Raw genomic sequence first — 71,381 nt, 5'->3', positions numbered from 1 at the left:
CACTATTTCTATTTTACTTCCCTTTAGTCGATACCTCCTGCCAAGACAGCGATCCCTATGTCTGTCCTTGGTGGTCAGTAGCTCATGCCAATTCCAAGAAATGTGGCTTTACATGGCAACAAGGCCTGTTTCAGAGGTATTCTTTGGCAGGTGAGCAATGAAGCTCTGAATGTAATAAAAGCTACATTAAACCTTAAACTTCCGCCAGTGATCAAGACAGAATTTCTCCTTACAATATCAATACAATATCAAGCGGACAAGGATGAGAATAATTGTTTTAGTATAATTTCACAGCTGAACGACAGAGGAAATTTCTAAAATCATAACATTTTAGTAACATTTATTAACATTTTATTTTAACATAATTATTATATAAACTGCCGGGAGCGGTTTATAAAGCGTCATATAAGGAACCGCTCGACCAGTCAGATTGCAGGAAACTCTTTGCTCAGCTCTGAAATTATACTAAAGTAAAGTATAATTTAGGGGATTATCAGTTGATCCAGTATCAAACTCTCCATACTAACATCATAAGAATTGTATGACAGACAATATGGAGAATTTCTAATCAGATCTTAGGAGTGAGAGGGTTAAGACACATACTCAGAAAGCAGAGAAATGTCGCGACTTCTTGTCGCTTATGACGTTGATACCAGTGAAGAAGGAAGCCAAGTAAAACTCAAACAACTGTCCGGAGTTGGGAGTGACATGAAGTGACAGGTTGTAGTTACAGGAGATACTAATTAAACACTTGAATTAGAACTGTTGCTCGTTAGAAAGAACACATAGGGATTCTTCATTCACTCACGACCGTAACTGGCTGTGTTTGCTCATTGGCCGCGTACTTATCAAAGGAGGTTTGACTCAGCTTAACCAGTTGAGGAACTTTTGTAAGTGTGAAGATTGCTAGCATTGTAACCAAAACGATGGCCGAGTATGAAAGTTTTCACTGATGAAATATCTCAAATAATTCATGTCGTCTACTATTTTAAGACACAAGGTCACCAGTCCTCCAGGCTGCTAACGGCACTTGACTGTAAAAAACAATTCTGGATTTACAGCAAAATTACTGCATAGGTTTGAACCAGATTGAAAACAAAGCAACACTTTCAATAAAACAAAAAGAATGGACAAGAGTGTTTATTATTGTTGGTTTTATTTTGTCTAATCATTTTTTCCTGAGGATTTACAGGTGCAGTTGATCGAAACTGTTTTTGTCAGGCTGCGGTTTGGATTTGTTATCGTGTTGAATTGCAAATGCTGAGGGCAAATGAGCTTAATGTTCGTTAGAACTTTTGTTATAGCTATACGTCCGACTAGTCTGACTGGTCTTTCTTCTTCGTCCAGACATGTGCAAGAAAAGCTGTGGCAGATGCAGCGGAGGCGGCGGCGGTGGTGGCGGCGGTGGCGGAGGAGGAGGCGGTAGGAATTTATAACCTTATTTTGTTGGATTTAATCACAAATACATTTGTATTGTTTTAATTGAGAAATGAAATGAACAGATTTGAATAATAAAGTTATACGCATGAAAAAAAAAGATAAGAAAAATCAGATGTTTTCCCATCTCATACCTTTGTCATGTAGAAAAAAATACTAATATAATAAAATTAGTTCATTCTACACTCGAGCCTGACTCCAAGCGGTAGAACACTGAAGCCTTTGCACATAATCTGCATCAAACCTCCCATAGCGGCTTCAGGTTCAATGCACCCTTTCAAGGCTAACGCCACCATTTTGCCGGGGGTGCAAAACTGCTTGGGCGAGCGCAAAATGTACAGTGAACGTATGGAAATAGTCGGGAGATTGATGCTCGATAATTTGAGGAAGGTTGACATTCTGCAATTTCTATAAATTACGTAGTAAAAATACCTAGCAAAAGATGTTGCCGATTAAATGTGAAGGGTTCAGGCTCGCTCAGAAATGAGAAATCTTATTTTTAGTTTTTCATACAAATGCTTTTAAATCTTCCCGCAAACGGCGGCTTGGTTTTAGAGATAATTATATGGAAAATCAAAATCTTAATTTGCGGCTTTTTTCGAGAGACTTCATTTCTCAAATTTGATCGGTAAACTGATAGGTCTGGTATCTTTAGTTTGTAATTCATAAAAATTGCACGATGTCAACCTTCCTCAAATTATCGAGCATCATTCTCTCAACTTTTTCCATACATTCACTGTACATTTTGAGTTCGCCGCAGCATTTTTGCACCCCCCGCAAAATGGCACCGGTAACCTTGAAATGGTCTCTTGATCACAGTAGCTGGAGTGCAATGCCACAGACTGGGTAACAAAGTGGACTAAATGTAACTGCAGTAATAGTAACCTCCCAACACCACGATGATAAAGACGATTTATTGATTGGGTATGTGGGTTGAAACTTAAAACAATGAATGAATATGAAATTACAGCAATTGACTAGTAAAAGTGACAGGAAAGAAATACACTGAGCGAACTGAACAAACTTGAAATGACAATACTTACATTGTTATGATTTCTACGAAGCTGCTGGACGAATACAAACTGCCCAAAGGCGAAAATAAGATAAACTGGAGTAACTGCTCAAAGCGAACTACTGTATGACTAACGGAAGACTAAACTCTGAACTTGAGAAAAACTAATTTATATGAGCGAAAACGACTAGCTAACTTAAAGTGCAATTAGCGCTATACTACGAAAGAAACTAATTAACGAAGATACGTGACATAGAAACAAAAGAAGCTAACTGACCAGCGAAAAAATACTGACGAACGACGAGACACAGCGACAACACAAAAGGACTCCCTAATGATTGATTGAATGAGAAAAACAAAAAAAAAGACATTCCGCACGCTACACTAAAGGCCTTTGTATTTTCAGCGTACATAAACTGTTTGGGTACTAGAAACTACAATTTCCTTTGCCTGTTTACTTGTCTCTTTTTGTCTGTTTGTATTCAAAATCTTATAGCTTGCCAGGATAAACAGGGCTTGGAATGCACACACAAAATCAGATTTCCAGGTTGCGGCAACTCTTTTGTGAAAAGTGAGTAACGATGAGTTCTCAGGGACCGCGCAGCAAGTTTTCGAATAGGGAGGCTAAAGAAGAATGCGTGAGGGAAATTTTTTTCCGATTTACTCCGATTTACTCCGATTTACTCCGATTTACCCCGATTTACTCCGATTTACTCCGATTTGCAAAAAAGTTGGGGAGCTAAAGCTCCCCCAGGCCCTCCCTCTGCGCGGTCCCTGGTTCTCCCTTCAATTGCGTATTGAATGCCCCAATTCTTTTCAGCGTCCTGAACCAAGAGATTCCATGTCAGGGTTAATTATGCCCTTGAATCTGTTTTATTGAGAAAAAAACCTTGTCTTTTACATGTAGTACCAGACCCGTAACATACCATTTACTGATCTCTCTTCTTCCTCTAGAAATATGCCAGAAAAGCTGTGGACTTTGCAACGGAGGTAAATCAGTCGATCTCATACCATTACGATTCCCTAATAAAACATAAATCAAAAAACTGCTTTTTGATTTGTGGCTGTTACAGCAACTAAAACCAAGGAGGCATTTCCAAAAGGAAACACAGTTGTCGAAATTCATTCGAAATCCCTTCGATAAATAAATTTGGTTTATGAAACTGTATAATGTAATCTTCCTGGAGAATTAACATTCTTTCGGCATTTGAGTTTAATCTACTTCTCTTTTATCCTAGGCGGCGGTGGTCATGGTGGTGGCGGCGGCTATGGAGGCGGCGGTCATGGTGGCGGCGGCTATGGAGGCGGCGGTCATGGTGGCGGCGGCTATGGAGGCGGCGGTCATGGTGGCGGCGGCTATGGAGGCGGCGGCCACCGTCCTGGTGGCGGCGGCTATGGAGGCGGTGGCCACCGTCCAGGTGGCGGCGGCCACCGTCCTGGTGGATTCGGTTTCGGCTTCGGACGTTGATGAAAAACTGGCAATGAGCCATGGTAATTACATCGTATTGTATAATCCTTATTACTTCAATGCAATAGTTCAGTATCCACATGACTGGCGCGCACGCGAGCCTAAAAAGCTGTGTCTGACAAACGAGGTGGAGATTAAACTTTTTCTTGGCTTTATTTAAGATTGTCATGAAAGAAAGAGAGACCCCGTCTTTTAAAACTGCGCAACAAGAATTCCTGGTAAAAAAAAACCCTTGCGTATTAGTAATCAATCAGTAATCAAAGTTTAATGTCTTTACGTGGGGCATGGTTACCCATATTGCCCGAGCCAGAGGCTCATGTATGAAACGCAAGACAACAACCCCACCCATCCCACCCCTGGGGAGGACATCCATCACACAGTTATCTCGTGCGTGGGAAATTAACGTCTCCTACCCCTAACCCTACAGGAGACGGGAACTCCATTTATTCGTCCTTCTACGAGAAGACTAGAATATCTAAACCATTTCTAGATGTTATAGAAAGGCAGCATATTCTTCTCAATTATTTTAAGACCTTGAGTGTTTGTTCGACCAGGGCTCGAACCCTTGACCTCCCGCACATCAGTCCAGCGCTCTATCCATTGAGAGGACCCTCAATATCGACACTCTTTTCCGTTTTCTTAACAGCAAGCCTGCACTTCATTCAAATACTTTATTCAGTTTTCTGACACATACACAAATTGTCATCGTGTAATGCATAAACGTTGTTGATGAGGCCCTCTGGTATAGAGGGCCAAGCTGCAAACATCGTCAATTTACGAACGAGGTTTTTAATGCAATGCTGAACACGTTTCCTTTCCTGAAAGCTACCTGGTGTGTCACTTAGCCGAAACAAAAATCCGCATTACACCAGCCGCGAACTATTTCTCATTCACACAAATTTGGTAATTTTTTGTGTATCGTGGGCAAGAAAGTAATCGACGTGGGACCACGTGGTTGTCCAACACCTTTGTTGATATTGGAAGCAACTAATTTGACCTGTACCCCATTTACCCATCAACCTTTTATGTGTGCGTACATCGATTTTTTTTTTTGACTGTTTCCTTCCTGATTACAAAAGGGGCAGCATATGAGCTCTCTTAATTTATTAGATTTTTCAAAGTCACCATACTATGTTTTATAAAGCATTTTCTAGGGCTCTCCGATCATTCATCTTCGTACTCAGTTGACGACTCAGCCTTCTTTTTTTTTGTTATTCATGAATAACTGATTTTTTTCTTTCTCTTTTTTTGAAATTCAGATTTCAGAATGCCAGTCAACAAGAGGAATTCAGTGGAGATGGGAAACATATTGTAGAATCTCTAGTACGTAGTATATATAATAAAGAATAGAGCTACATGATCTGTTAATTGTAAAAAATAAATCATGAAATTGCACGCGAAAATGGCTTTGAAATTCACTTTTTTTGCTGAGGTTTCGACAGCTGATAACCGCGTTCGAAATGCAGAGATGCACTGCCTAGGAAAAGAGGAACTAAAGGTCTCTGCTGAGATCTCTCGTACCCCTGTTGTTCAAAGCTATATAAGTTACAATATTCCAAGATGATTCCAGAACTCAGCATCAAATCCAGCCCTTACCTTCTTTACTAATTCCTTGCCATAAAACTTCCTATTTTGCGTTTCAAGTTCTGAGGCATTTACTAGCAACATACGAAAGGCCTGATCGCCAAATGATCCAGATTGAGAAACAGCTAGCCTCTTTGCATCTCTCGGCTTCAACTTCTTATTTTGAATCCCAGCTTCAGAGACATTTAGAAGCGTTAATAACAGGTTTGAATAGAAGTTTCAGAGAAAAACCCACGTTACTTAATGAAACGATCACAAAGACATTGTCGATCATTTAGAGATCCAACGTTATTAGATTACCCTAGGTAATGTGGACAGACCTCATTTAAGTTCTCGGCTGCGATTGCCTGGAACAAACTGCCAAGAGATATATGTGAGCTCACAACACTTACACATGGACGGCTCCAATCACATTTTTACAAGTTAAACGTAGATTTATTGAATAATTCCTAAACAAATCTTGTTATTCAATTGTAAACTGCATGCTTTTTATTTTTTATCGACTTTTGTGTACCCATGTGTACCCATGTGTACCCTGTGTACACATGGGTACACATGGGTACACATGGGTACACATGGGTACACAGGATACACAGGGTACACATGGTACACATGGGTACACAGGGTACACAGGGTACACAGGGTACACAGGGTACACATGGGTACACAGGGTACAAGGGTACACAGGGTACACATGGGTACACATGGGTACACAGGGTACACAGGGTACACATGGGTACACAGGGTACAGTGTGTACCCTGTGTACACAGGGTACACAGGGTACACAGGGTACACTGCGTACACATGGGTACACAGGGTACACAGGGTACACAGGGCACACAGGGTACACAGGGTACACAGGGTACACATGGTACACATGGGTACACAGGGTACACAGGGTACACATGGGTACACAGGGTACACAGCGTACAAGAATACACAGGGTACACATGGGTACACATGGGTACACAGGGTACACAGGGTACACATGGGTACACAGGGTACACATGGGTACACAGGGTACACATGGGTACACAGGGTACACAGGGTACACATGGGTACACAGGGTACACATGGGTACACATGGGTACACAGGGTACACAGGGTACAAATGGGTACACAGGGTACACAGGGTACACATGGGTACACATGGGTACACAGGGTACACAGGGTACACAGGGTACACATGGTACACATGGGTACACAGGGTACACAGGGTACACAGGGTACACAGGGTACACAGGGTACACATGGGTACACAGGGTACACATGGGTACACAGGGTACACATGGGTACACATGGGTACACAGGGTACACAGGGTACACATGGGTACACAGGGTACACAGGGTACACAGGGTACACAGGGTACACAGGGTACACAGGGTACACATGGGTACACAGGGTACACATGGGTACACAGGGTACAAGAATACACAGGGTACACATGGGTACACATGGGTACACAGGGTACACAGGGTACACATGGGTACACATGGGTACACAGGGTACACATGGGTACACAGGGTACACATGGGTACCCAGGGTACAAGGGTACACAGGGTACACATGGGTACACATGGGTACACAGGGTACACAGGGTACACATGGGGACACAGGGTACACAGGGTACACAGGGTACACAGGGTACACAGGGTACACATGGGTACACAGGGTACACAGGGTACACATGGGTACACATGGGTACACATGGGTACACAGGGTACACAGGGTACACAGGGTACACATGGGTACACAGGGTACACAGTGGTACACAGGGTACACAGGGAACACAGGGTACACATGGGTACACAGGGTACACAGGGTACACAGGGAGAATGGGTAACAGGGAGTCTATACGGAGACTGGGTAACAGGGAGTCTATATGGAGACTGCCATGAATTACTTGCCCTTCCCGTAAAACAACTTGTAAATAGTAATAACACCCAGAAACTTTCAATGACCTAGCTAATTTCCCCTGTGCTGGGTCTCCTTCACTGGTCTACTGCACAGAGGAGCTAGCCTTCCCGTAAAACAACTTGTAATTAGCAATAACACCCAGGAACTGTCAATAACCTAGCTAATTCTCCCTGTGTTGGGTCTCCCTCACTGGTCTACTGCACAGAGGAGCTAGCCTTCCCGTAAAACAACTTGTAAATAGTAATAACACCCAGGAACTGTCAATAACCTAGCTAATTCTCCCTGTGTTGGGTCTCCCTCACTGGTCTACTGCACAGAGGAGCTAACCTTCCCGTAAAACAACTTGTAAATAGTAATAACACGAAGTAACTGTCAATAACCTAGCTAATTTCCCCTGTGTTTGGTCTCCTTCACTGGTGTACTGCACAGAGGAGCTCACCTTCCCGTAAAACAACTTGTAAATAGTAATAACACCCAGAAACTGTCAATGACCTAGCTAATTTCCCCTGTGTTGGGTCTCCTTCACTGGTCTACTGCACAGAGGAGCTAGCCTTCCCGTAAAACAACTTGTAAATAGTAATAACACAAAGTAACTGTCAATAACCTAGCTAATTTCCCCTGTGTTTGGTCTCCTTCACTGGTGTACTGCACAGAGGAGCTCACCTTCCCGTAAAACAACTTGTAAATAGTAATAACACCCAGGAACTGTCAATAATCTAGCTAATTTCCTCTGTGTTGGGTCTCCTTTACTGGTATACTGCACAGCGGGCCCTTTGCCGTTAATTCACTTAATCGAGTTTTAATTGAGTTTTGTTCTGTATATAACACTAAACATTGTATAAATAAAGTTCCTTTTCCGAAAAAAAAAGTACTGTCTGCAGTTAGTTATAAATATATATATTATTGATCTAATTCGTCAAGAAAAGCGGATTAACTTTGATCATAATAAGCTCTGGAACAATAAGCTCTGAAAACGGTGGAAACAGCTACAGAATACATGCGGGATTTTTCTAAAATTTCCTTTTACCGTACAAGGGGCAAATTCAAACAATCGGAAAAAGAGAAGGAAAGACAAATCCTCCCCATGGGGGGGGTGTAGAATTTTTTGGATGCAAGTAGTCACGGTAGGGTGGATGATGGGGCGACTGTTGCTTTCATAACTGAAGTAAAGAGATGCCACTGTTTTTTCCTTTATATCAGACATAACTAATAAGAGGCTCGCTGTGCGATACAATGGTAATTACAGCATGTGTGTTGACCGGTATGAACGTCCGAAGCTTCGCGCGCCGTTCAATCATTTAGAAGCGGTACTGTCATTCGCTTGACAGTCCAATCTTAATGTCTGTTCATAATGCGCAGAAAAAGGCTGAATAATCTCCATCCTCTAATGTATGTTTTAAACCCGATATTAACGTCTGAAGCTTCACACGCCGTTAATTCATGTAGTATCATGGGTATCATTCTCTTTTTTTATTTCAACTCAACGAATGGAATTAACAAACCAAAGGCGAGCGGAAATGGTCGCACACACTCCCACGTCACTTTCTCCCTTTTGACTCGACTTTTCAATCCGAGTGTATCAGTTAATTTTATGAATAAGAGGTGGAGATGTAAACTCTACTAGTAACCATTTTCAATGATTTGCTGGATACTTTAGCCTTCTAAGATCAGGTCAACGATAATTTTTCAGATGTGGGTCATTTTGGCGGGAAAAATTCATCCATCAAGATCGTAGCCAGAATGTGGCCAATGTGGCGTGGTAGCAAAAACAACAAATCATGATGTTCACAATTTGAACTTTTTTTTAAATTAGATGAAGCCACTGATGAACACTGGTGAACACTGGTAAAGCTTCACGGAACAAACATTTTCTTGAATTTTGTCAGGTCATCTTTTCTTTAAGTCTCAATGGACCGCTGCGTTATCCAATCGAGTGCGAATTGTTACCTGAGAGCCAAGGCTAGAGTATTTTCTAATTATATGGGGAGTTTTTCTTCTTACGAGATCAGTTACAACTTGGAAAGATAAATCAATGTAAATTTTAAAGAAATATGCGGAGAAGAAGGAAACAATGTTGGTTGTGTCGTGTGTTTCGTTAACCTTCACTTTCCAAGTTCTCTTCGCTGTTTTGTACGTGAGTTCATTTAAACAGCTCTCAGTTTTAACGTTAAGCGTTAAAAACGATCGACTGAGTTGTTCTAAACATTGCCTTATGATCATAATTTTTCTTCTCAAGGTCCCTGACATTCAGTTTTATTAAATTTTTTTAAATACATGATGATATACGAAACACAATAGATCTCGGATGTTATGGCAAATACTTCACTCGCTTTCCAGACGTTCTTTCTAGTGTACTGTCATCTATTGTTTCTTGGCTCTGTTACTGTCATATTGCCGTGAAAAACATTAACTATTTAAGTCTTAGAGTTGACCAACACTTAAACTCCTCCTTGTGATTCCAAAATATTATCTTGTACAAGGGTTATGAGAAAAGCTTGGCTTATCAGTCGTTGGGTGCTAACATAACACTACATTCCTCCGTGCAATTTAGAAGGAAATGTATGGCAACGCTAATTGGATCCTCTGAGTTCAAAACTAAAATTTTTTTTAACTTAAATTTACGACTGTTTACTCAGTCGTAAATAAAAAACTACTATATTGCAACTCATAGTCCTCGATATCAACCAAATAATTTTAATTTGATAAAATTCAACTTAATTGAACACGATCAATTATTATATTACATATCCCGGCTAGGTAAGGCTACCTATCTTATTGGCCCTCGATTGATATTATGGGCAGACTGTAATCTTTCCATTTTTCATCAGAAATATTTTTTTTGTATCATGTAAATTATTTAAGGGTACAAACAAAGTTTTTGTCGCTGAAATATCTGTTAATTGTGAAGAATGAGATACAGAGAGTGCTATTTCTTGTTCTTTGCTTTCTAGTAGTTGTAGACGAAAGTATGGAATTATTATGAATTCGAGCAATTGCAAATAATCGGCATTTTTACACAATATAGGGGGCCAACTTTTTTAAGCAATATTTGAACAATGTAAAGCTATAGAAATTTAACCAATGAGAAATTGTTTCCCTGTGTTACAAATTAGTTCAAGACATCCATGCGCCGATTAATTGACAAGAAGTTACTGAATATCTTTTTGAGGAATTTTACTTGCCACAAAATCATTGTTAGTTATTACAGAGAGAGAATTATTATTTTGTTAGTCTGTCAACAATGAGGGGTAGAGTTGCCAGGTTTCTGCCCTACGTGGGGTTGCATTGTTTGGGAATTTCGGCCTAATTGTAGTTTTATTTTCAATTAAATGTTGAATACACTCCTAAAACCTGCACTATTCATCTGACATACACTGGAACTGATTGGAAAGGTAAGGTTTTATCGCTTCCAACTAAGTATTTCCTTTGTTCTATGTTGAGTAAATTTTCTGTGTCAAGGTTCTAAGGACTTAATAACTGAAGGTGGCCAAAAGCATGGCAAGTCAAATTAGAATACGGCTGGTATTTTTCCTGACGGAGAAAGAAATAATGGGAATACTCTCGCCGAAGCAAGATATTAAAAGAAAGGCTTTGAAAAAGGCGACACAATTTTAAATGTTTGATCTAAAAATTTCCTAGAAATTCGTCCAAAAATTGAGTTGCAACTTCGTTTGGAGTTCTACCCCTCAGTTTCTAAGAAAGGCACAGATGTGGTCTATTCCGGAGACAAAGGCTCAAAGATAGAAAGTCAATAATTAGCTCCTTGAAATGGAACTTGGTTGTATGGAAAACTTCACGAGTAAAAACATAAAATTTTATATTTTTGAGATTCAAGAAAGGTCAATCGACGGATCACTTTTGTGCGAAATTTCAACCAGCCAGGTGTCACTACTGATGAGTTGGCCCTCGGAGGACTCGTAAGCTTGAGGACGAATAGACTAAAAAGTGCCCCGCATTAGAAGTTTTCAGGACTAAGTGAAATTTAAGAATAATACATAAACACACACGGGCCTTTGTATCTAAGTACAAGGCATATTTACCGTTCACTGCTTTTTCAGGAATAGCAATTTGGTTTCATTCTCTTTCTTTATAACTTTAAATCGATATTTATGTTTTGCTATCCTTTTTGCAGAATCAAGACATGATAATACAAGTAAATTACGTTCAAAATTAATCTCAACAGAAAACGTTTTTGTAGGACAGTAATTTATGACTCTTCATGATACCCTTCTACTTTTCCAACAGATGCCAGTTATAGGCAAGGTCATTCCTGTCCTGTGGCTTATCGTGTTGGCCGCAGCGAATCTTGTATTCACCCAAGGTAAATAAGGTTATAATCCTTGCCACTATGATAATAATTTTTTTTCGTCTCTGCTGATAAAAAAATCGATTTACTTATTCAATTTCCTTCTTTTTTTTTGCCCGGTCCCTTGGGAGGCTTTTTGTAAAAGATTTGTGGTTTGTGCCAGCCTCCAAGCTAAAAATACAATGAAGCACGGACCCACTGTTTATCTTACTTTAAATTTTCCTCTCTTTTTAATTTTAGCTCATCCACCAGCTTCATTCAGTACTTCCAATGTTTTTATTCTCCTCGTTATTGTCTTATCCTGCTGAAATTCTTCCAATTATGGATTCATCATCAGTAGCAATTAGTAAAAATTAATTAACACACGCCTGCGCTCCAATAAGCGCCCTCCCACTATTAAGCGCCTACCGGCGCTAGCTCATAATTAAAAGAAGCGCCCCCTAGCTCGAATAAGCGCTCCCAGTTCTCCCAAAAACATAGCAATTGCCACCTTTTTATGATTTCTTAGGCTACAACTACGGTTGAATCAAAACAAGGGAAAAAGAACGCTCCTGGATTAAGCGCTATCGTTCCCAAAAGCCCAACCACCGCCCCCTCTTTTAGCCGAAAGTTTAGATAAGCGTCCGAGCACTCATTCGAAGAAATACGGAATTAGCAAATGTCAGAAATCTACACGAGGAACGAACAACTCACACAAAATTCGCCTAAATTACCAAAACTGGTTTCTTGGCTAAGTTGTTAGAAGCACTCAACTAACTGGCATATGTAGACATTGGTTCATACTCGCCTTCTTCTGCACTGACGTTTATTGCAAATTATACAAATTTTTGCGTCTCTCTTTTCTATTTGAGAGTTACTAGGCCTTCATCTATTCCCGGTGAATAGTCCTACATTTAACGAAATTTTTGGTAAAGTATGCCTGGCAAAGAGATTGATTGAAAGGCTCACCAAACATAAATTTTTAATGTATTTTGCTCTTTACTTAGCCGCTTCATCCGATTGTGAGAATCCTCCATTAGACATATCTATCGTGATCGATCAAACAAAGAGTGTGGGAGCTCAAAACTATGACGACATGTTGGATTCGGTCATGGCCCTCATTTCGAAGTATGATGTCGGTGAGGAAAAAACACACTTCTCCATCGTAACTTATGCCGGGGAGGCAGAAGTTCGTGTCAGTTTTGACGACCCGAAGTATCATAGTAAAGTGGCTCTTAATCAACTCATAGAAGAGATGAAGGACAAGGACAAGTTGGGGAGCCCAACTAGGACCGACAAAGCACTGAAACTAGTCGGCGAGGAAGTGTTCAACGAAAAGAATGGAGATCGACCAGAATCACCAAACGTCATGATCATCTTTACTGACGGCGGAACCCATAAGACGTCCGAGCCCTACAGCACGGTGCTACCAACTCTTGAGGTGAGATCCTAAAACTGAGAATCTCAATTTCATCAGTTAGGTGAAATAAAAGAAACGCTACATCAACTCACATGCAAATAATGACGAACGGCGATAGAGAGCGGCCAAATGAATTCTTTTTTATACAGTCTACCTTTTCAACTTAAGATTACATTAAAAGGCCCTTGTAGATTCATTTTCTTTTCATCGTGTTACTTTTTGTTAAGTTTAATCATTGCTTGCCTTCGCAATCGCTATAGCAAGTTCAAAGCGTCATGACCTTGCTCCCCGATAGCTCGAAGGTAGTGGTCATACGACTATCGACTGTTTACATCTTTTCCGATAAGGTAATTTGGGATTAATAAAGAAGAGACGAAAAATAGGGCTCATAAGTGTAATCTCCCCAAGTAGAAAGAAAGAGTACAGCGTGTGGCTGTTGGGATTGGTAAGGACATTAAGCAGAAAGAGCTTACAACTATTGCTGGAGACGAGAAACGTGTGGTTAATGCCAAAAATTTCGAAGACTTGAACAACCAGTTGGACAATATTCGCGAAGCTACTTGCAGTAAGTATCATTTTTCTTCAATTAAATGAAGATGAGCTGACGTTGCTGTTTATGTTCTATCTGCTGCTTCTGCTACATCCTATAATAGGGACTTAAAGCAGTCAGGACGGCAACGCCACGGAAGACGTCGATTAAAAAATGAGTTTCTACTTTTAGTTAGAATTTCGAAAATGGCTACATGTGTTTACCATCTCATAGGGCGCCAGACCTCAAACTCAACATAACGCATAAAAGTAACGTTGAGATCCAAATGTAAATTAAAATAATTTGCCGCCGTGGTTTCACTTCGCAGACGACGCAAATTTTGGTGATTTCACGTTTTTGTTTTGCAAAGAACGGCTAAGAAATGTACAAAGTTTGAAAACGCACGTGCTGGGCTATTGTGCTGCCAATTAGATCTATTGTTTTTCCACGTTCTCGTTACCGTCGCCGTCGTGGTTTGCTTAAAGTCCCTAATACTGATAAATAGACGAATTATGAATTAAATACTTTTAGGGGAGACCTCACTGCAGAGATAAAGACACTATTTCGGTTTTATTCACTTTCTTTGGGAAAGTGGCGGCAACTAAATGATATTTACACTGTTTGGCAATGGTGTATCTGTTGTACTTCAATTTTATACTTGGTTCAAATTTTATTTTCCTTTGTTCTCGGTCATGTTAATGTATAATAAAATTTGAACCAAGGATAAAATTGAACTACAACTTATCCCTTGTTTTTTAACTCGTTCTCAGTAAATTTCTTAAAAGGGAAAGCTCTGATAAAAAAAAATAAATAAAATACGCACAATCGGGCCAACAATAAACCATTTGGTAAAAACAGGAGTATGAGGTACGCATGTTCAGGATTTGTGTTCAAACAAATTTGAAAATTTTACATTAACTTCTTTTCCAGAATGACAAAAATCGGAGCAAATCTCCTTAAGCTTAGTAAAGGTTAACTGGTCCAGCCATACAAAACTTATTCCGGTTTCCTATGCATGAAGTGACAAGAAGTCTCTCTACTCATCCCTGGATAGGATGCTAACTCATCTCAAGATCATCTTAATATTTTATTGCTGCTGTATTTTTAGACATTGATGGGGGATACACCGAGTGGTCTGAGTGGAGTGAGTGTACAGCGACTTGTGGTGGGGGAACTCGTTATCATTCAAGAACCTGTACCAACCCTTCTCCAAAAAATAGAGGAAAAACTTGCGAGGAACAAGACTTAGGTCCTGCTAAGGAATCTGAAGAATGTAACACCCAAGAATGTCGTAAGTATGGCGTAATCATTTCTCTACAAATAAACCAGGATTTGTCCTTCTCTTAAGCATCATATCCTTACCACGCGAAGTGAGTACACTATTAATAGTAATATTCAGCACTTTGGTAACGCAAAATTGAATTGTTACGAAGGAAGTTTAAAACTTCAATTTTACCTCCTGCAAAAACAACGGAAAGGATCTTATTTTTACGGTTCACTGTTCAGACTTAAACGTCACAACATAACAAGAAATTTATATTTTCAAAAAAAAAAGGACTATCTGCTGGCAAACAGAACTAAAAGTGGGATCGCATCGCGTTTGAGCTTACGAAGATGCCGAAGTTGCATAGTTTTTCATTGATCTTCGGGGGTAGACAACAGCCGTCTTGGCATATTTTGAACTTTTCAATTTTTCGGACAAGGCAAAACGCGCATAGAACTTTTCGATATATTTTTAAAAAAAAAGTTCATCAAAAGAGCCATTTATATAACTAGGAAAAAATTAAATGAATTACGGAATTTTGCAGCTGTCGGCGAATTCTGGATATTTAATTATGGTCACGATCAGTAGCTCTTGACATCTTTGTAGTTAGCAGAAACAGGTCCGCTTTAAGTTGGAAATCCAATAAAGGAGGACCAACATGCATTTCTTGATGAAATTATTCCACCCACCTTTAAGAGCTGTAGGGGCTGGCCTGATCAACTAATTACTTTCCTCAGCCGTACCTGGTGGTTATACAGATTGGTCTGAATGGGGGGAATGTAGCGTGACATGTGGTGGAGGAGTTCAGACAAGAAAACGGACTTGTACCAATCCCCCGCCGTCGGGTGTTGGGCCAACGTGTGTTGAGCAAAACTTGGGACCAGCAGAGGAACAAAAGAAATGCAACCCACACGATTGCGGTGAGTTAGTGTGAGGCACGGTAGTTTTATGGTTACCGCGCTGAAAATTGGATCTAAGAGTCATAGATCCATCCATGAACAGGTCATTGTATTTTCGGTAAAATATTTGTCATTCGCGGGGCTTTATTTCAAAAGCAATCCTAGAACATAGCATTTTAAAATGATGTAAATCTCTTTGGTACCAAAAATTTTCGACAATCTTTCGAATATCTAGGACGTGTGTTGTGGCAGACTGAGCCTTTGGAGGAGACTTTAAATGAAGTAGAATCATAAGAAGTCTGAGACTTTGAACGTGTTGTAGGTATAATCGAGGATGTATATTCCCTGATCATTTCTTTACCAATTATATTTTCTGCAGATCAAAAAAATTATTAATTTCAATTTGTTAGATGTGCGTTGAACAAAAACCTGGACCAACACCAGAAACAAAGAAATGCGATCCCCAACGTTGTTGGTCAGTTGGGAGCGTGGGTAAAATAGTTGACTATGTGATAGTTTTCACTGATAACTGTGTTTGATTTTTCTGGTATATTGTAAAAGACCCAGGCGAATGTGTTTACCATTGATGGGAGAGGATGGTAACCTCGTTAGCAACAGACGATATGTTACATCATCGTATTTTTTTGTATTTTATCGTGCTCACCTGACCAGTCGATATCTAATTTTATACAGGTGAAGATGGCAACTGGTCCCCCTGGGGTTCCCCAGGTCCTTGTGATAAGACCTGTGGGGGAGGCACTCAAATGAGAAAAAGAACATGCACTAATCCGCCTCCATCCGGGGACGGTGAAGACTGTAAAGGGAGCAGTACTAAAAAGGAGCCGTGCAATACGCAGCCATGTATGTTCTTGTTCAAAAGCATTTGTACTTCTTCATATCGATGCACAGATCAATGTTTATCCCAAGAGGAGCGAAAATTGAGATATAGAGTAGTTCTTAAAGGCAACAAAAATATCTCTGTTAGGACTTTAATGGCGCCACAGCAAGCGGTATTATAACATAACCAAAGTAAAGCGCGTGCTCTGATTGGTCAATTTAGCGTTCCCCTATTTGCCCATGGGTGTACGCTGCTGACGTGAGCAAATGCAAAGACTATTTTTCCGCGCGCGCTTCTTTTTTCTGGTCACGTAAGATTTGTTAAATAAAAGGGAACTCTATAGCTACAATGTATCAATGTTATGTTATAAAACAAATGGTAAACACCACAGTGTACACTATTGAGTCATGGATGCACTTGGAAGGTTTGTTAAGCACTCAAGAAGCTAAAGTCGCTCTCGGCTATCGCCTCGCACGACTCTTACGCTTCTTTCGAGCTTAGCAACCTCCCGCGTACATCCATAACTCAGTAGTGTACGCTGTGGTGTTTACCATTTGTTAAATACGTCACGGGCATGAACACGTGATATGTGGACTATGAAAGTCTTGTTAAAAATATCTAGCCTACAATAACATTCACTCTTAATTTTTCGTTTTTCAATTTCTTCCCTTTCGTCACTTCTTTGCCTTGACTTGAAACTTTCTCAGTCCTCCATAAAAACTCAGGCATTTTTGGATTGAACTATATTCAAGGAACATTAAGAAATTCTGCTTCAACTCTGCTGACGAAGCCAAGCTTGAAATTGGGGGACACCCCACAAGGATAAGCGAGTGGTCCGCATCTTGATATCCTGATCTTCGGTTCGAGCCTTGTCCGAGCAATTCTGCTGTGTTAGAAAAGATTTTTTACCCTCACATTTCCACTCACCAACAAGAAGGGTATAATTAAAACTTTAAGGTAAACGTGAGAAAATTTAAGGTGGGGAGTAGGAGGGAGTAGGGGGGAGTAGGGGGGGAGCGATTCGATGGACTGAGATCCCTTCCGCTTAATACTGACACAGGGATAAGCCATCTTGGGATGGCACTTCCGGTACTAAAGCTGACTTTTTTCGTATCTTTACCATTTTATAACCAAGGCCCAACACCGGAACCGCCTCCACCCAGACCTTGCAAGGAACATCTCGACGTTGGTGTCATTGTCGATTCCTCCAACAGCATCAAGACTGGTGATTACAGTATAGCTCGTGATTACTTAGTTCGACTGGCTCAAAGACTAGAGATTTCCGAAGCTGGAACACATATGGCGATCCTTCTCTACAGTTGGGAAGCACATCTCTGGCACAGGTCTGTACACTCTTGTCACACTCAGAGAACGTCCAAGTTTAGAGATGAGGCTGATCTTTCCAATCTTTTTTTTTGTGAGGGGAGAGAAGAGAGGGTGGGGTGTTAGGTGGAAGGGGGCAGAAGCCAGTAAGATGTTCTTGACGTTTAATTAACAAATAGAGAAGCCCTCACTGTGATTTGTTCTGTTGCAAAGTATACAGGAAGCGGCTAGAGCATGAAAGAATTGTAGGGGGAAACACGAGACGTAATCGAGTTTTTCTCCGCACTTCTTGAGATAATTAATGCAGTTGTAAATATAAAATTATCAATTACATATTCTTTTCTTTCCTGAAGTTTTAGTAATTTCGTTGTTACAGACAACAATTTGGGTTCTTTTTCATTGCATCATGAAGTAAGATTTTATGCTCTTACATTTCCCTCCAAAGACTTGGAAAACTCTCTTCCCTCAATCAATTTTCTCTTCTCAATACTTTTCAGCTTTACAGAACCGCAACATATAGCAGCTCTAACACACAAGGCCAAAACCTTACCGCACATTCGAGGTGGAACAAGAACAGACAGAGCCCTGGAACTAGCAGCAGAAAAATTTTTCGGTTGGGACAACAGTGGAGACAGACCCGATAAACCAAATGTGCTACTTGTGCTAACTGACGGTGACACGAATGAAGGGAGCAAGCCATTCAGTCAAGTTATACCTCCTTTGAATGTGAGTTATCTTTCAAACAAGGGATCGAAACGTTCAGATATATCTGAGAAACCAGTCATACATATATGTTATTAACCAAGCGCGAGGGCCGTACTGGGAGAATATCGGCCCGAGGTCTTGACAGTACGGACCGAGTGCAGCGAGGTCCGTATAAAAAAGACCGAGGGCCGATCTTCTTCCAGTACGGTCCCGAGCAAGCTTGGTTAATAAGAGATTTATTACACGACTGAAGTTCAAAGGGACACAAGTGCGGTATCATTCGGGACCATTCGGGACAGTGCCCGGTCCAATACTGAGAGAATATTGACCGGCAATAGAGCATTTTGATTGGATGATTTTAGTTATTGGCCCTCTGACTGCCCGAGTCGTGTAATAATATATGCTTATTGACTGAGTGGGAGGGCCGGACGGGAAAACGTTTGGCAAGAGCCAAAATTTATTTTGTCTCGAACTCAGTCAAACTCTGCTAGGCGTCAAAATTTTCTAAAATTTTGTTTCAATCTAAATAGGAGGCAACAGACGGACACACGCGGGACAACCCAGAAAAAGATTTTCCGAAGAACTTTCCCTTTTTTTTTTTTGGAGTCAAAACAAGAAATTCACAATTCATTGAAAAATGCCCCTCTTTTACTCTTTTTTTTTTTTTTTTTTCTTTAAGTTTTGGCAACATTTAAGCCGTGTTAGTGCAGGACCGGACAGATTTTTCTGGTCCTACACACGTCAGTTTTCATCATGGTTTTCTATGGTATTAAGGGCTGATAGTTTCTAAAGAAACTGTTTGGGGCTGCGTCGGTGGGAGTAACGAAATAATTTGGATATATCAACAAAGTTGAAATGGTAAATTGGCCACCGTAATGATTACAAAAGCTGACGTTTCGAGCGTTAGCCCTTCGTCGGAGCGAAGGGCTAACGCTCGAAACGTCAGCTTTTGTAATCATTACGGTGGCCAATTTACCATTTCAACTTTGTTGATATATCCAAATTATTTCTATGGGATTGCTGTGGGTGATAAGCTTAGAGACAGCCTACTTCTCAAAATTTGTAGGATGCGGGTGTGAGGAGAATTGCTGTCGGAATCGGAAGTGGAATAGACATCTCGGAGCTCAGGCAAATTGCTAGCTCCCATGATGATGTACTTCAGGTGTATGGCTACCAGCAGTTAATTCCTAAACTAGAGTTCATTATGACTATGGCTTGTGGAGGTCAGCATCCAGGTAGGTTGAAATTAATATACATCGACTCAAAAACCAAAACAGGGATAGAAACTGTAACACTGAATACCAATTTGGCTCTCTGTGATACTTCTGCTACTACTACTACTACTACAACTATGCAGTCTGTCAATTCAACAATGACTGTTTCATGAAGATTTCAGGCTTTAATCAGGTTCCTACACGTTGTTCTGTCCTTTGCTAGCTGCTTCCAGGTACCTTCTGCAATGTTCATCCGAGTCAGGTTTCTTTTCACGATGTCCTTGAATCGTAGCCTAGGCCCTCCTTTTGTGGTAACTACCAAAAAAAACTTTCTGAGCAAAAACTGCAATTTATGTGTGTTCACTTACTTTAAGCACCATCGATAATAATTAATATAAGGCTTTTAGAATGAATAAATAGTATGGATATAATCGTAAATAATTGTTATGTCATAGTTTCATGCATGATGTATATATACTGAATAGGACACACGCGTTGATTTTTTTTCAATACGCATTTCAGTCATTCATTTTATAACCCTTGTTCATTTCACTGTGTCTTAATTGTAATTATAACATAACCAAAGTAAAGCGCGCGCTCTGATTGGTCAATTTACCGTTCCCCATTTGCCCATGGGTGTACGCTGCTGACGTGAGCAAATGCAAAGACTATTTTTCCGCGCGCGCTTGTTTTTTCTGGTCGCGTAAGATTTGTTAAATAAACGGGAACTCTTTAGCTACAATGTATCAATGTTATGTTATAAAACAAATGGTAAACACCACAGCGTACACTATTGAGTTTTGGATGCACTTGGGAGGTTTGCTAAGCACTCAAGAAGCTAGAGTCGCTCTCGGCTATCGCCTCGAGCGACTCTTACGCTTCTTTTGTGCTTAGCAACCTCCAGCGTGCATCCATAACTCAATAGTGTACGCTGTGGTGTTTACCATTTGTTAATTAGGTGATTGTGGTAGCTGGGGATCTTTTGGAAGCTGCAGTAAGACATGTGGTGGCGGAGCGCAGGTTCGCACAAGAAGTTGTCCCCCTAACAGTCTACATTTAAGAAAACAAAGGAAGCATTGCAACACAAACCTTTGCCCAGGAAAAGGTAAATGGTCATAATCAGTTTTATCGATCATTATCGTTTTTGCCTCTGTCTAACGAGGATTGTTTTCTTGCGCGATCATCGGATAGATAACAACTATAGACCGAAGTGGGGGTGGCTATTGCTGTATATTTATCGAGATGCGTAGCGGCGAGATAAATATCTATTGTTAGCTACCAACACTGAGGTGAATAGTTGTTTAGTACATACTAAAACAGTGGGATAACATCACACACGAGAAGATGATTTCAACACATCCACTCTTGTAAGATTACAATATTCATTAAGTTCAGATCTGAAGGCGTTGCTCGGAGGTGAAGAGTACTGAGATATTCGGAGTTTCCATGGCTAATCTTAGCGCGCTTTCGACACTATCCACCGTTTAAGTATACATACTAGTAATAATATGGGATTTTCCTCGCAAGCAACTTTGTAGTTTCGTAAAACTTATGCGTAAAATAGGCGCTATACTCGATAGAACACAGTTCGAAAGTTCTTGCAAAAATTGTTGTAACATTTATTCCTCTGAGGTCTGTAAACTCGGTCAGGGTGTCAACATTTGCCAGCTTCTTTGCAACGACTTGGCTGTAGTGTTGTGATATTAACGGTAATAGTACTAATAGCAGTAGGTATAGTTCTAGTGACGATGCTCTATTGATTCATCACTCTTCAGAGCCCTGTGTAGACAAAGAGGGCGATTGTGCTGTTAGAGCTGCTGCAGGAGGATGCTGGAAGAACAATACTGTACCTTACACACCGTACAAAACGATCTACGTTGGCAGGAAGTTTCATATGTGGGAAACTTGTCCAAAGAGCTGCAGACGATGCAACGGTATGGGTAAAAACGCAGATATGGCCATCTTTAGTCATCAATCATCTTCAATTTTTTTTTTGTAGTCTTCTTCTTCTCACTATTATTACTATTAGGTTCATTCTTCAAATTCGTCCCTTTCTTCGTCTTCTTTTCACCTGCGAAGATCCTTTTTTCCCCTTGACATTTTATATGTGTTTAACTTCCCTTCTTCTCCTTCGTCTTCTTTTTCTTCTTCGCTTTCTCCCTATTTTTCTTATTTTCACTCTTGAAGTTCTTCCTTTCTTCGTCTCGTTTTACGAATTTCCTTCCTTAATACTCCATACGCATTCTACTTCCCTTTAGTCGATACCTCTTGTCAAGATGACGATCCCTATATTTGTCCTTGGTGGTCAGTAGCTGTAAAAAATTGGAAGAAATGCGGCTATTCGTGGAAACAAGGCTTTCCTACGTACACCCTAACAGGTGAGCACGGTGAAGTCGTTAATACAGTAAATGCTCCCGGAAGACGTACATCTTCAGGAGGCTGAGAAATTTCCGACTGCTTGAGGTCAGGACATTTATTTTGATAGAGAAATATAAATATTATAAGGGAGTTCTCTCAAGAAGTTGATTACAATAATGGAGGTAAGTAAAAATCAAACAACTACAGCCCTTTAGAGAGGTTATCTCAGTCTTGCACCCACTGAAGAGAGCTTAGTTGCGTTTTGCTTGTTTAGCTGTCTTTTGAGCCTTGAGCAAAATCTATATCAATAATATGCAGTCTGGAAGGCCAATCAAATAATTTAGTCTAACTGAAAATACTCAATGTCGAAATTCATGACGAGGCAAGTAATCGTCATAGGAGATACAGCACAAGGGCCCTCTTGACCGTATGCATCATATTAGGTAAGCAACTAGGGCTGTTTATGCAGATAAAACTTGGGGACCCGTAAGCCGTAAGCCCAAAGACAAATTCGTTCCTGTTTCCGAATGTGTGGCTTCGGAGTATTTTCGAATGGCTAACGAGTTTCGTCCTTAACCAGGGTTTTCATTTAAATGGTTAACTAACCACCATTACGTACATAATTTTAGAGTAATTTTCAACGTAGTTTTGAAATTAATCCGGCTTTGGTTTGTTTTTGCTTTACTTCGCTTTGTGATTGGTCCACTAAACTCGCCCCGCTTTCTCCATATACAACGATAAAATCAATTGCGACGTTGCCACTCGGGTTTCCCGCACTTGAAGTGGTTGAGTGTTTTTTACGTTTAGTTCTTTTTACTTTTTGGCTGCTCTTGATATTTCCACTTCATCTGGTGGCCGGTTTTTTTTAAATTTTTTTTTTTTTGACGCAGGTTATCGAAAAGCACTTTCTCGCAAATGTAAAAACAATAACATACACATGAATGCGTGCAGTGAAGAAAATATCTGTCCAAATCTTTAACAAGATATTAGGTGCTCACCAGCAGCCTGAACTACCGATATGATAATAATGACTTTTATTAAAAACTGGATCATTGGATAATGCAATTCAAGACTTTTTATTGGCTTAGCCATTATAGTATATGAGCCAATATACTATAATGTAATATCTGTACACTGTAACATCCGGTTTCTTGTTACAAAATAAAGTCAAGAAGATTTATCTAATATCTTGGGGGTGTTTTTTTTAATAAAACAATTATACCACTCGCCCTTGTTGGATATGAGATGGTTATAGCCAAGTCGGCGCTACGCGCGTCGTTGGCTATCTATCATCTCATATCCAACAAGCGCGAGTGGAATAATTGTTTAATAACGAGTTCACAATCTAGCGAACCCAACTTGAAATTTGAGTCATTAATGACACATTATTCTCTTTATCTACGTGAACTCCTTAAAACAGTTCACCAGTAATTTTAACAGACAAATGGCAAGATGCAATCGGGTGCGTTTTCTATCGTTTTTCAAGTGTGATTTCCCACTCGGGATGCAAGGTCTCTAAATCTGAGCCGAAGGCGAGAAGTCGAAGCAGTAAAGTCGAAACGGCAACAAAAGAGACGCGTGCAAATGTTGAAGTCGTATTAGTTTTGTTTCAGCTGCTTTTTTTTCCTTTTCTCAAATTCCTATTACTCGAGGATTGGGAATGAAACTGACTAATACTATCGAGTGTTACTTCACTCCAAGTTACTGTTTGACTAGGCCTCAAGTAAAGATTAAATTCCTAAAGATTAACCTCTTTAATGTTTTTGAAAATTTTTTGAAAGGAAATTTGTCGTGTTAAAGTAAAACAAAAATAAAAAGTAACAACGTCCTGAGAACCCGATGGCGAAAGAATAGTTCCTAATCAGGTGTTTAGGACCATTGCTTCTCTCTGTCTCATATTCTAGAGCAATACCTTTTGAAGTAAAGTGTATGTTATCACTATCATTCCATTTCTCTTCATCCTTTAGACTTGTGCAAGAAAAGTTGTGGCAAATGCACTGGTGGGGGAGGAGGAGGAGAAGAAGGTAATCTTGTCACATCAGTCTATCGTTCAACAGCATACCAGAATCCGCTCCATACTGTTGCTTTAGGAACTCGTAAAACGATTTTTTTTTCTGTTCCTATGTTCGAGTGAAGCTCTAATAGATATGCGTTATTAACGAAGCCTGAGGTCAAGATGGCTTTTTTTGCATAGTTATGAAAGAGACGAAGTCGAGGTTCATGACCGAACAAGCTTGGTTAATAAAGGATCTATTATATTGCAAAGAAATTTCGCTTGAGAATGACTTGTTTCCTTCGAGAGCCGGGAAAGAAAGCCAACTGTGTTTGTAGCACAACAAACTCACGACAGTCGTTTCTGTTTCCTTCACAGGACGAATGTTCTTATTTCAGTGCCTTTAGGCAAAATCTAAAGCAGTCTTAAAGGTTGAGTAAAGCTTTAATCGTCTTTAATTGTCAAATGAAATATCCGAAAGCTAACTCTAACCTTTAATGAATCTTTAATTGAACATAAGTTTAACTTTAGTAGCGCAAATCTTTCAGTATCCTTTAAGTGGTTTCTTTTTTGGCACAAAAGAGGGTGTTTCATTAAAATACATTTAAGTTGACTTTAAGGTGAGATTTAAATGAGTATAGCTGTTCTGACATCTTTAATTCATGCATTAAAGATAGTCTCATTGTAATCTGAACTGTCAACAGAAAATTCATCACAAATCAGCCAACACTTGCACTGATGAGCCAGAAGAGCAAATTTTGTTTTACGTGCAGCAACGTGAGCTCACAATTCTTTCTGGGGTCGAAACATCTTATTGAAAGCGACCGTTTCATTTTTGCATCTCCTTTAAAGAGCGCATGGAGTGCGATGACAAGTCAGGAAATGTTTTCTGCGCGCGCTTTAATGGCTTCGAATCACGTTCAACTTTCGAAAGGCATAAGCGGAAAGGTAACGGAAAGAAATTAACAGATACTTTCGTGGCGACTTCAAATTCCCGTGATTTCACGAAATTTCAAGTTCATCTGACTATGAAGGTTAGTTAATTTGAATATAAAAAAAGTCATGTGTATGTATTGATACATACCTACATATATCTTTACGTCTTTAATTATTACATGAGAACATAACCGCTATTGAACGTTGCTTGAGACGATTAACATTGAAACTTCCTCGCACTCAATCCCTGAAGATTTTTTGAGGTCGGAGTTGTCTACTGGCTGTGGGGGCATGGACGCCTCATTGAGAAAGTACCTTCGTAGACTATTGCGGCAAGTTTGTAATGTTTCTGGTTCATATTATTTGCCTTTGTTTTCTTTTGTCGTGTGGCTTATTTCTTTCTCCGTATTAGTAAGGCTTACAATCTTTCTCCTTTCCAGGAATATTGATTAAAAAGCTTGAGGTTTGAATCCTCACATGCGTCCACCCAGAAGTTTGTCTTTCTGCTCTGCTATAAGAACGTTTGGTAGCGATGTTAAATAAATTGAGGTTTGAATCATCACAAAGGTCCACACAAATTTCTTCCTCTGCCCAGCTGATAGAGCAGATGTTCCTTATGAATATTGACCCAGCTCTTACTTTTTTTTTGTCTTCCAGCTGATAAGGTGATGCGCAATTTTTCTGAGATAATTGATTTTTGACTGATATGATATAAACAATTAGTTCTCGTGGCCCCTCTCAAGTTAAGCTACAGTCACCATTCCGTTCTGCAAATGCCATAATTTTTTAATGTTGTTCAGTTAAAAAGCAGATACTCTCCAACCTGGCTTTATTCTTTTTGTATTCCTTTGACTTTGAATGTCAAGGGTGCCGGAGAAAAGTAAATCCCCGCTTGAACACAGACACAGTCCTCTGGTGGTTACAGCCGAGAACCGACTTGTCTAGCCTCCGGGTTTGAGACCTATTTAACGGCTCAGTGCTCGTATCAATCAATGAAAATAAAAAAATCATAAAACATAAAAATAAAAACGATACGGATACATCATTGCCGAGGTACCAGAGGGTAAGAACAAAGTATGGGCAATCTGCACTGCACCTCTCCTCGAGACGCGAAAATAGACAAGCACTGAGAGGAGCGCACGAAACTCTCCTCACAGCTGGGATCACCTTCTCTAGGCTGACTGCAGGAGGTTCGAATCCTCACAAGGGACACAGATTGCAATGGTTTTTCTTTCACTATCCTATAGATGATACCATTAGCTTTCTGTGATCCATCTTGTCTGCTGGGAATGAAATGTCTTCTTCTGAAACACTATCCTCAAGCTGAAAAAGAAGTGTGCTTGAACTAAATTTGCAATAGCTATAAACTGAAGCTAAACTCAAGTATTTGTTCCTGACAAAATTCCATGCAAGTGTGACGTAAATTTGACATTTGCTTTACATTTACCTTGCTCATTGAGCAAAGCTGTTCATTTGCTATAAATTTGCATTGGGATCTAACAAAAAAAGAAATAAAAACCCTTATTTAGTGGCCATTTGCCAGTTCCCTGAGGGTGGCCCATTTACTGGGTTCAACTGTATTCAGAATAAAATTTAATGTAAATGAAACTGGAATTAAATGTCATTGATCTATTTACCTTTGCTAGAAATCCGAGGGAAATAATAATTCAGGCCACAGGCCTGCCAATCATCCACTTAGAGGCTGATTACATGAGTCAGGCTGGCCTGCCCACATAATGCCATCCTAGCAAAGAGTGAACTCGGCTCATGTAATCCACCCTTACTAAAACAACTAATCGGACAAACAAAAGTGGCAGGCCTCTGCCTACCACAGACATAACATTTTATTTTCATAAACACTGTGAACATATATTGCACAAAACTAACAAATTATTTTGACTTCGGCCGAACAAATTGTCTACAATATAAATAATGTGTTCTATAGCTCATGCCTCCAAAAATCAAGTCACAATAAATCCTAAGAAACTGTCATTTACAATTAAACTGAATAAATAGCTTTATTAATCAAAAGCATTGGTATGCAATTAAAGAATGGGTAAAAGAAAGACTTCTGTCACTTGAAAGCACTGACTTACAAGATGTGCCACTTTTTCACCTGCCAACTTACAAAATGCCATCGAGAAAGCTTTCTACACCCATGTTACTGTCACAATAAATGGGAATTTCAGAGAAATAATTCAAACAATAAAAATGAATACGTAATAGTTTGTGTTTCCAGCACTCTATAAAGGCAACAAAAAATAACTGTCTGTATCAAGCATTACTATAATGAGGTTAGCACTTTTGGTTATTCTCTGTAGTTGGTCTTTTTCTTTCTTTTTTTTTTTTTTGTATATGTATTGTGAAATTTTTATTTTCATGGATCAGTGTAAATTTTGTTTCATATATACAAACAATGTTATTTGTGGAAATCTCCCTATGAAGCTGACAGACAGTATTGATTTTACAGAAATACATATTAATCTGTTGACTTCGTCCAAAGCTTCAATTCATACAGGGTGACAATTTTACATACACATTGGCAGTACAACAAAAGCACTGACTGACAAGATGTGCCATCTCATCATCTGCCAACCTATGATGTGCCATCGAGAAAGCTTTCAGTGCCCTTGTGGGAAAAAGTCTTGGCAGGAAAAGAGCAGATTCCTCACTCCCTGAAAAAAAAAAAAATACAGAACCTAAGAAACAGTGAACAGCTTCAAATATTTAAGCTAATAGCGCTATCTACTGCGAGGATCGTGCATCATACGTATCTAATACCGCAGTTCAAAATATATTAACTTCATATATTTCATTGTATCTGATTTATCACTTTCACGGGTTTATTACGAATCGACTTAACGGCCTGCTCCCAGTTGGCTTGTTAGCTCAATTGGTAGAGCGCTGCACTAGTATCGCAGAGGTCAGTGGTTCGAGTCCCGTACAGGCCTCATTTTTTCAGGTGTGATTTTCGCTATTGCTTAAATTAGCGCTATCTACTGCGAGGATCGTGCATCATACGTAAATTTCCTTTGTTACAAGATATCCTTGACCTACACACGGCTAGATTTTCAGATATATTTTTAACTAACCCTTTTGAAACTTTGGTATCGGTATGAAGCTGTTTACTTGAACAAGTAAAGTTCGAACGTGTAGTTCGTGTTTTCCCGCCTTTCTGTTTCCTTGCTTCCAATTACACTCGAGTCTTCATTTGTACTGGCCAGCGTTAGCTAGGCACAGTACGATAAACATCACAACGAGGCAATATGTCAACAGGAGGTCGTTGTTTGGTTTTAGAAATATTAATTCGCGCGCTTTTTTGAACCTCAATATTCCGTTTGACTACTTTGTTAACCAAGCATCACAAAGCATCCGAGAGAAGCACTTGTAGTGTGGTTATTTTACCGTTAATTCGTAGTTAAAGCAAGTAAGAAAAGAATATGGCGGAAAGACGATTGCACGATCAAAACCATGATGTGGTTCCAGCGGCGAAAAAAGGAATAAAGTGTCCGACGATTGCATTGTGCTGCTGGAGGAGTTGATCCGGAGCAATCACGCTCTGGCGAGCGAAAATGTAAAGCTTCGGCAGCAGCAAGAGCGCAGCAACAAGGAAAACTCTGAAGCGCTTCAGCGGATCGAGGGCCGTCTTCAAACTGTTGATAATAATGCAGCCAACGTCCGTCGGCGCCAAAAGAGAAGACAAAGGCGAACGACGGTAGTAGTTCCACCGGCTTGTCGATTGAGTAAAAAAACATAACTGATAAGCATGAATAATGTGATATGTGTTCATAATTTGCTTGAATCAGTTCTGTTTCGTGGAAGATTTTCTTTTATGTTGAGTAGATGTTTGGCGCGCGAATTATATGCATAATTAACTTAATTATTTCGGCGGTAATCATTTGACATGATTAGATGTGGTTACATTTACTTGATAATCCTTTACCATAAACAGGTCTACCAGAAAAGTTTTTTTCCTCCCTTTTGTTTCAACGAGAATTATCTAGTATGAAAATTCATTTAATCATTTTTTCTCATGGACCCTTTTGACCTTGCCTGTTTTATTCACATAGATGGGTAAGGTTAATTTTTAATTGTGCTTGTGTCGATTGCTCTACATCATCTAGCCTTCAAACAACCAGGGTTTTTAAAAAGCGTGAGAGTAGAAATAGGACATACTTGACAAACCGATTGTTGAATTTTTTTTCATTCTTTTAGAGAACTGTGAGGAGAATGTACAAACTCCTTTTGAAAAAAGATGACTTTAGTGGTTTCTATCTTGACGAAGAGTGAGTAATATGTTTTTAGATTCAGAGATATTTTACTTTATCTTGATTGAGCGAGGAAATCCGAGTCTAAGCTGCTGCTTGAAATATTGAGATGTTATGTGAACACCTTATGGTGGTTACAGTCGAACCTCGATTATCCGGACTTTCGATTATCCGGACTTTTTCTCTGGTCCCGTTTTTTTCATGATTATTAATGAGCTTTGATCTTCCAAACTTTATGGGGTAAAAAAATTCAGAGATTATGTCTAAATTCAGGAAAAGTGCGTTTAAAACATTGCCTCCTCCGCTTTCAAAAGATCGAGCACTCGGAGAGTCATCGAAGCAGATTTTTGTCTTCATTTCTTTTGTTTACATTATTGTCTAATTAATATTCATATTTTCGATTATCCTGACTGATTACTAAGTCGCAACAGGTCCGGATAATAGAGGTTTGACTGTACTTTTGTCTTAGTGTTAATGTTGTTACTACAGAATACCAGGCTTACTTGTATTTGTTTTTGTCTTAGAATAAATTCTGACAGCAACAAGATCCTTTTTGAGCGGACAATAGAGCAGGCAATACATCAACAAGGAGGACCTGAAAAGTGTCCTTGGACAAAAGAAGTCATAGAAGGTAGCTACCAATAATCATAGCACATGCATTTCACTTTTACTGGGGTGTCATTACATTTTGTGGGTGAGCATAAGGATTTTGCACTCAAGCATATTGATGCATATCTCCTTTATAACAACTTGAGTTTTATTGAAGGCCTTGGCTTGAAAACATCCAGGCAAAATTTTGCTCAAAGTTGGTCGATTTGTCTATTGTCCAGCCCTTAATGATACCCCTGCTTTTAGTCTCTACCATCAATTCGTGTCTTTTACCACTTTCCCCTCAACATAAATGTCATCATAAAACTAGCATTCAAAAACACAGTTAGATACCCTGAAACCTCTAATGAGCACCTTTATTACATGGTCAAATTTAGGACTGGGGGGGGGGTGCATTTTATAGTTTTTCCTAACTTACATATTAACTTTCCCAAATGTTACAGAAATTTAAATATGTTGCAAACTGAAATTTTCAGGTTTATTTCTTGTCTCTAGATCTGAGACACTTCAGTGTGGATCCTCAAAAAAGCATACTTTACACCTTAGCAATGAATCACTAAGGACATACTAACTTGGCAGATATTCTAAGGTGGCCTGCCATAAATTATTATAAATTTGAACATTGTCATTAATTTATGTGGGAATCTTTTTACAATCAGCTTCTCATGGCATTTTCATAATCATTTCTTTAAACAGCTGCTTTACAAATATATTTCAAATATGTGTGAAAACACAGAAACTGAAGAGTGGTAACCACTATGAGGCTCATAAACAAAAAACCTGGAAGAGTGGTCTCCAAAGAGAGGTATTTATTGGCTAGGATACTATTTTGAACATTTTACTTTTCATATACCGTGCTGTTCACAAATGATGGGGTCCGACAGATGTTCAATGTTACCAGACTGAGTACACCCTCAAGTACACTTGATCAATGGGAGGGAAGCTATTTCCCATTGAATGTCTTTATTTTGGCACTTCAAAATTGGATGGCTTTGAATATAGACACATCTAAGGGACTATGTTCTTATTAGAGAAATTGTTAAATAAGTGAGGTATTCTGGTCTGTATCTAGAGCCTCCCAAGAAAATCTTTGTAAAATAAATTTGAAAAATATTAAAATGTGATGTGAGATAAATGATAGTTTGTATGCACCATTTGATGGAAAAAAAAAAAAGGACAAAGAGACCCTATATTATAACATGCTTAAGAATTCCATTCTTACAATGGGTACACACATATATATATATCAAGAGAAATTAGTGATTTGGATCATATTTTTCATTTGAAGTCCTATAACACCCTTCTCATGCCTGTTTAATTTTTTTATTTTTTTTAGAAGTTAATGAGACAAACTACAGCCCTGGAGCTGGTCAACTGGGCCAACCAGCATGAAAAGGGGAGAGCAGCAGAGGTTCTTGTCATGGAGGCAATGAGCAGTGAGGAAAGCTGCTACGAGGATGACAATGGAAATACCTCAAAAGTAACAAAATACTCTGTGCATCACCTTCAGTGGGAAAGTAGGAGAATGAAAAAAATTGAAAAGAAACTTGACAAGGCTTATAAGAAAAAGCTCACTTCAAGAGCTAAAGAGAGAATCCGTCCAGGGTTTATGGGCAACCTTTTCTGAGATGCCCACCTACTGAAAATTTTCCAGAGTGGGCAATAATACAGTGAGAAAATTGTTTTACTAATCAATGAAATCGAAAATGTACAAAATATCAAGCCAAGTCTAGAATGAGGTTATTTTGCATGCCTGCATGAGGCTTCTTTTTCATTGAATAATTATGGTCTCATCTAAAGTAAGTGATCGTGAATTCTTCAATGTTAATAAATTTCCTCCACATGAGATACTTTTTTATATATAGATGTACACATCATTTTTGTATATCAAAGTTTCAGCTGCATTTTAGAGTAAGAGAACTGTTTTCTATTACTTGTTTACTAAAAGAAATTAAGGTATATGATCATATTTAATAAGTATTACAGTTGTAATAATGTAGCAAATAACTGAGAGTTATTGCAAATTTAAGTCGATTAAGAAAATTTTTCTGAATTTTAGATTGATAGGTTGAACTTATATTTTTTATTGTTAGACAAGTATCATTTCAAATCACATTTCTTAGTAGCTGGATTTGAGAGTACAATTTGTGAATCAATATCTTTTTGTGTAGTTTGTTACTACAGCTAGTTATATAATTTGTGTATTTGTCATACTTTTATAGTGGTAAATATTCTATTACCTGCTTGACGAAGATTATATTATACATTGACAAAAGTGAAACAATTTTAATAAAGTATGTCAATCAGTAATTCAAACATTTGGACATCTCTTTTTTTAATTATTTATGGGGCTCGACTGGGATATCCTCAGCTTCATTGTAGGTTTATGTTATCTCAGGGGAACAAATGAGTTTTGAACGAAACTATTTCATCACTGCAATTTCAAACACTTTGTTATTACTTGAATGTGTGATGCTTCTTTTTCTATCAATTGTAAGGTTGCCCAAAATATCATAAGTTATTGGGATATAAATGAGGGTGTGATTAAGCAAATCAAAAGTCAGTTGAAAGTGAAACCTGCAGCCTTTAGAGGCGCTTAAAGGTCACTTAATGATGAATGTTAACAAAACTTGAAATTTAAGAGAATCAGAAAGTACAACTAAAGATGAATTACAACAAAACCTGTAACTTTAAGCAGTACTTAAAGGGAAACAAAAGATTGAAGAAACCTTTAAGATGCATTTACAAGTGGAAGTTTTGGTTGACTAAAGTTGACTTTACAAGAATTAAGAGGATTCCTAAATTCAATTAAATGGTCATTTAGGTTTGCTTTCATGTGATCTTAAAGTGTTCATGAAATGGTTATTTAGGTTTGCTTTCATGTGACCTTAAAGTGTTAACTAAATGGTTCATAAGGACACTTTAATTGACTTCGGAAAGTTCAATTAAAGATACATTTCAGAACTTTCGTATGTCACCTAAAGATGACTTAAATACTTCTAATGTTAACCTTTAAGTTACCTTTAAGGAAACTTAATTTAGTTATTTCATCCTGTGCTTGTTTTGACTATAGTAGTATCCCTATACTAAGCCTGTATGGCATAAACCACGCGGTCTGGGTCCAAGTAGTTCGGCCGAGTGGTTAATTTATTCATATTAGGGTTAGGGTTATGGGGGTTAGGGTTAGGGTTATTAGAGCTAGGGTTATTAGGGCTAGGGTTATTAGGGCTAGAGTTATTAGGGTTAGGGTTGTTAGGGTTAGGGTTATTAGGGTTAGGATTGTTAGGGTTAGGGTTATTAGGGTTAGGATTATGAGGGTTAGGGTTATTAGGGTTAAGGTTGTTAAGGGTTAGGGTTGATTAGGGTTAGGGTTGTTAGGGGTAGGGTTTTGCTAGGGTTAGGGTTAGTAGGGTTAGGCTTGTTGGGATTAGGGTTGTTAGGGTTAGGGTTTGTTAGGGTTAGGGTTGTTAGGGTTAGGGTTTGTTAGGGTTAGGGTTATTTAGGGTTTGGGTTGTTAGGGTTAGGGTTGTTAGGGCTAGGGTTTGTTAGGGTTAGGGTGGTTAGGGTAGTTAGGGTTAGGGTTTCTTGGGGTTAGGGTTTTTAGGGTTAGGGTTTGTTAGGTTTAGGGTTGTTAGGGTTAGGGTTTTTTTTAGGGTTAGTGTTGTTAGGGTTAGAGTTTTTTAGGGTTAGGGTTTTTAGGGTTAGGGTTTGTTAAGTTTAGGGTTTGGGTTTGTTAGGGTTAGGGTTGTTTAGGGTTAGGGTTATTGTTAGGGTTAGGGTTGTTAGGGTTAGGGTTGTTAGGATTAGGGTTGTTTAGGGTGAGGGTTAGGGTTGTTAGGGCTAGGGTTGTTAGGGTTAGGGTTGTTTAGGGTTAGGGTTGTTAGGGTTAGGGTTGTTAGGGTTAGGGTTGTTAGAGTTAGGGTTTGTTAGGGTTAGGGTTGTTAGGGTTATGGTTTGTGAGTGTTAGGGTTGTTAGGGTTAGGGTTTTTGAGGGTTAGGGTTAGGGTTGTTAGGGTTAGGGTTGTCAGGGTTAGGGTTGTCAGGGTTAGGGTTGTTGGGGTTAGGGTTGTTAGGGTTAGGGTTTGTTAGGGTTAGGGTTGTTAGGGTTATGGTTTGTTAGTTTTAGGGTTGTTAGGGTTAGGGTCTTTAGGGTTAGGGTTGTTTAGGGTTAGGGTTGTTAGGGTTAGGGTTGTTAGGGTTAGGGTTGTTTAGGGTTAGGGTTGTTTGGGTTATGGTTTGTTAGTGTTAGGGTTGTTAGGGTTAGGGTTGTTAGGGTTAGGGTTGTGTAGGGTTAGGGTTGTTAGGGTTAGGGTTTTTAGGGTTAGGGTTGTTAGGGTTATGGTTTTTTAGGATTAGGGTTGTTAGGGTTATGGTTTGTTAGTGTTAGGGTTGTTAGGGTTAGGGTTGTTAGGGTTATGGTTTGTTAGTGTTAGGGTTGTTAGGGTTAGGGTTGTTAGGGTTAGGGTTTGTTAGGGTTAGGGTTGTTAGGGTTAGGGTTTGTTAGGGTTAGGGTTGTTAGGGTTATGGTTTGTTAGTGTTAGGGTTGTTAGGGTTAGGGTTGTTAGGGTTAGGGTTTGTTAGTGTTAGGGTTTTTAGGGTTAGGGTTGTTAGGGTTAGGGTTTGTTAGGGTTAGGGTTGTTAGGGTTAGGGTTTGTTAGGGTTAGGGTTGTTAGGGTTATGGTTTGTTAGTGTTAGGGTTGTTGGGGTTAGGGTTGTTAGGGTTATGGTTTGTTAGTGTTAGGGTTGTTAGGGTTAGGGTTGTTAGGGTTAGGGTTTGTTAGGGTGAGGATTGTTAGGGTTAGGGTTTGTTAGGGTTAGGGTTGTTAGGGTTATGGTTTGTTAGGGTTAGGGTTGTTAGGGTTAGGGTTTGTTAGGGTTAGGGTTGTTTGGGTTAGGGTTTGTTAGGGTTAGGGTTGTTAGGGTTATGGTTTGTTAGTGTTAGGGTTGTTAGGGTTAGGGTTTTTAGGGTTAGGGTTGTTAGTGTCAGGTTTTTTTGGGTTAGGGGTAGCGTTAGGATTTTTAAAACTTAACGGTTTTGTGAAATTAATGGGAAGAAAAGAATCCAAGAGGGCGGAGGGATTAACTCTAAGATTGGCAAATGGTTTAGTTTTTGAGAGCGCGGTATTTGAGTGTTAAATAGGTAACATAAGCTAGAAAAGCTTTCATCATGTGTATGTAGAATTGATTGAAAGTAGAATGTTCTCCCACGTTTGGATTATAGGTTTGAGTTTCGTCAATGTATTGAACAGGTACACTTGTTTGTATTTTGTTTAAAAATTGAGTTTCGTTTAAAACGCAAGTTTGGTAAACAAGAATAGACACGCACTTATTTTCAATTTCTTCGCTCTAAAGTCCTTGTTTGACAACGTGTAACCTATGTTACCTATTTACAACTCAAATACCGCGCAGTGTGAATAAATAAACCATATGGAAATGTTTGAGTTAATCCCTCCGCCATCTTGGATTCTTTTGTTCCCATTTTCTTAAGAAAACCGTTAATAACAAAGAAAACCGTTATTAACAAAGCGCGAGGGCCGTACTGGGAGAATAGCGGCCCAAGGTCTTGACAGTACGGTTCGAGTGCAGCGAGGTCCGTAAAAAAAAGAGCGAGGGCCGATATTCCTCCAGTACGGTCCCGAGCAAGCTTGAGATTTATTACAAGACTGAAGTTCAAAGGGACACAAGTGCGGTATCATTCGGGACCATTCGGGACAGTGCCCGGTCCAATACTGAGAGAATATTGACCGACAATAGAGCATTTTGATTGGTTGATTTTAGTTATCGGCCCTCTGACTGCCCGAATCGTGTAATAAATGTATTTATTGGGTTAAGCTGATTGGTCTGAACAGGGGGAATGTAGCATGACCTGCTTTTGGAAGGGGAGTTAAGGCACAAAAACGGACATATACCGATTCCCCGCCATCTTATGGTAGGCCAACATGTGTTGAGCAAAAACTGGGACCTGCACAGGATCAAGAGTTGATATGAGATGCGGTAGAGTTAAGGTTATCCCTTCGAGTGATAATTCTTTTTAACTTTTGAATCTTATTTATTATATCGAGAGGGTTTCTTAGAAGCAGGCTCATGATTCTCAACGTTTTGTTTCTCTTACTTGCAATCTTACAGAATGTCAGGATTCCCGCGACGCCTCTTATTGTCAGTCTAAGGTCAGGTGGCCAGGCTGCCGCAATAGTTATGTGAAAGGTAAGCAGTGTGACTCTTATTGAGTCACCCACCTTATTAGGGTTTTATTGCTTATTGCAGTTTCGTTTTCTCGATTGAAGTTTAGGAATGAAACTGACTAACATTTTCGAGTGTCACTTCATTCTAAGTTATTGTTCGTCTAGGCCAGAGGTAAAGATTAAATTCGTAAAACCTCTTGCATGTTTTTGGGAATCTTTGAAAGGTCTTGTTAGAATTTGAAAAAAGGTAACGTCCCGCGAGGCTGATGGCGAAAAAATAGTTTACAATCAGGTGTTTGAGACCTTTGTGTGTTTGTCTCACTTGTTTTTTAACAATACCCCATAATGTAAAGTGTACATGCTGTCACTGTAGTTTCATTCCTCTTCATTCTTCAGTTGCGTGCAGGAAAAGTTGTGGCCAATGCAGTGGTGGAGGAGGAGGAGAAGGAGGAGGAGGCGCAGGAGGTAGTCTTGTCACATCAGTCAATCGTTCAACAGCATATACATACATACATACGTTACTTGACCACTCCCCATAGGGGCTTTTCAGGGCTAATTCCCACCCATCCCACCCCAGGGGAGGACTTCCACTACACAGTAATCTCGGACTAAGCAGTCATCCCTTTGATCTTAAGCTAGCTTGATCAACAAGGCATCAGATCACATGACGCATTTGGTGGTTATACTGATTGGTCTGAATAGGGGCCGGGGAACGTAGCATGACCTGTGAGGGGAGGAGTTTAGGCACAAAAACAGACATGTACCAATCCCCCGCCATCTAGTGCTAGGCCAATATGTGTTGAGCAAAAACTGGGACCCGCACAGGATCATAAGAGTTGATATGGGATGCGGTAGAGTCAAGGTTATCCCTTCGAGTGATAATTTTCCTAAGCCTTTGTATTCAATATATCGAGAGGCTTTCCTAGAAGCAGGTTCGTTATTCTCAACGTTTTGGTTCTCTTATTTGCAATCATACAGAATGTCAGGATTCTGACGCCTCTTACTGTTGGTCTAAGGTCAGGTGGCCAGGCTGCCGCAATTATTTTGTGAGAGGTAAGCAGCGCGATTATTATTGCGTCATCCACATTATTAGGGACTGATTGCTTAGTGGAGTGAGTTTATGAGTAGCCTAGCCATGCGTTTCAGCTGCAAAAGGCCGTATGCGGTTGCTTAGACCTCTGCAATTTTGCTAAGGCTTTAGTCGGTCTCATATCCTACTGAAATCTTATTGACTTGTAGCAAAGAAAAAACTCATTTTATTGCATACTCCAGGAAAGAAACCCGTTTAGGGCCTGAGATATGCGCCTGGCTGGATAAAAAAAGAGTTTGTTAAAGTACGCTATATGGGCTATCTGAATCTCATTTTTCCATTCATGCAACAAATAAGTGTTACAATAACAAATATTCCCTTTTCCAAAAAAAATTCGTTGGATGTTAATCGTTATCCATATTTTGATCAACATCTCAATCAAGTTCACTTTATTCGTCTAATTTGATAATGAACATAATCATAATCTCTTATTTTAAAAATTGATCAGTTACTTAACCATTTATCTTTTTAGTCAAATGCAAGCGGAGCTGTCGAGTTTGCAGCGGAGGTAAATATCCTTTACTCACTTTTACATGTAAAATCCTATGGTTTTATGATTTTCATTAAGAAGTAAAGATCACCCTGCTTTAAAAAAATGTTCATTTAATCCCAATAGCCCATTTCTGAATTTTCAAAACTTGGCCTCATTTTCAAAACGAGTCCTGGTGCTCATCCTTTCATATGATAATAAGTTTTCATTCACATGAAAATTAAACTCATTTTCACGAGAATGGTTGAGCACCAGGCCTCGTTGTGAAAATGAGGCCAAGGGTAATTCGGAAATGGGCTATTCATAAATCAATCAATGTATTGATGTCAAACTGTGGGAGGGGAATGTCATTCTCTCTCTCTCTTCTTCAATGTCCAGCTCTCTTGCTCTTCGTTAGATATTTCTTAAGGTTTAAAAGCCCTAACTGATGACTACCATCTATTAATTTCTCCTTACAATAACACCGTTAAGTGAAGCGTTCAGGTCATATGAGAATAAAGGAGCTAACTAAAGAGATTCTTGAACGTTTGACAAATTCTCCTTCTTAATACCACAAAAATAGTGTTCAGAAAAATTTGGAGAATATGCACGCCTCCTGATGTAATGTTGCTAATGGTTAAACTATCATGGAAATGTAAAGGGATGTGAGCAGCTACGTACCTAGATCATATACTTATAATGAATTTATTATAAATTTATTACCTAACTATGATTTTGTATGTTTTTCCTTTCGGTTAAATACCTTCTTAAGTTCGTGTAAAATTTCTCATAGGTGCAAATAAAATTAAAAGATAAAAAAAAATAGACATCATTGTGTTATCCAGCATAATTCATAAACAGAATCATTCTTCCTTTTCTTCAGGTAGTGGAGGTGGTGGTGGCCACCGCCCTGGCTGGGGACGTCGATAAAACGTGGCACCAAGATTAGGTGATTACACAGTGTTTTTGTAATCACACTGACCTGTAGCCACTGAGGGGTTCTTCCCTCAGATCCCATCACATTCACATGCAAATGGTTAAATCTTCGATTCCCATCGGTTCCTCGCTTTTGAGCTGGTCGCAAAATACAACTATTTAAACGATCATGGGTGTCTAATGACAGCTTTAGTTTTTCTTTTTCTACTTATATCACTATTAAACTTCTGCAGTAAATGGTTTGAACCCGGGGGTAACATGTGAAGGTGTAGTCTGATCGTCCGGGTGAGTGTAGTCCTGAGAAGGACTGTTGTCGGTGGCAGTGACTGACGTTTCGACAACCTGTGCGGAAGTCATCATCAGAGTCAAGTGAATGATTGTTGTCAGTAGAATGTTCTTATTCCAGTTCGTGTGAAATGATCGGTTGGTTTTGCCGTGATGTTATTGGCTGTAAGACTCAAGTGACGTAAGTCGTTCGTGATTGGTCTGTTTCGGTCTGTCGGTAAAGCTAGGTTGTTCTTTTTCGGTCGTTTGTGATGTTTATGTCGTGAATGAGTCGTTTGTATGGGGCGGGTAGTTGTTGACATCTGTTTAGGGGAGTCTGTTCTAAGTTAGTAAACCAGCTTTCCAGAGTCAGTCGTTGAAAATAGTCAGTGCTGTAGGTTAGGCATTGCGCAGAGTCCCAGTCAATGTTGTGGTTGGTAAGTCGATGGTGTTCAGCAATGTGATTGCTGACATCACCTTTCCTCGTCGCCCGTCTGTGTTCAGTCAGTCTTGTTGTGAGGTTTCTGCCAGTCTCACCGATGTAGGAGGCTTGGCAGTCGGAACAACTGATCTTATAAATCGTTCCCTGTCTGTTCCTTGGTTCGTCTTTGTCTTTAACGTTGGTTAGTAACTGACGTAGTGTGGTGATGGGTTTGTGGGCGACGCGGATTTATAAGATCAATTGTTCCGACTGCCAAGCCTCCTACATCGGTGAGACTGGCAGAAACCTCACAACAAGACTGACTGAACACAGACGGGCGACGAGGAAAGGTGATGTCAGCAATCACATTGCTGAACACCATCGACTTAGAACAGACTCCCCTAAACAGATGTCAACAACTACCCGCCCCATACAAACGACTCATTCACGACATAAACATCACAGACGACCGAAAAAGAACAACCTAGCTTTACCGACAGACCGAAACAGACCAATCACGAACGACTTACGTCACTTGAGTCTTACAGCCAATAACATCACGGCAAAACCAACCGATCATTTCACACGAACTGGAATAAGAACATTCTACTGACAACAATCATTCACTTGACTCTGATGATGACTTCCGCACAGGTTGTCGAAACGTCAGTCACTGCCACCGACAACAGTCCTTCTCAGGACTACACTCACCCGGACGATCAGACTACACCTTCACATATTAAACTTCTGCTAAAAATGTTGAGCAAAAATTTGTGACTCTATTTATTTATATTCTTTTTACTTTTAGATTTCTGGTTTTCCGATAATTATCATGCGAGCCGGAAAACGGAAAACGAAGAGAATAGGAGATACGTCATGGCTATTGTAGGCAGGGATAGAAATAAATATTGAAATTGAGCGTCCTGTCTTAAGTCTCTGTATGTTCACCATTTAAGCTATGGGCCTAATTTTCGTGAATATAAACGTATGTATAAAAATGAAAGGGGCATTGCAAATTTATTTTTATCTTTTGATAACGTTAACAATAACTATGTATGTTGTCGAAGTATCAACATACATGCCTAAACGTGCGTCTCATCGTCACCTGATCTGTAATTGTTCACAAATTAACGCAAAACATTTTCAAAGAGCAAATCCTTGAAACCAAAACTTCTTAAAGGTACCACTCTCCTCAGTTATGAGTATTTTCCTTAACAATCGCTAACTTATAAGTTTTAGAATTCCTTGAAATTGCGAACCCCTCTTAGCCCGCCATAAAATTTACATTTTAAGTTTTCCCCTTTTTGTGACTCTCTGATATGAAACTAAGCCTTTAATCCTACATTAAATGAATGTAACTTTCCTCTCAAGCTACAATATAACAACCTTACTATGATTTCAGCGGGAATTTCGATTGAGCGGTGTTTTTTTAGAGTGATCATCAAATTTTGCTCTTGCGTTGTAAGAAGAGCAATCCTCAAGGTCGATTGAGTGACGTAAAACCCACATACTCCACGGTAGTCATAGTGGCTCGCCCAAGTCAAGATAAACACATATGTAGACGGCTCCAATCGCTAATAAGTCACTAGAGACAAAGTCAGATGGAGTCTGATTGTTGGAGATTCGTTGTTGAATCACATTATTGAATAAAATCTCGCATTCTGATTGGTTAACGACGCGAGGTATTTAGCGTGGAATTGCGGGTTAAAAGCAAGGCTAAGTGGTATTGTTTTGCATCTACGTATACATAACAACTATAAGTAAAACTGTTTTCTTTTTTTCTTGTTTTTATTCAATTATGCGACTCAAGGAAAATCCATTACTCGACTCGTGAATTCCGCTTTAAATTACACTTGCAAAAACTGATATTGCACTCATCGATTCGCGGTTCGTGCGATACCGGTTTTCGCGTGCAATTTAACGCGGAAGTCCCTCGTCAAGTAATAAATTTTCCTATGGTATTCAACACACCAAAAAGAAGCTCATAGAATGACATCCATTCGTGCCACTGAACTGCTGCATGCTTCAAACTGGAGATGAATGGATGACCTGCCAAAATTCTGAAAAAAATTAAGGAACTTGATGTAATTGTTATTTATTACACGACTCGGGCAGTCAGAGGGCCAATAACTAAAATTAACCAGTCAAAATGCTCTATTGCCGGTCAATATTCTCTCAGTATTGGGCCGGGCACTGTCCCGAATGGTTCCGAATGATACCGCACTTGTGTCCCTTTGAACTTCAGTCGTATAATAAGTCTCTTATTAACCAAGCTTGCTCGGGAGCGTACTGGGAGAATATCGGCCCTTGGTCTTTTTTGTACGGACCTCGCTGCGCTCGGTCCGTACTGTCAAGACCTCGAGCCGATATTCTCCCAGTACGGCCCTCGCGCTTGGTTAATAAGATATATTTAGGCAATTCGTTATCAGCGTTCATTTTGTACTGTTATCTTTCCAATAATCTTGATTCCTTGTTACATGAGGGATCTTTATACCTTCAATCCCGATTCCTTCTCTTTAAATACATTTCCAAAATGGTAATTTTGCTTTAACTAAAGATGTAAAAGTAAGACGCAATACAAATCCGCTCATTTGAATAACAGCAACTGGAAGAGTAGAAAATGTGCGTGTGTAATGTCTCTAATCATTCTATATTTTTTTTCTTTGGCGCTACCGTACTTTTCTTTAAAGATTTTGGTAGACATCTGCAGCATGTTAGCTCTAATTTTGTCCCCAAAAAACTGCTGATATGGCACGATATGTTAGAGCTCGTTGGAATGACAAAGAACCGCTAGAGCATGAATGAGATTACTATGACAGCTCTTTTTAAAAAATAACCGTGTTACTTCTTTCCGCTGACCTTCTTTTAATTTGTAGTAATGTACGATCAACCAAAATATAAAAGTCTGGAGGGTTTCAATAGCTTTTCAAAATCGACCTGACAAATTATTTTCACCAGAACGTGACAAACACGACAAACTGTTTTGTTAAATGTACTTTGGTCAGTTTCAAAACATGCATACTGAATCCAAAATAAGTTGCTATGAGAACGCATTTGTAAGTCACGCAAACTTCACTGCTCTTGCCTTTGTTACGTATACCTTCGTTTTTATAGAAAATTTTGTTTTCAAGAAATGAAAATATTGAATTTTTTCTCCTGAAAACTCACTCATACTGAGACGTTAATCTTTTGCACTTTTTAGTATGAACAGCAACAGCTCTATGTACTTATAGCGGCTCATTTTTAATTGAGTTGCAAATTCTACATTCACCATTACAAGGCTAGATAGTTAAAGCACATCACCTTAAACTGACACAAATGTTTTATTTGAACGTTGTATACTGAGGTTTGGTCAACAGTGGCAAGAATAATCCAGATCGAGGTCCATTGCATATATAATAATGCTGGCTAAGTTAAACTAACATTAAAGAAGCAGTTCTATGAGTTTGATAACTTTTTCTTTCCTCAAGTGAATGAAATACAGTTCAACTGTCAGTTATTTTCTCTGGCGACATCTGGAACGTGGCATTGCAGCCAGTAATTTTAAAAACAGCATCTCGTGGGATACCAAACATCACGTATCTTGATCACGTTCAACTTGATTTTTAAAAAACATATAATGAAAATTCGTTTTAAATCAATTTTAGTTGCGGTTAATACAAGCGGGAGACTAAATTTTTAATTCCTCTAAATATCCAAACACATTCTTCACTGGAAATGAAAGTTTCTAGGAAATTCGATAATCCTCATTCAAAACGAGGGTACCATTTCCGTGCCCAGTTAATTCATTGAATTCAGTTCTTATAAAGATCTCCACCGCCATCGGTCTCAGTTATTATTTAATACTCATATTGTACAGAAGAGTGGCCAGATCAGATTAAAAAGGGGACAAAATTACCTAGTCTGCTGTGGTGAGACGATTTTTCCTTACTTCAAAGAGGTATCCTAAAATCCCTATCCCACTTTATACAACACCGGAATGTATCATTCCATTTGAAATTCCGAGATTCGGTAACATGTACATCATATTTCCATCTTTGTTTCAGTTCAAACAGTTTACAGCCGAGGACAAGTCATGTTTGCCTCATAGTTCTTTACTTTGTTTTTGGTGCTTTATTCTTTACCCAAAGGTAATGTTGTGTGATAATTTATCATAATGTACTTAGAAAAATAGGTATGCAGTTCATACATAGTGTGTAACGCTCTTGAGATATTTCTGAGCTTTTTGAATCATTGTAGTAGTAATCAGCATAATTCATTGCCTTGAATTGTTGAGTTTTTGTGTAAAAGGGTGTGCCGTTTCAAAAATCCTAAATTTTACTTTCGAGTTGAATTGTTTCTTTGTTTCGTTTAGTAAATAAGAGTTGCCTTTGATGACGGATATATTTTAATTACACGACTCGTGATTGACATTAATTCCGTACAATGATTAAAAAGTATTAGCTTATTATGTTTTAAACCAGTTTTCAGAAGAATCAGTAAGAAAGAAGTCGATTTTTATATCTGTTCGCTTACCCGAATCTGCTAACCTGAAGTGAGAAACCTGTTTTTACGACCCGCCACAGAAGTAAGTTTCCAACCACGTTTTCTTGAATTTTGCTTCGAGATTAAGACTTAATTTGCGTTTTTCTGATTTCGAACTACAAATGTATTTCTCTTAGATCGAATAATTATTAAAGCTTGGACAATATTATACGGTTTGTGGTGGTCATCTGAGCTGACCAGTTACGAGTAAGGAAATATTCTTAATGTGGATGGATCGGAACTTAATTACCAACAGTAATCATTGAAAGAATGATTATAAACAAAGAAAACTGAGAACAGACGATTCATGAAGAACAGCACCTTTATCAAACCCGAATTATTATATCGTGCTTTTAAGAACCTGAAACGATTTGACCTTTTAGGGAGTTCATCGAGTTGTGAGGATTCTCTACTGGACATGTCTCTTGTAGTCGACCGAACCGCAAGCGTGGGAGGAGACAACTATGATACGATGTTAGACTCAATCAAGGAACTCATTAAAGAATATAACGTTGGAACCGACAAAACTCGTTTCTCCATCCTGACGTATGCTGGTAGACCAAAGATTCGCACGAGTTTCGACGACGCAAAGTATCAAAATAAAGAGGCTCTTGATAAATTTATTGACGAAATGAAAGCGAATGATCATCTAGGATCACCAACCCGGACTGACCGAGCACTGGAAATGGTCGCTGACGACGTTTTCAGTACGTCAAATGGAGATCGACCAGAATCTCCAAATATCATGATCATATTTACTGATGGGGGAACGCATAAGAAATTCCAAACCTTATGGTCACATTCTACCAAAACTTGAGGTGAGCAATGAGAAAAATATACAAATTGTCACAGTGCAATGATTCTAATACTGAATGGTCGAGAGGGTCCAGTTTTGAGCTGAAATTATGGTAAAATATAATTTTTCTTTCCACTGAAGCAATGTTTTTGTTAGATTACCGCCATTCTTTATCTTGCCTCATAGGCCAAGAGCATACATCGGATGGCTGTTGGAATTGGTAATAATATCAAATTTGAAGAACTTGTAACTATTGCCGGAGACAAGCACCGCGTGGTTAAAGCCCATAATTTTGATGACTTAAACAACCAGTTGAAAAAAAATTCGTAAAGCCACATGCTGTAAGTATTTTGTCTTGTGCATTATTAGTTTACCTGGCATTCTTAGTCATGAGAGTATTAAAATCAAACAAATTCATCAGTTTCTGGTTTTATTCGAACCTTGTGGTGGGGAAAGTCGTCATCATTCAAGAACCTACACCAACCTGTCGCCGAAAAATGAAGGAATAACTTGCATGAAACAAGACTCGGGTCTTGCTAAGGAATCTAAGGAATGTAACACATAAGACTGTCTTAAGCATGACCAAAAGTCAGTTTTTTCTTTTTTGGGTGGTTGAAATGCGTAGTATCAGCCTCCCTTCCTCTTTCCACATAAATTCGGTTTCCAGTTCAAAACAGGTCAGAGAATCTTCGTCTAGTCTAATCTTTAGCATAAAGGTATTATGCAGTAGTTTCCCTTGAGCCGAACTGGATGTTTAAACAGTCTGAATAGGTAAATATCAACGAGAAACATGAGACTTGCTTCAAGCGTTAACCTAGTGCTTCGAATAAATAGTGGCGAACCTGTGAAGGCAAATTGCAGCCCTGAATTATCTCAAGTCAAGTAACACTTGACATTTCGATTCATTGACAGGTGCCATAGAAATGTTTGGCTAAGAAAGTAATAATTAATATTAACATGGAGTGATAACTCAAATAGGCAGATACAAAACGTTCAACTAAGCTATTTCATTGCGAGCTAACATTGATTATAAAGATGAACTTTTACCTCTAGCTGTACCTGGTGGTTACACTGAATGGATTTCGTTGGGGGAGTGCAGCGTGACATGTGGTGGAGGAAGGCAGGCATGGTCGCGGACCTGTACTAATCCCCCGCCGTCTGGCAAAGGGCCAACATGTGTCGAGCAAGGCCTCGGACTTGCAACGGAAGAACGAGAGTGTAACATGCAAGAATGTGGTATGCACATTCAATAGTTTGATGCGGCGGGGGGGGGGGGGTTATTTACTCACATATCAAACTCTTCTTTTACCCTTAGCTGTACCCGGTGGTTATACTGAATGGACTGAGTGGGGGGAGTGCAGCGTGACATGTGGTGGAGGAAGGCAGATATGGTCGCGGACCTGTACAAATCCCCCGCCGTCTGGCAAAGGGCCAACATGTCTCCAGCAAGGCCTTGGACGTGCAATGGAAGAACGAGAGTGTAACATACCGGAATGTGGTATGCACTTCTTAGAGCAGGGGAGGGAGGGGAGAGAGATCTAGATCACTAGCATCTTCCACAGCTTTCATTTTGTTACTTTGCAATAATTTTGGTGGGAGGTAATTTATTCACATACCAAACTCTTCTTTTACCTCTGGCTGTGCCCGGTGGTTATACTGAATGGACTGAGTGGGGGGAGTGCAGTGTGACATGTGGTGAAGGAAGGCAGATATGGTCGCGGACTTGTACAAATCCCCCGCCGTCTGGCAAAGGGCCAACATGTGTCGAGCAAGGCCTTGGACGTGCAATGGAAGAACGAGAGTATAACATGCAAGAATGTGGTATGTACTTCTCAGAGGAGGAGGGGGAGGGAGAGAGGGGGGGTCACAAATACCTGTCACAGCTTTCACTTTGTTACTTTGCAATAGTTTAAGGGGGAGAGAGTAATTTACTCTCATATCAAACTCTACTATTACTCCTAGCTATACCTGGTGGTTATACGAATTGGTCTGATTGGAGAGAATGCAGTGTGACCTGTGGTGGAGGTGTTCAGACACGATACCGGACATGTACTAATCCCCCACCATCTGGTGGAGGGCTAGCATGTTCTGAGCAAAACCTGGGACCAGCCAAGGAAGGACAAGAATGTAACACTCAAGAGTGCGGTATGTTCTGTTTGAGGTTGTGGGTTGGAGGGAGGGAACTAGTCGCATTTTTCACAGCCATCACTATTTCACTGAGTGACAATTCAGGAGCTGTGCATTTCCAAGCGTATACTTTTTTTTCATTCTCAACCATTAGCCGAGTGCAAGGATACAATTTGGAAGTGTTCACTACTTGCTAACTCTGGGAGCTGCAAAGTTAACCCCTATGTGAAAGGTGAATACGGTATCCATTGTTGCTTCAGGAAGGGTATCAAATTGACAGATCGTTTTGATTCAGACATAAATTAGGTATCCTCTAAGCGGCTTGTGACAACCTAGCAGGCGATTTCTAAGTGTATTTTGTTGGAATTAGGAAATGTTCGTTGTCTGTATGAAACCTCGGTAGAAAAATGAATATCCTCATATTTACTTATCTCAGTGATACCTTTCCATGAACCTGACAGGGTTCATTTGCTTAAATCAGCCTTTATCACACTTCAAGAAGAGAATTGATAAACTACTCATTATATTATTTATTTATTCGTTTATGTTCATTTACTCATTCCCTGATTTATTTATCAATTAATTCATCTATATTTAGCGAATTGCAAGAAAAGCGGTAAATTGTGTGGTGGAGGCAAGGTATTTCCCACAATTCCTTTAAACAAAAGGATTTTTTCATTTTGCGTGTATTTTATGTCTTCTGTGATCTATACTGTAGTATTTGTAACACAGAGTAATTAATGGACACTACTAAGTCAATATAAAACCGCCATGTTGTATTCTGCACTCGTCCACATACTCAGAAGATCCCGGATCTAGTTACCAGTACCACAAATACTAAACTGAACTGTAAGCACAGCAGAAAGGAATTAAACTGTTTTACACCATGGAAAAAAGCTTTGTGGAGCTCACTTCCATTTGTTCGAAAAATCAAGAAATCGTCACTTCATCGTTTCGTATCGTGCTCATGTTTAATTTTTCAACTTTTGAATTGAGCTATAACTTTACTAACTGGAAATTAAATTCTTGCAGGTCCCTTTAAGCGCAATTATGTTCACGTAACAGTTATAGCAAGGAAAATGCAATACCGTTATCTGTCGTTGAGCGCGGCAGACCCCGCCTGTATTCAAATGCTAGGCATCCGTGAGATAACCTATCCATGAGCGAAGTTTGACAAAAGTCTGTTGTTGAGCTCCTTTTCTATGGAGTGACTTTTTCTATGAATGTCGACTAAAAAATGAAGAAGGGGAGGGAACCTCAATTGCTCGACGTCAGAACTTGCTCCTAAAGAAAGGAGTAAAAAACTAAGCCCGTCAATTCCCAACGGGAGAGGAATATGCCCGTTTGATTGCGTCATTGCTCGAACAACTGTACCAACGGCCATTATAGAACTTGACGCAAGGGTCAGTTTTTCAATTTTTGGCGTAAGAGATTAGCCAAAGCAGCAGACAAGTACGCCTATAATATTACACTTTTGATATTCTTAATCTACAGAAGGCAAGGATAGGTGGGGTAGGAGCTTTTTAAGATTTAGCTCCTGGATTTGCCTTTATAAAGCTGATTTGAGAGGTGACTGGTAGATCTAGTGTTAGATCATTTTAGAAAAGCAAATGACAAATTTCAGGTGTGAATCTGTCAGCCCCTAAGCGGTGTGTGAATCTTAAAACAGAAGTACCTTTGAAGGCGATATTCCATGAGGCGATCATTCCACGTGGCGTTCGATTGTCACGGCAACATTAGTTATTAGGGACCTTTAGCATAGCGTTTACTGCAAACGGCAAACAGCTGCTAGCGGTTTGAGGTTTCCCGTTTGCCGTCGTCACCAAAATTGAATTTAGCATGGCGTGGACGTCTTTTCGCGGGAAAAGCCTACCTTTTAAGAGCCTTTTTATCTTCAAGGTATTTTGAGATAAGGCCATTCATCCTTTCTCTACAAGCTCGTCCTGAGAGCACGACGGGTTTTTTGTCTTCCGAAAAAGAAGGGGAAAGTACCCTCGGAATTTCCTTATAATCAGCGGGACAATAGGGACCTTTAGCATCGCGTTTACTGCAAACGGTAAACGGCTGCTAACGGTTTGCTGAACAAGAGCTTTATAGGTTTGCGATCATATCCTTTATTCTCGTGACCTTCATGTTTGATTCAGTAACGATGCTGTAAGGAGAAATTAGATGCTGAACAAGAGCTTTATAGATTTACGATCATATCCTTTATTCTCGTGACCTTCATGTTTGATTCAGTAATGATGCTGTTAGGAGAAATTAGATGCTGAACAAGAGCTTTATAGATTTACGATCATATCCTTTATTCTCGTGACCTTCATGTTTGATTCAGTAATGATGCTGTAAGGAGAAATTAGATGCTGAACAAGAGCTTTATAGATTTGCGATCATATCCTTTATTCTCGTGACCTTCATGTTTGATTCAGTAATGATGCTGTTAGGAGAAATTAGATGCTGAACAAGAGCTTTATAGATTTGCGATCATATCCTTTATTCTCGTGACCTTCATGTTTGATTCAGTAATGATGCTGTAAGGAGAAATTAGATGCTGAACAAGAGCTTTATAGATTTGCGATCATATCCTTTATTCTCGTGACCTTCATGTTTGATTCAGTAATGATGCTGTAAGGAGAAATTAGATGCTGAACAAGAGCTTTATAGGTTTGCGATCATATCCTTTATTCTCGTGACCTTCATGTTTGATTCAGTAATGATGCTGTAAGGAGAAATTAGATGCTGAACAAGAGCTTTATAGATTTACGATCATATCCTTTATTCTCGTGACCTTCATGTTTGATTCAGTAATGATGCTGTAAGGAGAAATTAGATGCTGAACAAGAGCTTTATAGATTTGCGATCATATCCTTTATTCTCGTGACCTTCATGTTTGATTCGGTAATGATGCTGTTAGGAGAAATTAGATGCTGAACAAGAGCTTTATAGATTTACGATCATATCCTTTACTCTCATGACCTTCATGTTTGATTCAGTACTGATGCTGTAAGGAGAAATTAGATGTTGAAAAGAGCTGTAGAGATTTGCGATCATATCCTTTATTCTCGTGACCTTCATGTTTGATTCAGTACTGATGCTGTAAGGAGAAATTAGATGCTGAACAAGAGCTGTATAGGTTTGCGATCATATCCTTTATTCTCGTGACCATGTTTGATTCAGTAATGATGCTGTAAGGAGAAATTAGATGCTGAACAAGAGCTTTATAGGTTTGCGATCATATCCTTTATTCTCGTGACCTTCATGTTTGATTCAGTAATGATGCTGTAAGGAGAAATTAGATGCTGAACAAGAGCTTTATAGGTTTGCGATCATATCCTTTATTCTCGTGACCTTCATGTTTGATTCAGTAATGATGCTGTTAGGAGAAATTAGATGCTGAACAAGAGCTTTATAGATTTGCGATCATATCCTTTATTCTCGTGACCTTCATGTTTGATTCAGTAATGATGCTGTAAGGAGAAATTAGATGCTGAACAAGAGCTTTATAGGTTTGCGATCATATCCTTTATTCTCGTGACCTTCATGTTTGATTCAGTAATGATGCTGTAAGGAGAAATTAGATGCTGAACAAGAGCTTTATAGATTTGCGATCATATCCTTTATTCTCGTGACCTTCATGTTTGATTCAGTAATGATGCTGTAAGGAGAAATTAGATGCTGAACAAGAGCTTTATAGATTTGCGATCATATCCTTTATTCTCGTGACCTTCATGTTTGATTCAGTAATGATGCTGTAAGGAGAAATTAGATGCTGAACAAGAGCTGTATAGGTTTGCGATCATATCCTTTATTCTCGTGACCTTCATGTTTGATTCAGTAATGATGCTGTAAGGAGAAATTAGATGCTGAACAGTAATAGAGGTCAAAGGGTTGACATGTGATGGATGGATAAGTCTCTTCCTTGACTTTAAGTAAAGGCTAGAAGGCTAAGTTGACTGCATGTTCGCTGTAGCACAGCTTCCCTTGCCTCCCCCCTTGGCTCCCCCCTCGCCTCCCCCCTTGTCTACCCCCTCCTCCTCACATCGAACTGCGATGTCAATAAAACGCGGGCGACCAAGTCGTGATTGGTTTTAATTTTGCATTTGATTGGTTGAGAGAGTGACGAAATTTCCTGAACCAATTACAGAGCGAAGTAAAGCAAAACCAATACAATCTCGAATCACTTTCGACACTCCATTGAAAATTATTATTGCTCGAGTACCGAGGTTGGTGGGCGTCTAGTTACAGTGGCGTAAACTGTGCCCATTTACTGAATGAGCTCCGGGAAAAAGCCAGGCCATTAGGCTAGTATCAGGTTATTATTAGGCTATTATTAGGCCTATATCATGCGGGTTTAGGCTAATAAGCAGCCCCCAGCCTGCATAAAGTTAATAACCATCAGAAGATGCATGCTTATGATAAAGGATCTCTGCGACATTACACGCATGAGCGGACTGATCGCGTGAAGGTGAACTCAGAGATGTCTTCGGCAGATTGGCCTAAGAAAAGTACAAATATGGAATCATTTCAAGGCAAATCTCGGAGTGAGGACCAGCTCCCTGGAGACGCCAGTGATTTATGCAGCACAGATCGATAAAATCAAGCGAGAGTAGAATAGACTAACCTTTTAGTGTTGCTATTCGGCCTCCTGATGGGAAAATAAACCTGCATTTCCTTTTGTTTTCTCTCGCTTGTGACCACCAAGGACAAACATAAGGATCGCTATCTTCGCAAGGATCCGCTGGAAAAAGAAGGAGAGCCTGGTCATATTTTTCGGAAAAACTTCTTAATTAAACGTTGCCTCCAAAATGCGAAAAAAATTCCAAATTATAATTTCAGTACCATAGCCACCAACGTGTGAAAATTAAAAACAGAAAAATTCTTTTGGATGGGAAATCAAATAGCTGGCGTCATTATCCTGGACTTAGAAGGTTTAGATAAACAAAAAAACCTCTACTTTTGCTGATATACTTTTGTATCAAAACTCTGTTCATTGTTTCTAGAAGATTTCTGTGATTTGTGACTCTTTACCTTTTCCTGTAAGGCCACTCTTACCCTAGAAGCCATGAGACAAACTGTACCACCGGCGCGGAAGGTAATACAAAGTATTTCTCATCAGAAAGTGTTGCTGTTATTTCTTATCGTCTAGTTGTGCTCAGGGACCCCAGTCCCAGTACAAAACCTAACACTCCAACAGCTTCACAAATATTTCCAGTAGGCACAGAAAATGAAAGTAAGATAACGATGCAAACCCGAAGACTTTAATTTATAACATTTAAAAGTAATTTGCTCACCGTGACATCGTCGACAGCTCTTAGGACAGATGTTCCACAGAGGAAACTTCTTACCCACATAAAATGTAGCTGACGGTTGGGCCGTTTTCCAGCAGTCTCCTGAGGCAGCCCTAATCGAACAATTTTTTTGTTTATCTTCGCACGGTTCTTTACAAGAAAGCAATGAAAAAGAGTGAAAGAATACAAATTAAAACGTAATAAGAGGAAAGCGAAAAAAGGTTGACATTAAGTGAACGAATGACCCTCAAACAGTAAAACAATGGTACATACTTTGTCCTGGACAGAGCTTGGTATTACAATATTTCTTTTGTTTACTGAGATGAACACTGCTTTCCGGACAAGTTCTCGTACGAACTTGGACACCACCACCACAAGTCTTACTACAGGCTCCGTAGGATCCCCAGTCACCGCATTCACCTGTGATGAATTAGTCCGACGTTTGCTATGTATAGGAACAAAAAATTGCTATGTACAGATACGGAAATCTGTGAAAAAACTACCTTGGGATGGTAGAACCCCCCAATTAGCTCAAAACCCCTCAGCCCACCCCACAAGTTACCATCACTTCACCCCGTCTCCTTCCATTCTATGATAAGGCCACTTGCCTCAGCTATATCTCGTTTTTCAGATACTAATCCAAGTCTCATTGACGAGCCTAGACACAAATCAAACGCAGTTTTCATGAAAAACTTTTTTTCCTCAATATCAGCATTACTGCCAACCTTACCAATATCGTACTGATCGCAAGACAGTTTTATCACATCCTCTAGATTGGAGAACATATCGTTGGTTCCGAAAAACTGTAGACTATAGTTAGAATTGCTGGTGATTTTCCCAAGTTCGTGTTCACGGAATGCATATCCAACACCAACAGCAATCCTTGTTACTTTAACTTCCTGCGTAAGACAGATGTACAATTTACAAATAACAGTAATAATAGCCTGCAATGCAGGCGCCTGCTCTACGAGCTACAGAAACAACTTAAATTTTACTGAGTGCAGTTAGAATTACACTGCTTCTTCTTTTAAGTGGTTTGTGGTTGCTGGAAAAAAATTTCACAGTTTTCTTAAACCACTCACATGCAAACCTAAAACAAATAGAGACCTGGTCACCCGTGTTTCCCCACACCTAACTTATTATTGAAAGGCGCACGTATGATTTTAACACAACCAAAATAGCAAGTAGAAAATTATGTTACTCACATCTAAAGGAAGAACTATCCGAGCGTAAGGCTTTTTTCCTTCGTCAAAAACATACCAAGCATATGAAAAAAGTGTGAATGCGAAGGATCTGCATGGCATAAATCATATTATTAAAAACTGGATCATTGGATAATGCAGTTCAAGACTTCTAATTGGCTTAGCCATTATGGTATATGAGCCAATATACCATAATCTAATATCTGTACATTGTGACATCCGATTTCTTATTACAAAATAAAGTCGAGAAGATATGTCTAATATCTTTGGGGCGTTTTTTTTAATAAAACAATTATTCCACTCGCTCTTGTTGGATATGAGATGATTATAGCCGACTCGGCGCTACGCGCCTCGTTGGCTATCTATCATCTCATATCCAACGCGCGCTCGTGGAATAATTGTTAATTATTCTCGCCGCGTGAGAAACGTGATCCCCTCCCCCCCTCCTTATTAAAGATCCCAGCTGCCTCCTAATATGGTTCTCACTTCTGATCATCAGTCTTTTAAAAAGAATCAATAATGCTGAAAAACTATCAAACCGACTTCACAGTACTAATACGATCACCCTTCATTACATTCTTCATGTGGACTAGTCACCCGACACTCTCCTCTCCCTCCCCTCCCTCATCTTGTTCGGGGCGAGAGCACAACGAACCAGACTGACTGATCAGTCATAATATTTCAAATTAGACTTACGCATAAGTTCCCGTTTCAATAGTCCTTTAAATTCTCAGTCTTTATCAATATCACTTTTACCCTTAAATTCTATACATACAGCGAGTTGTCCTGTAAAATGCATTAAAGGAAACCAAGATAGTTTCAATGGCAGCTCATCACGGAATCATCCAAAGCGCTTGAAAAAAAAAACACGTATCTTTGGACGTTTTTCTTGTGGAAGATTCGAGTGAGTTTACTCACCTGGATCCTTGAAGTCACCTTTCACCTCTAGGGAGTTTATCAGATTTTATTCCTCTGATTACAACGCTGGAGCGGACGGTATCTACTATTGTTTGATGAATTGGCCGAATAAGGAGATTATCAAAAGGTGACGACAATCGTGAAATACTCACAAACGTCATTTAATCTCAGGGAGGCGTCTCCCTATGCTTAGGGAATGAGACGATGCTAGAGACGAAACCTGCTTCCTTCAACTTGACGAAAAACATTGCCTTGAGTTACCCAAAGGAAAGTGGAAAGGGACGGTTTGAGGTTAACCTAGTCTTCTTAGATCTTCATTTCCATATGAGAAAGTCCAGAGTATCAGTGAAATTAGAACCCCGGACGATTTATGGTACAGCAAGGGGGTCCCCCGGCGGGCACGAAAGACACATCGTTCGTGGAAAGAAGAGTAAGCCGGGATCACGTTGTTTCCCATGGTTTTGGAAGATTTAAGGGGGATACGCTATAGCGCGATAGTCGGAGTTAAAGCATCAAGTTTTACACTCCCGCGATAGTAAGAGAACGACTGATTTCAAGCTGGTAAGGTTCGATTGCCCATAGTCTCCTATCTTCCTAGGACGGGTCAAGCTGCATCCTTATTCAAAGCGTGCTGCACTTTATTTCGAAAAAAATTCACCGTAGCATTTGTATCGACAATAAAGAAACCCGGCAAAATTTGATGTTCGCAAAAAAAAAATTTTCAATTAAAAAAAGGTTCGTTTGACGGCAGGGAAGTGATCAGGAGTGACGCTCGCTTTGGAAATGCCCATACACAGGCACCAACGACAGGGGCTGGACTAGAGCGACGCTCGCTTCTTTAGAAAGCCATATAAATAGAACTTGAAACTCATCTTTGCTATTCCCTATTTTATTTTCAAAGTATCAGAGTATTTGAAATTTCATTTCATTAAATTTTAAGAATGCTAATAGGTTTAACCCGCTGTAAAAGTTCTTGACAATTTGTTAAGCAAAAATATCACCCTATTCTTTCAAAAAATATCCAGTGTATTTATTTAGAAACGGATAAAAAACCTAAGCTCATGAGAGGTTTACAGTAAACTTTGTAATTGTTTGAATTTTATTTTTCCCTTCAGTTATAGCTCGTACGAATCCTTTTGAATTCTGCGTCATTAAAAGCGAGCGAATATCACACATTTAACTGTTTCTATTCCAACGAATAGTTTACACACTTACTTAAAATCCTGAAAAATTTCCTATCTATCAATGAAGAAGCATCACAAAAATATAGTGTAAACTAAAATCCTCCTACAAGCATACTTCCCTGTTTAAAATAAATTCGACAAGAGACCTCCGCGCACTCTGCGTGAGCGAGCATATGCGCTCTAATGCTTTCTAGTGGGAACCACATGAACATTTATGTGACTTCTCCCTAATACATAGATACATTATCCAGCAAGCGGTAATAATGTGCAACGTTATCAGCAGGAGGCAGCGCTTTGAGAAAAGACATATTAATCTTAAAAAGCAAATTCGTGGCAGCCAGTGGGGAAAGTTGCAAAACAGATTAGTAAAAGCCCTAGGAAAGATGCTAGGGCAGTAGAGCATTCACCTTCTAAGTGTTGAAAGAAACATTTGAGGTTTTCCGTTTCTAGATACAGAACAATTTAATATGCTTCTACCTTCCTAGAAAAATTCTCTTCAAACGTTAAAGTCTCGATAACATAAAATTGCTTAAATCAAGCTCACATTGCCACGTTACAATTAACTTTGGTAAGGTGGTTGATAAGTTTCCCAGTAAAAACTGCAGAAGATCTTTGGCCTCGCAGTAGGATAAAGAAAAAATCTATATGCCCAAACATCAGGTTCCCTTCCCCTACGTTATTTACTCAGCTATTTACAATAAGGTTGTACACCGTTGTCATTTATGGAGGGGCAGTTGTTGTGTTTGCTGCTACGGTCGTCGCTATTTGAACTACACCTTCGTACAAACTCTCATCGTAAAGGACGCCTGGAAAGAAAACATATTAAACAGATTAACAAACAAACAAACATTAAAAGACTGACTGACCCCATTTAACTGTGGCAGAACTTCCCCAGGTGGTTTACCGTATATTAGGAAGTGGGAGAAAAATACTACTGGTGAATTTATCTTGATTATTCCGCGATTTCATAATTTTGCCCTTTTCCCCGCTTTGCATTTTCCTATTACATAATTGTCAACTGACACATTATAAGTAGATTTTGACACAAAACGGTTGCCTTTCCGTATCTTCTCCCTGAAGAAATTATGAAGGAAAAGGGAAATATGTCACTGTTTCAACACTGATAACATTTAATAGTGAATTTTAAATGCACAATTTGTAACTAAAGAAAAAAAGAGATCTGTCCAGGTTTGACTACTCATGAAATCAATTCGTCAAGAAACCACAACGTCAAACAAGTATCACGAAAACCAAATGATTCATTATCCTTTACACCCTAACATCAGTATGCATATTCTCCATACTGTTCTCTATACATTCCCAAGGTGCTGACGAGGAGAATTTATTTGGCAACCAAGAGCTTCTTTAGTTGATGATGGTTTCCTTCATTGTCGTGACCTCAGTTGTTTGATTCAGCGCTGATAGTCACTCTTTGGAGTCAAAGGTTTAAGCGAAGCTAAACACAGATGATCAAGTCGTAATCGGATTGAGTTTTGGCATTCATATTGGTGGGGTTGAACGAGTTTTCTAGATCAAGAACAGCGCTTAGTGAAGAAAGGCATGTGCAGTCCCGGGTTAGTTTTGACAATTTAACGAGAAATCTTTTTAGTGTACTATGTTGGGCTGAAAAAGAAAGAAAGAAAATGCACCACTTCACGTTCACTCTTAGTTCCGACTTGCCGTTCTAATCCCTCTCGATTACCCAATCCAAGGAAAAAAAAAAAAAAAACTAATAAATCTCACCTGCTACACAAGCAGTCATGAAACATGCAACAGTACCAGCAACAAGGGCCCTCACCGCTATCTTAGACATGTCCGGCACACGACTAGGAGCCATGGGCCCCAGACCTCCAAGCACAACCCCGACGGATGACATATTAGCAAACCCACAAAGAGCATAGGTAGTGATGATTTCGGCACGTATCTGTTTGGACAGGTGCAATTACAGAATATATACGTTACAAATCTCACCTGCAATGCATGCCGTCATGAAGCAAGCAATTGTACCCGCAACCAGTGCACGCACGGCAACTGTAGCCAAATCTTGTCGTCGTGACGGGGCCAATGGAGCCAAACCTCCAATTTGAATTCCGATCGAGCTGAAGTTGGCAAAGCCACATAACGCATACGTGGCAATTATCTCTGAGCGAACCTGGTAGGGAAGTTAGGTGAAGAATACTGTGAGGTGGTTACACATTATGAGGTGGGCAAAAGAGAACGTTACTAGAGTTAAGAAGGTTGTATTTCAAGGAGTATCGATAGAAATGTGAGAAACCAAAAGTAGTGATTCAATAGGAGTGATAATGGAGCCTTTTAGAAAAGTCAAGAAAAGGGGAAGAGAAGACTGTGAAGAAGGAAGACATTACTGGGTGAGGATATAACTTTTAATCATGATGAGAAGTTTGTGTTTCGAGAGTCAAAAACTTTAGTCGTGGGGCAGAATGTGTGGACATCACGAATTATTCATAAAAAGATTTGAAGGCGACCTCGCTTAGAAGAGCCCCTCGCTTTTCTCGAGTGGACCTCGAATAGTGATCCAGTAAGAGTGACGATAGAGTCTCTTAGAAAAGTTAAGAAAAGAGGAGAGAGAAATGAGAAGAGGAAACACATTACTGAGTGACAATAGAACATTTAATTGAGATGACAAGTTTGTGCTTCAAGGATTACAGACATTAGCATGAGAAGCCTGAAGTAGCGACTCAGAGGAGAGAATAAGGTGAAGAAGATATCCACCACTGGCTGACAACAGAACATTTACTGAAGATGAAAAGTTTGTATTACAAGGATTAAGAACTCTAGAGACGGCTGAGGTAGTGAATTCAATAAAAATGGAGGTGTAAGTGAATGAAAACCAGATTGACACGAGTGTAGGCTAGGCTAAATTGAATAAAAACTGTGTTAAGACGAGTGAAATCTAGAATTAAAACGAATGAAACTATGCTAAGACGAGTGCAAACTAAACCAACATTATGAAGGCTGTGTTAAGACGAGTGTAAACTACACTAACACGAATAAAAAAACTATATTAAGACAAGTGAAAACTAGACTCAAACGAATAAAATCTATACCAAGATGAGTGTAAACTATTCTAACACGAATGAAAACTATATTAAGAGTGCAAACACAAACTGAATCTATAATAACACGAGCATCTATAGAACAAATAACGCCAACGAAAGGTATATTAACAATGATGCAAAAAAGAAAAACGATATCAGTTACGAAGGTTGAAAACCAAAGAAAACTGAATTGGAGCAAATGAAAACTATTACATAATGAACTAAAAACTACAGAGTTAGGTAAAAATTAGACAACTGCAATTCACAAATGAAAGAAAATTGAAGCAAGCACTTTCCAAAGAAAAAGAAATGCCAAATGAAAATTACTTTGGGTTAATTTCCATAAAAAGGCAAACCTAATAAATCTACTGTCACTTTATTTCGATCAGTCAAAATCTATTGTGAAAGTGGGTTTAACAAGGTCTTTTTGTTACAGTAGCAACAGAACTGTTAATAAATTCTCAAGTTAAAAAGGAGTTAAGTTCACTAAGGTCAAGACTGATTAAAGACATTCAAATCAAACTAAAAAAATTCCTTTCTTACACACAACTGGGAGCCATGCCAAGCCGACCATGCAGTGGCGGAATGCAACAAAACAACTGAACTGGAGACCCCCACACACTCGAACCCATTCTCCCAGCTGCGTGTGAGAAAAACGTTTTCCACTTCTTTCGTCCCTCAGCCAGCAGAAAACCACACTCTCTTTACGATTTCTATACGTCAATTTGCAAACAGGTTATGACAAAAAACCATATTATTAGATGGAAGTTAATATTGTGATATAATTATCTCAGTTACAACGAAGTGTAAAGCAATTAGTGGAGAAAATTAATAATCAGATCTTGGAAGTTAGCGGGTAAGGCATTAATATGTTAGATATTTATATTACCTTCATTTGTTAATTTTAAGAATAAGCTGTTCCAAGAGTAGAGCACTTCACAAGGTCTTTCTTAATCATTTCCAGTACTAACTGTTATAAAATAGAATAACAGGTTGTTAGTCTTCTCTTGAACATTATGTGATGATTGTTAAATGTAAATTTTGCCAGTTTGAGAAATTTCAGATGCCATACATTATTCATAGTTATTTTCAAAATTGTAAATTGATTAACAATCCTCAGGAAGAACATTAGATCTTTTTAAAAGATGTTTCAGCTGTTATTAGTGAAACAAAGAGTTTTCATAATGAGGATCACGAGTGGTTGATGTTTGTTTAATAATGAGTGCACATGGTGGATTTAAGTTCATTTAACAATAAGTCTAAACTTTCACTCTTACATAATTAAACTTGGCCTTCTGACTTTAGTAGGGAATGGCAGTTTTCAACTCAAAGAAACAAGTAACATTTAAAGTAAGGGTTTCGTTTTTTGTTTAAGATGCAATGTTATCTTTGTTAATCTATTTAATTAGGAGTTATAAATGAGAAAATAGCTTATTTATTGCTTATACTAAATTTCGAGTCTCTAAATCAGTAAATCCAAGTTATCCTATTTAAGTTTTTTGATAAAGCTAACCACATGGTTATAACATTAATTTTTCTTTATGAATTTCTTTTTCCAGAGTATTAACATATCATGAATTAATCTTTAAAGTGTTATTCATTTTTTAGAAAAAATTGAATTTAATTTACTTAGCATTGAGTGGGTTAAATGTGTTTTAAAGTAAGGTTTTAACCATTTGAAATGCAATATAAATTTTAACAGAGAGAAAACTAAGTTTGCTGTCATTGTATTTTTTTTTGGGGGGGGGGGGGAGGTATGGTAACAGTCGTATTTAAATAATTCAGTAGAACATGTATTTTAGCAGTTGCAAAGGCAAAAGTGTACCTTGGACGGTTTGTCCTTAAAATTAATATTATTAACACAGATGATTCCATTTTTAGTTTAATATTCTTGGAAATTAAAATGCAAAAATTTCATAGGCATCAAACATAACATTAAGTTGTAGAGTTTACACACTTTAAGTCTAAATAGAAATTAATTAAAGCAAGAGTGAAAAAAAAAAAATATATATATATATATTATCAAAGGATCTGAAGTTAACCTATATCTCACACATCCTAGAAATTAAAAAGAGAAAGAAAATCTGTCAGTCTTTGAAAGACCATGTTTATATGATTCTACATGATTTAGACTTAACTTTTAAGTAAGGAAATTTTATAGGGCAATTATGTATTAAGTTTTAATATGCTTAAGTTTTGATTATCTTTTAAAGTTTGATTAAAAAAAAACATACAAAAAGATTCATTTAGCAAAAATTCTAAGTTTCAAGTTTTAAATAAAGTTATCTGAAGATTATAAAAGGGTCAGGAAAGTTGTAAGAAAAGCCAGTCTATGAACACTTAAGTTAAGCATTTAAATCAAAGCAAAGTTTGGATATATCATAAATTACAAGTTCAAACATAAATCTTTATGTTTAATGTTTTAACAGACTTTGCATACTGAACATGTAAACGTTGAAACAATTGTTATACAGTGTGGGTTTATGAGGTTACATCAGTGAAAACATGTAGTTTATCTCATTACAAAGTAGAGCTGAAGGAATGTTTATCAACAGATTAATTTTTGTATTATATGAAATAGAATTTTAACTTAGTATCATGCATCTAAATTTTTTTTCCTTTATATTTTCAAGGACACATGTAATGAGATTGTGACAAAAATGCAGAGTGTGAATTTGGTAACTTTCACCTTTAATTTACAACACAACCATTGGATCAAATTAAGGAAGGAATATTTATGAATAGATTACTTTGTCCATTAAATAAATTGGAAGATTCAATTAGCAGATACAAGAATGCAACATCCATTTAAAATTCTTTTTGTTTATATTTTCAAGGATGCATGTATTAAGACTGTGAGAACAATGGAAAGAAGCATGCAGCATGCACAAGCCAGCCATTAGTTCATAATAAGTAGAATATTTAGCAAGCAGATGGAAAGATGGAACATGCATTGGAGCATTTTATTTCTTTACATTTTCAGACACATGCACTGATATTATGCCAAAAATGCAGTTAAATGTCATTTGTCAACTCCAAACTTGATAACACAGCCACTAGCTCATATCAAGTGGAATATTTAGTTAGCAGAGGGATGGATGGAACGTGCACTGAGACTATGTCAATGATGCAGTTAAGCATGCATTTGCCAACCCCAAGCTTGAGTTTACAACACAGCCACCTTTTTCTCATTCATTGACAGCTTGTGGTGACAGTTGCCATAACATGCAAATGCTGGTTTGTAGGTGCAGGAACCTGCTCAACTAAAGCCAGCCAAAATTCATTACCAAATCTATGATTACTATTTATACCATTCAAGAATTATCAAATTTTGACAAAACACTTATGACTGAAAGTGGAGATATGACTGTAAAGTTCAGAGGGAACTCTTGATTGTAAGTGTTAAATAGTACTTTGATCTTAAGCATGAACATAAATAACTTTAATGTATTTACACTAAAGCAACATTTGCTGAGTTTTACTTGAAGGAATGCACACACTAAAATAAAAATAATGGTTCACATGTACAAATGCTGAGAATTACAGAACAATTAATAATAGCTTACCTGAAAGATGCACAGTACACTCTGCTATAATCAGCTGTTTTTACTACCTGAATAACATTCTACCTTCTATCTACATGTTTCTCTTGGGCAGCTCTGTCTACATGGCTGTCTACACTACACTGAAAAACATCCATGTTTATTATCATGCACTCAGTTTGTTAAGTTCATCATCTACGAGTACATTTAAACAATTGTTTTCTTGTCTTTTTTTTTTTTTTTTAAGTGTGGGCATTCCTTTAAAAGAAGGCAAAGCAGAATATTTTGTATACAACAAGAAATACTATATGACAAAGACAACTTTAAAAAAAACAGAAATACCACTTTTGCATCTAAATGCCTGAATTAGGAAGCTTCCATCAATTTTTTTTTTTATACTGTAACAATTAAAAATCATCCCCTTTAAAATACATCCAGTAGATAACTTGCTGTATACGTTATTACTCACCGAAATGGTGCGCAAGCCAGTCATTTTTGTTCTGTTCTCAATAATCGTAGCAAGCCGAGTATAAGCCACAAATTCATTTAGGAAGGTTTTTATACCAAGAAGCTCTGCAACAACATCTGAATCTTCCCAAGGAACACCCATGATAAAGGCAACTGGTCGTAGTACATATGAGCAAATATACTGAAAGACAAGAAAACAAATCTTCAGGCGAGTTACAAAATTTTCTACTTGCACAGCTTTAATGCTATAACCCACATGTATGCCTTCCTACACTGATTTCTCCACAAAACAAAAATTCTGAAAACTTTATTGCTTGTGTTAATCAGATTTGAGGGACTTTCCAGGACCTTTAGTCCTTTTTTAAAGACCTTGCACATTATCCAGGGACTATACAAACCCTGATTGACCCTTAAACTTCTAGAAGTAGTTAGAATGTAGCTTCTCCCTGTGATATTCATATTATCTTATCTGGCAGACAAGTAACAAGAATACTTAAACTTATCAGGTATAAGTTTATATCTTGATCTAACACCCAATTCCCAAAACCAACTTATAAGAAAATGTGCAGCAGCTAGACGGGGGAATAGGCAATTACATCTTGGGAGATAATGGATTAAACCTTCAGTACTTGCTTCCCAACCTCGATGAAAGCCATAGCTAGGCTCTACAACATTCACAAGGTTTGTACCCTTTTTCAGAAACAAATTTCAAGGAATTTTCCAGGACTCCAAATTTCCCATTTCAAAATCAATTCTCTCTAAGGTCTACACACATTTCTTATAACATAAATTCTGAAAACTTTATTGCTTGATTTTTAGCCAATTTCCAGGACTATCCAGAACCTGTAGTCTTTTTCCAAGACTTTCCAGTCCTGGAAAAATGTCAAATCAAATTCCATAACTTTCCAGGTTTTCCAAGACCCATACAAACCCTGATTCACTAACAAGAACATTCTGCTCTGACTTTGATCACAGCATAAACAAATAGGTTCCTTTGACTAAATATACCTGATTTCTGGTATTTCCAACCATTGACAAAAGCTAAGATAAAACTAAATCATTTTAAGCTACTGGAAAATTCTGATCTAATTAATACCTCAAAACTGAGTTCCGGTTTTCCAACCATTGATCCAAGCCATGACAAAACACCATTGAAAAATGCCAAAAAGGCAAGGAAAGCAATCAGATTGGCTGCAATGTTAGCAACAAGAGCAATAGCTGTACTGGCACCTTTGGCAGCTGCTTCAATGACATTCCTTTCATTTCTACAAGAGAGGATACAAGATCCATGAACAGGAGTGGAAGAAAATTCAGTAAAAACCCAATACAGAGGATTATGAAGAAACCACTAGTCTCTGACACAAAGTTTCATAGTTTGCTTCAAAAGATGCTGACAATCTAAATGAGTCGGCAACCAGTGTATTTCATCATCTACTTTGAAAAACATGACAGCTGTTGCAAATGAGTTTTTGTTTCAGCGTGGAAGCATGACATTGTGCCATTTACTTTGTATCACAGTCTGGTTAAATCAATTTCATCATTTACATAATTTACAATGATGTAAAGGCATCATCAGGGTTCATACACTTTTGACCTGTTAAAATTCCTTGACCTTTTGAAAGATTCCATGACCTAAGGTAAGCAATAACTAATGGTATTGTTCTCAGACAGTAACGTTAAAAAAACAATTTATGTTTGCAAACATTCTCTCAATACGTGCTTCCGTTTATTTCTAATGAAATTAAATCTGATTTTTGGACTCGTCAGTTTACTTTTCAACTTTGGGTATTACTGCCTTTCACTCATAGAGAGCATATTGATTTTCCATGACTTTCCATGACCCACGCCTAAATTTCATGACTATCCAGGCCTGGAATATTGAAATTTTAAAATTCCATGACTTTCCAGGTTTTCCATGACCTGTACAAACCCTGATCATTACACAAATATTATTAAAATAGCTCACCCTTTAGGGAGTTCAATATTTTCCTCGTTGAGAGTCTCAGGAATCTCTGTTTCAGGATACATAAGCTTTGAAATGGCTAGGGCAGCTGGTGCAGACATCACCGATGCACTCAGCAAATGAGAGGCTGATACACCATATTCAATGTAAGCTGCTAATACACTTCCAGCGATGGTAGCAAATCCCCCTGTCATTATTGCATGAAGCTCAGACATTGTCACATGTTCAAGGAATGGTCTAATCATAAGGGGAGCTTCAGTCTGAATAGAACAACAAAAAAAAAAAACACAAAAATGAGCATAAAGCCAATTCCAACAGAGGGAACCCTCACCCTCTTAGTTCATTTTCTAACGAACCTTCTTATCTGCCCAAAGAAAAATATTTCAGATCTCAAATGAAGAGTAAACTACAATGTATCAATCAGATTCAAGAACTAGAGAGTTAAAATACAATACCTGTCCAATAAAGATATTACCAGCAGCATTTAAACTCTCTACACCACTTGTCTTCATTGTTATCTGCATAAGCCATGCAATTTTCTTGATTACCACTTGCATGATGCCAATGTAGTAACACAGTGAAATGACTGAACTGAAGAAAATAATGATTGGAAGCACCTGTCGATTCAAAGAATAAATGAAATTAACCTTCACAGATCAATGTATCAGGCTGTCTTTACCTCAGGTAAAAAACAAAACTACAATTTATTTCCAGTCTGTTATCTATCACCAGAATCCTTTAAAACAGAAAAAGAAAGTGTTACCAGCTGGTAGTGGTAGCATTTAAGCCACAAAGTCTTCAAATAAGAACTTCGGCCTAAAACACGCAATTTACAATCTTTCTAACTTTCTTTTTCCTTTGAGTCACAAAGTTCAGTGTTACACTTGGCCTCCATAAGATAATGCTGGTGTAGTGTAGTTGAGAAGTAGGAGGTAAAGGTTTAACTGATGTATGCTCTTCAATGAAGCAACCAGTTATCAAAGAAGAAACTCACACCATTAAGCCACTCAGCAAACAGCTGAATGCAATCTACTACAAAGCAAATGAATATGTACCTGGAAGGCAAAGAAATGTTCTCTGTAGCCAGTTCCAAACACAAACGCAGCCCCAACACTAGTGTAATCCAAAAATGCTGTCACTTGATTTCCTACACCCTTGAAAGCCTCAAAGCCAAATTTAGTGCGAAGAATTAGAAGGCCAAACACAAACTGTAAAGCAAGTCCCCAGATCACTGGTCGCCATTTAACCTAATAATGAAGAGAAGATAGTTGAAAAACAATTTGTACACATTTCTATAAGTTTACCAACTGTCATCCCCCTTCTGTTTTCCCGCGCTGTATTAATTGGGTAAGTAAGGAAACCAAAAGAGACGTAAAGAATTTCTGTTTTTCTCACTCCTCCCACTCACTAATGCCCTAACTCTTTCAGGTTTTGAACAAGTTAAGTTTTGAAAATAACATGAATGCCAAATATTCAAGTTTTCATGCAAATGCTGTGTCAAAAATAAAAACAGATATATCTTCCATGACTTGGGAAATAAGTATAATTAGGCTATCCCTAATGGTTGCCACAGCCATAAGTTTCGTGAAGCTCAGAGAATTTTTTTCCCCTAAACATTGCCTGACCCAGAACAGCCATGCTTCCCCCATGCCTACCACCCTCAGGGTGAAACTCACCTGTTCTCAATTTAACATCAAATAATTACTGATTTGAGGATTTGTATTTTTACCAAATGATTATTAAAAGTGGATGTTCAGCCACAGAATACTAGACATAGGCATGCTACGCATGCAGGAGTTATTTTTTTCGATACGTAGGTTGAAATGTGTAGTGTTTTAGTTAAATAAATAAATAAAATTTAGTAGCTAACACAATTACTGGTAACCCAGTAGTTTACATTGTGGGCTGTATTAAAAAGAATTGTAAAAACTAGATTATCAAGAACAGCATGCACATAAATATATTCAAAACGTTCTAGAGATAGTGAAATGTTCACGATCTGAATTACTTTGTAAAACATTGTTCACTAAAAGTTTCTTAAAATTGCTTTCATCTATCAGTTTTAAATTTGTCGTCCAGACGGTTCCATAAGTAAGTGGCACTCGCATGAAATGTTCGAAGGCCTGCGTTGGAGCGACATTTCGGCACGGCGAGATGATCATGGAAAGAAGCTCGCGTATTAGAAGAATGAGTGTTTTTTACATAAGTTCTATAGCTTGTAAAATAATGCGGACACTCTCCGTTCACAATTTTGAACATCATGCACAATTTCTTGAACATTTGAACCGAGTTATTGTGAAAACTAGCATCTAATATTAACCTACTACAACATTTCTGCACTTTAAGTATTCTGAACAATTGGTCATTAGGGGCGTTACCCCAAACCGAACAGCAATATTCAAAGACAGGCTTGATAAGCGCATTAAATAACAATTTTCTGCGGTGGAGGTCAAGGTAGCCGATCGCTCTTTTTAACAGATAAATTCTAGAGTTCAGCTTCCTAATCAAGTATTCGATGTGGTTGTGCCAGCTAATGTGCTTGTCAATCTTGACGCCTAAGAGTTTTTCATCCTTGGCTTCTTCTAAGCGGCCGCCATTTAAGTAAAGATCTAAGGTTGGGTTATTAGCGTATTTCAATTTTTCAGTTAATCATTTACCTTAGCTAATTAATATTCTTAAGCTGTATGTATACATGTTGTACATATGTGACCTGTTCATCTGGAATGTAATCACATGTAATATATAGTTGAGTTGAATAAAGACTTGTGCATGAGTAGAGTTCTGCGTCCTGAGTATAACTCTCTATCGCAATATTACCGAACCCAAGAACTCGACAAAATGGGATACTATACAACTGATGCTGGTGTCTGTATAATTGTTGGCAAAAGAAACTGCATTGGTACAACGCTTCCTGCAGTCCTCTCCACAGCCCTAATTTGAACTTGTCACGCAATGCGCTCGTTCGCTCTCTCTCTCTCTCTCTCTCCAAGTTGCATGACGAGACCAAACAACAACCTGCTCGTAGGTTAAAATTGTGCTTATTGCTGTTACTTCGTCAGAGACAAAGTCCTAGTTATTATTCTGACCAGTGCTCGAAACTAACGGTCGTTCGCTCGTCAAAAACGAGTAAAATGTACCATTGGACGAGTGAGAATTACGATTACTCTTACCTTTGGACGAGTAGGCAGTTTCTTGTTTTTATCTGCTTTGTATTTTACGAATTTTAAGTCAATAAAAACATCCATTAAATGTGTGCTTTGTCTTTATTTACGAACGTGCAAAGGGGCATGCCGTGACGCCATTTTGAAAATGGAGAGGAACTGGTTCGAGCAAAGACTTCCTAGCATGCGCAGTAGATAGCAGCATGGCGGGAAATTGATTCGCATCATGGCCGCTCGCCGTTGTTTTTCTTTGCTTGGCTATTTCAGAGGAACAGAGCAAAATACAAAGCAAAGTACAAGCAAAGATAAAGAAGCTTCAACAACAACAGACTGTGAAGATTCTGAGCCAAAAGCTAAAAAAGCCAAAAAGGAAAGGGCTTTTAAGGAAGCATGGAGAAAGGAATTTGCGTGGTTGATGTACGATGATGAGTCAGGGAAAATGTTCTGCCAATATTGCCTACATTTTCCAAACAGCAAAAACAAGCAGTCTTCGTTTTGTTGCGGGAGTCAAAATTTTCAGCTGGACGGGCTAAGATCTCATGAAAGATCTGCTGGACATGTATTGAGTGTGGATGCTAAAGTTGCTAAAACCAAAGGTGCAAGAAAAGGGACAATCGATGCTGAATTGCTAAGACTAGAGAAAGATACTGTTGCAAAGATGGAAAAGCTGTTTAATACAGCCTACTACGTATGCTATCTCAAGATGCCTTTTTCCAGTTTTCCTCATTTGTGTTCTCTTCAAACTAAAAATGGACTTGTGTTAGGACAAACATATAGAAATGATCATGGATGTAAAGAATTTTGTAAGCATATATCCCAGGTCATGAAAGAAGAACAAGCAGCTATTATTAAGAATGCACGATTTCTGTCTGTATTGGCGGATGGAAGCACAGATTTTAGTGTGACTGAGGAGGAAATTGTTTATGTGAGATGTGCTTTGCCATCAGCAGAAACCATAACATTTTATGTGGGACTGAAAGAGGTTCCTAGTGCAAAAGCACCTGGAATTCTTCATGCCATTGAAACAGTGATGGACAAAAAAGATGAGCACTGGAAAGAAAAGCTTATTTCTACCGGTACAGATGGTGCTTCAGTCATGATAGGTAGACTAGGTGGTGTTGTGGCAATGTTGCAAGCCCAAGTTCCACATGTAATTGGAATCCACTGTGTTGCTCATAAATTGGAACTAGCTTTTGCTGACACAGTCAAGTCATGTGAGGTCATGAAACAGGTGAAAGAAGTGCTTACTGGCTGTTGGAAACACTACAGGTACTCTGCCAAGGCAGTAAGAGAACTGAAGGAGCTTGCAGATGCTATGGAGGTCAATGTGGGAAAACCTACAAAGGCTGATGGGACCAGATGGGTACCACACTTTTTACGAGCAATTGAAGTGTTAGTTGGGAAAAACTACAAGGTGATAGTTGCACACTTTGCTCATACAGCAGAAGCAAATGATTCATCTGCTGAGATGCAAGGAAGAGCGAAAAATGTCTACAAAAAACTGACTAGCTACAGATTTTTACAGTACTTGCATTTGTTGTGGGATATTGCTTTTGAAATATCCAAAGTCTCCCTTGTCTTCCAGAGAAATGAAGTTGCAGTATCAGATGTGAAACATGAACTAGACAGGGTTGACCTTGCCCTGCATAACATGGCCAGACGTGGAGGTAGGCATTTGCAGTCATTCCAAGAAAAAGTTGGTGATGGAGAAGTATTTCAGGATGTGAATCTCAAGAGAGCAGAGAATGATACAGAAACATTTGCTAGAAACAGGGAAAATATTCTCAGTGATTCAAGGAGATTTGTGCAGCAAAGGTTTGAGAGTTTCTGCTCTCCTGTTCTGAAAGCAGCAGCTGTGATTACAGATCACGATTCATGGCCAAGAACAAGGGATCAGCTAGGAATGTATGGTGAGGAGGATGTTGTGGTCCTGGCCAATCACTACAGAGATGTGCTGAACAGAAATGACTTTGATATTGATGAGGCAAAAGACGAATGGCTATCCTTGAAACTACATGCCTTGAATACCAGGGCCATGGAAACCCTGACAAAGCAAGTCTTCTGGAACCAAATATACAAAGTAAACCATGCACAGTTCTCACATGTGCTTATGCTCGTGGAGATAAGCTTTACCATGGCTGTTTCAACCTCTTGTTGTGAAAGGGGTTTTTCTTGTATGTCAAGACTTAAGACTGAATACAGAAATTCCCTTGACGTGTCCACAGTCGACCACTTAATGAACATTTGTCTGAATGGTCCCAGTCCAGAAGAATTTGTTGCTGAGAAAGCCATTATTCACTGGGTGCAAGAATCACAGAGGGCTCGCCGACCTAACTTCTTGGATTAAAGTTTAAGGGACAGTGACAGATGAAAACACCTCACAATGTTGATTTTCTAGTTATCCTTTATTTCAAAACTATTTATATTACTGTGGATAGATAAGATATCATGGTACTGACAATTTCAGGTCCATCATTTTCCTTGGAAGATAGATGTAACTGCGTATTCTTCTGAGTGAATGATTCAAAACAATATATGGGACTAGTTAGATTCCTTCCAGGACTACTGAAAATTTCCTACTACTTGTCCCGGGAAAACCATTTCAAAAAGTTAGTTTCGAGCACTGCTGACCATTAAGGGCCACAATCAGAAATTCCGTTTGGTTTTTCCTGTGCAAGAAAATGCACAATAGCCCGCACTTTTCAGCGTAAAGCAATGTGGTGGACATAGCCTGGGAACGAGGTTGAGTTTTGGCATCGATTGTCAGTCAGATTTGAAGTACTGGGCACGCATCAACGATAAGCTTGTTACAGGTTATACTCATCTTTTGAGTGCACTTAAATATATTTATTTTAAGTACAAACCTAATACCGTGAATCACTTCTATTGTTAACGTACTGGTGACAACAACAACCCTTGGGAACAGTTAAAGTTTTGGCCGATTGTTTAAATTCGATTAATTGATATGATCATCTTACGTAAACATTGGCGATTGAATCCATTCATAAATTAATATTGCGGACAAAAAAAATATACTTTTCTTTTTCTTTTCTTTTAAAAAACTTGTGGAAGTCACTGCCACATACCTTTAATTTCAATCGGTCAAAAAACTTGGTCTATAAAATACCTTCTGTGATATATTGTTCTGAGGCAAAAAAAACTTCAAAGGTTTGTTATTAGATGTAAGCAAGAGAAATCCTTGTAAGCAAAATCATCGTGTTCAAATGCAAATTTTTAATGAGTGATCCTGCATTTCCTCTGGCGATTTTAGTTTTCCCAAATTGTCATGGATGGCATCGACTTGTTCCAAAGTCTTAGTCTCCATAACTCTCCATGTTAACAAACCATAAAAAGCACTCGACAGCGATTTTGCTGAAACAGCAAAGCCCTCAATTCGAACCAATTCAATTCGATCCGCTGATCCACAAATCCGGCCCAAATATAGGCTTCGTGTAGCCTCTTGTTCAGTACCAGATGGTTGCCTCAAAATAATCTTCCATGTAATTTTGCAGTGTAAAGCTCTATTTGATCTCTTACAGCCTCTGGACAAAGATACTTTCCGGTCTCCATTCTTCAAACAAGTGAAAATAGATTGAACCAAGAGAAAGTATCACTCTTCAAAGGATAATAAGGTGGGCTACTTGATTGGTTGTTGCCTATCTGGACTTTGCCCTGTGTGTGCGAAATACGTGATGATAAAATGCAGGTTGTTTACAGGAAATTGACACG

General features: G+C 38.7%; 5 protein-coding genes, 2 long non-coding RNA genes and 1 pseudogene across 12 annotated transcripts in view; 6 read left to right on the top strand and 2 right to left on the bottom strand.

Annotated features, from left to right (window-relative positions):
* The window catches only part of LOC148725782 (uncharacterized), an 11,537-nt gene extending 10,101 nt beyond the window's left edge, over positions 1-1,436 (top strand). Inside the window, exons 13-14 of the mRNA XM_088731537.1 lie at positions 28-150; positions 1,348-1,436. Coding sequence (XP_088587663.1) covers positions 28-150; positions 1,348-1,436 — 212 coding nt within the window. The remainder of the gene's footprint in view (positions 1-27; positions 151-1,347) is intronic.
* A 781-nt stretch (positions 1,437-2,217) lies between these two features.
* LOC148725781 (uncharacterized) lies at positions 2,218-5,316 on the top strand. Its single transcript, XR_015990817.1, has 4 exons — positions 2,218-3,020; positions 3,404-3,439; positions 3,688-3,940; positions 5,177-5,316. It is a non-coding gene; the product is annotated as an uncharacterized LOC148725781 (long non-coding RNA).
* Positions 5,317-10,734: 5,418 nt separating this feature from the next.
* LOC111323592 (uncharacterized) lies at positions 10,735-40,342 on the top strand. 2 transcript variants are annotated; one of them, XM_088730770.1, is made up of 20 exons: positions 10,735-10,812; positions 11,666-11,741; positions 12,713-13,146; positions 13,537-13,690; positions 14,763-14,945; positions 15,656-15,838; positions 16,511-16,678; positions 17,791-17,998; positions 18,476-18,704; positions 19,750-19,918; positions 20,856-21,002; positions 21,673-21,831; positions 22,156-22,275; positions 24,223-24,279; positions 36,188-36,265; positions 36,640-36,708; positions 37,222-37,296; positions 37,806-37,841; positions 38,686-38,751; positions 40,232-40,342. In XM_088730770.1, exons 2-19 carry the CDS (start codon positions 11,666-11,668, stop codon positions 38,730-38,732), a joined length of 2,592 nt encoding a protein of 863 aa, XP_088586896.1. In that variant the 5' UTR covers positions 10,735-10,812; the 3' UTR covers positions 38,733-38,751; positions 40,232-40,342. The 2 variants fall into 2 exon arrangements, with proteins under 2 accessions (XP_088586896.1, XP_088586897.1); XM_088730771.1 differs by lacking the exons at positions 36,188-36,265; positions 36,640-36,708; positions 37,222-37,296; ... (1 more) ...; positions 38,686-38,751; positions 40,232-40,342 and adding an exon at positions 24,627-24,861.
* Positions 26,984-28,413, bottom strand: LOC148725780 (uncharacterized). Its single transcript, XR_015990819.1, has 2 exons — positions 28,277-28,413; positions 26,984-27,859 (listed from the first exon to the last, which is right to left on the bottom strand). It is a non-coding gene; the product is annotated as an uncharacterized LOC148725780 (long non-coding RNA).
* Positions 28,625-32,377, top strand: LOC148725779 (uncharacterized; annotated as a pseudogene). Its single transcript, XR_015990816.1, has 5 exons — positions 28,625-28,899; positions 29,400-29,470; positions 29,977-30,083; positions 30,758-30,866; positions 31,398-32,377. The product of XR_015990816.1 is annotated as an uncharacterized LOC148725779 (transcript).
* A 3,912-nt stretch (positions 40,343-44,254) lies between the features above and the next one.
* On the top strand, positions 44,255-48,033 carry LOC111322903 (semaphorin-5A-like). Its single transcript, XM_088731535.1, is given in 10 exon segments — positions 44,255-44,725; positions 44,727-44,765; positions 44,930-45,058; positions 45,060-45,084; positions 45,797-45,979; positions 46,059-46,240; positions 46,381-46,564; positions 46,706-46,888; positions 47,025-47,102; positions 47,903-48,033. Coding segments are annotated over 10 exon segments (1,605 nt in total).
* Positions 48,034-55,148: 7,115 nt separating this feature from the next.
* LOC111322932 (solute carrier family 28 member 3) overlaps positions 55,149-71,381 on the bottom strand; it is a 23,489-nt gene continuing 7,256 nt past the window's right edge. For 2 of the 4 annotated variants that reach the window (XM_022926171.2, XM_022926187.2), the window contains 7 exons: positions 65,547-65,738; positions 64,947-65,108; positions 64,495-64,751; positions 63,625-63,793; positions 62,530-62,709; positions 57,431-57,611; positions 55,149-56,265 (listed from right to left, as the gene is read on the bottom strand). In XM_022926171.2, coding sequence (XP_022781906.1) covers positions 56,180-56,265; positions 57,431-57,611; positions 62,530-62,709; positions 63,625-63,793; positions 64,495-64,751; positions 64,947-65,108; positions 65,547-65,738 — 1,227 coding nt within the window. In that variant the 3' untranslated portion in view covers positions 55,149-56,179. Of the gene's footprint in view, positions 56,266-57,202; positions 57,384-57,430; positions 57,612-59,407; positions 59,489-62,529; positions 62,710-63,624; positions 63,794-64,494; positions 64,752-64,946; positions 65,109-65,546; positions 65,739-71,381 lie in introns of those variants that run through there. The other 2 variants (XM_022926179.2, XM_088731956.1) reach the window with 2 other exon arrangements.
* Positions 67,637-70,272, top strand: LOC148725778 (zinc finger protein 862-like). The gene has a single exon (XM_088731955.1). It carries the CDS (start codon positions 67,879-67,881, stop codon positions 69,997-69,999), a length of 2,121 nt encoding a protein of 706 aa, XP_088588081.1. The 5' UTR covers positions 67,637-67,878; the 3' UTR covers positions 70,000-70,272.

This window comes from Stylophora pistillata, chromosome 8 (assembly GCF_964205215.1).
Source record: "Stylophora pistillata chromosome 8, jaStyPist1.2, whole genome shotgun sequence".
Lineage (NCBI taxonomy): Eukaryota > Metazoa > Cnidaria > Anthozoa > Scleractinia > Pocilloporidae > Stylophora > Stylophora pistillata.
The sequence above is the reverse complement of the archived record's forward strand: the minus strand, read 5'-3'. Positions and strand labels throughout refer to the sequence as shown.

Coding starts and splice junctions, on each gene's coding strand:
- LOC148725778 (XM_088731955.1), top strand. CDS start 67,879: ATGGCCGCTCGCCGTTGTTTTTCTTTGCTTGGCTATTTCAGAGGAACA.
- LOC111323592 (XM_088730770.1), top strand. CDS start 11,666: ATGCCAGTTATAGGCAAGGTCATTCCTGTCCTGTGGCTTATCGTGTTG. Junction 14,946..15,655: donor ATGTAACACCCAAGAATGTC/GTAAGTATGGCG, acceptor TACTTTCCTCAG/CCGTACCTGGTGGTTATACA. Junction 22,276..24,222: donor TCCTACGTACACCCTAACAG/GTGAGCACGGTG, acceptor TTCATCCTTTAG/ACTTGTGCAAGAAAAGTTGT.